Below are 72,089 nucleotides of genomic sequence, written 5' to 3'. Positions count from 1 at the left end.
GCACTTCCGCTCGCGCCGCCATCTTAGAAAAATGGAGCACAAAACCGGTTTTTTTGGAATATCTCCTTACCAGTAGGTATTTAGGCAAAAATAGTTATTATCAATTTTATAGAATATATAATTCCCTACAACTTTTGTCTAAAACATTTTTTCGTATATGTAATAGATAGCGAGCTACAGCACTGTAAAGTGGAAGAAATTATTAAAAATTTCACAAAAGGTTCCTTTTTAAGCATATTTTATTATAATTATTGTTTATTAATTTCTATTAATATAAATTAATTATTATTATTAACAATAGTAATAGGACTCTATTTACATATTTTTAAATCGATAATCAATTTAATTTTTGATGCTGATACGCATCGTATTTAACATCTCCTCCCCCAAATATTACTGTAAAGAATTTATTGCAAAAAGTATTACCTCAGCCAGGATTCGAACCTGGACCTCCCTCATACCGTGCGGGCGTCTCACGTAGCTGAAAACAATTGAATAAACAATTGAAAACGATAAAACTGCGGACAAGCGTATATTTTTCTTTGGCGTCAGTCTACCCTGTGTCTACAATTGTGTATAACATAAGGCGTTTTACTATGGCTGCTTCCGAAGTGAAAATGTGTTTTATATGTAAAGAAAGTTTGGATAAAGGTGAAGTCGTTGTGGTAAAAAAGAGAGGTATAAATACTCTTCGAGAGTCAAGTGTAAAACGGCGGAATCGCGATGATGAACGTTTTTTGAAAGATTTAAAAGAAGTGACCGTACACAGTGCATGTCAAAAGCGTTACACTAATGAGAAATTGATTTTGGCGTATATTCGTCGAGGAAGTGATGTGGCTCCGCAGTCCACGCCGTCATTATCACTTAGATCGAAGACGCCAAGTTTCAATTTTAAAGACTACTGCTTCTTATGCAGTGATAAAATTACTAATGAATTTTTGGCTAAACAGAAAAAAATGTCTGTATCAGAACGGAATATTGTATATCAAGTACAGAAGCTATCCTTAAACTGAGCTCAGTGTTATACAATTGACTCGAAATAAATTGTGCACAATCCTGTAATAAGAGAGGATGTTTTCCTCTCAATTCGCGAAACCTATTATATCTCCTCAGATGAACAAGGATAACCCTCAGATGAGTTTAGGATCTTTTGATCAGGATCCTCATTGTAACGTTAGACGAAATTCTAACGTCTCTACTCAAGATTGTTAAACAATTGGTTACCTTGTCAGTAAAGCTCTCCTCAGATTACCTTTTGATTGACGATAACATCACATAGGATGTTCACACAACGAAGAAATGTCGAAAGGACCAAGCCAAAACCTCGTTTATCCAAGACTTCGAAAGGGCGTTTCATCTCATGCTGAAAAGGCTCTCTCGAACGTTCCAGAAAATGGCTGCTTTCCTTGAGCTTTCCACGTGCCGGCATGGCTCGCCGGGACGTATCTCACCGGCTTCCTTTCTGCGACGATAGTTGTTGTCCTTTTTCGATTCGTATATGATCAACAATTATATTGTTTACTGCACACGGAGAGGCAGATCTCGGCTATCTCACAACTTAACTGCAAAAAGATGATGCAATTACGTATTCGACTCGAACTTATGTATCACGCACGATGTCTGGGAGACGAATGCTCGCTCGCCCGGGCTGCGCGCCCCTCCCAACATGCTCACGCAAGCGCGCGGGAAGCCCGCGCTCGGCCGTTCTCAAACGCCTGAGTTACTACGCGGTCGGGACCTATTTCGCGCATAAACATTCGCGCGGTTCGACCTACCGCAATATGAACGCCATAGATGGCTGCACTGACACGATCTCTCTCTCTTTATACGTTGACTTCAAACACATCTCAATTCTGAGCTCCATACCAGTGATGCCCCGAATACTCGTTACCCGAATTTTCTTTCCTTTCCATCGCATCACTCTGTCAAGTTTCGCGTTTCCTTCTCTTACTGTGCAGTCAAACATTTCAATGCCCTTTCCTCTACCATAAAATCCTTATCCTCTATGTCTTCTTTTCGTACTGCTGTGTCCGCCTTTCTCTTGTCGACTGCACTTCCTGCCAGAAATGCATCTCAACCTGCGCGTCACTGATTGCCTGCACGTGTCGTGTCCACTAACGCGACATGCTCACGTGCGACTGTTTGTTACCTATGCGTTTAGTATGTAAGTATTGTTAAATCTGCGTATGCGTTGTGCGATAAAAATTTTACTCCCGTGAGCGAATTCATCGTTCTGTATGTCTGTTTTATATTATAATGTCACTTGTTTCCACTAATAGGCTTAGAAGCAACGCGTATTGATGCCTTACCATTTGCGTGCTCTTTTATTTATTTATACTCTCTATGACTGTATCCCCACTAAGCATCGCAATAAATTAAATTAAATTAAATATGAAAATTTTGACAAATAAAGGCTTTTTCAAAGTATAAAGTAGATAAAAATTGCAAAAACAAAAGAAATCCATATAGTTGTTCAATCAGAGAAAGTAATACGCATTACTCCGTGGCCTGTCACGAATTACCCCGGCCACGAGGCAATTCGTGACACATGACACAGCGATACATTTCTTGATATATTTCGAGACTCGTAAGAGAAAGACCTATATATATTTTTTTAAACTAGAGAGATGGACGATTACATCGCACTAAAAAAATTTTTTTAAACATTTATACGAAGCAAGAAAAAAATTTGAAACAAAAATGTGTTACGAATAGCCCCGGTCTCCCCTACGACGCACGAAACGGTATTAACAGGAAAAATGTCTTAAGTCAAAATTATAAACGTGTAGGTCAAGAATTAAGGTAAGAAATAAAACTAATAAATATTCCGTTTATAAACATTATAAAAAATTATAAATGTGTAGGTCAAGCAAGTAAGAAATAAAACTAAATATTCTATGTATAAACAATGACAAGTGATACGACGCAAAATGTTTATGGACATGGTTTACAATTTATTTAGAATAGACACGTATGCATGGTGCATAAATTCTGTATCCGTTTGCAAGTTTAAACTATTCTTTTGTAGCTTAATATGTGACATCTCTGAAACAAGTCGTTTTCCTAAAATTGTTCCCTATCTAGGATTTCAACATTCTCCCAATCAAATTCGTGGTCGAAATTAATTCTATGTTCGGTAATGACGGACTGGGTTGTTCTCCGAATATGGTTACGATGTTCCGAAATTCTCGTTTTTAATTATCTCATCGTCTGACCAACATATGACGCGTCGCAATTTTTAAATGAAATTTTATACACCAAATTTTTATTTGATTGGATAAGGAGAATATCCTTCTGTACTTTAATAAACTTCTTAAGTTTATTCAGACTATAGAACGACAGGTTGACATTAACATCTGTAACAATTCTTTTAAATTTTTTGGATATATTAGAGACATATGGTACTGTAAACCATGTACGTTGCCTCTCTTCATTCGTGGATGGAGGTTCGTTTTGTTTACGAGTGCATTTGTTTAACAGAGATTTAATTCTATTGTTAATAGTGTTAAAAATAAATGTCAATGGGTAGTCGTTCTCTAAGAGAGTGTCAATTACGAATTTAAGATTTTTTAAATGATATTTCGGATGTGAAAGTAAAAATGCCCTATCGACCATGCCCACAACTGTGCCTCTTTTTGGGAAATAGGGTGCTGCGGTAAGAAATTAAGATAGCGGCCCGAGAACGTCGGTTTGTGAAACCAATCAAATTCAAGCTCATTATTGTTTTTGATTATCGTTACATCTAAAAAGTTCAATCTGTCACCTCCTATTTTACAAGTAAACTGTAACCTAGGGTGGTACGAATTGAATACCTGTAGTATTGTATCAATCAAATTAGGCGGTACAGCCATATGTCATCTACGTATCTGAAGTAAAACGGTAGAGAAAATGTAAGTAATCGCATACTTTTATTTCTTACCTTCTTGACCTACCCGTTTATAATTTTGATTTAAGACATTTTTCCTGTTAATACCGTTTTGTGCGTCGTACTGTCGGGCTCTCAGAATCCCTGAGTACAGATTATTTTTCTTTGTGATGTTCATTCCGCATTTATATACTCGCCTTGCTCGGCTTGTTCTGATGCATTCGTTCTCCAGACTACTTGGTGAGTTACCATAGATTTTTTAATAAATACTTGGTGTAACAAGGTAACTATTTTAAACTTACCACGTTGGAATAGAGAACTTTGCAACATTTTAATTTTTGTCATTTGATATCGCTGAAGATGGCTCGAAGTGTAGAGCCGAAACGTTCGAATGTAATTTATTTGGAATAAATCAGTGATTTTGATCATCTACGCACCGATAACTGTGTCTGACTCTCATAGCCATCTTATTATTGATTATTAACTGAGACTTACACTGTTGGTTCCAGGCTCATTAAATTAAGTGCTGCAGCGTTTTTTTAATCGCTGATCTCTTGATCACATTGTTAAATTTTAATATAGCGGCCAAGGGTTGCAAAAAATGATCTTATAATTGCCAAAGTCTGAATTAAGTATAACGATTAGTTTTTATTTTTCTGAAATTCAATGTTTTAAGGTTTTTTAGAGGCTATTTACGAATTGCGAAAAACTCTATAATGCAAAACGATTAGAAACATGACGAAACCTTGGAATCTCATTCTTATTAGTTCGTATTTTCTAAGGAAAATGTGACTTCATGTTTACTATTCGAAAATCGTTTCAGAAATAACTTTTTAGATGCTGGCACTGTAAAAGAATAATGCTTCAAAATTTCGGATACATCAGGTAACGCTAACCGGAATCTTTTATTTAAGTCAACAAGACACTTAAATAAAAGATTCCGGTCAGCGTTACCTGTATCTAAAATTTTGAAGCATCATTCTATTACAGCGCCAGCATCTAAAAAGTTATTTCTGAAACGATTTTTGAATAGTAAACATGAAGTCACATTTTCTTTAGAAAATACGAACTAATAAGAAGAAATTCCAAGGTTTTGTCATGTTTTCTAAACGTTTTGCGTTATGGAGTTTTTCGCAATTCGTGAGTAGCCACTAAAAAGTCCTAAAACATTGAATTTCAAAAAAAATAGAAACTAATCGTTATACTTAATTCAGACTTTAGCAATTATAAGATCATTTTTTGCAACCCTTGACTATATTAAAATTTAACAATGTGATCAAGAGATCAGCGATTAAAAAAACGTTGCAGCACTTAATTTAATGAGCCTGGAACCAACAGTATAAGTCTCAGTTAATAATATCATCATTTTCTACCATTTTCTTGGCATTTGGCCGCCATCTAAATTCCGCCATTTTGAAATTAGATATTTTTAGTACAAATTCGTTACTAGGAACGAAGAAAACACTGTACCACTAGATTTCATAAAAAAGCAACCGCTTTAGTACGCTTTAATGAGCGATATTGCTTTTTAAAGTTCAGTTTCCCCAGGTTTTAGCCGCCATATTGGGTCCGCCATATTGGTTTTTTAAAAAGGCCGAAGTTAAAACAAAAATACATGCATGTAGCAATAAAATGAGCCTTAAAAGGAATTTTTCTTGCCTCCATTTTTGGACAGGGGGGTGTCTGATTTGACAAAGAATGCCCTATATATATGTAAAAGTGTATGTAAAATTTGTATTTATATGTTCCTTAATAAATTATTAAATTTAATAAATAATGATTAAGATAAAGAAGTAATGTACACAAACTTTTACGTTAATTCTTGAAACTTTTAACACTCGGTAGACCTTATATTTCATCCATGTAGCATCATATGGTTCATTATCCAATACCAGTCAAAAACTTCCTGAGATCTAGTTTTTGTCCAATAACATCTACTTCGGTTATCTATTAGCCAAATCAATGGCACGACGGCATATGTTTTATTTTTATTGTTTACGTTTCGAGACATGATTCAATGTTTGCTCAAGGGGCGTTTAAGCGTTCCCCGGATTTGCAAATTGGTGCGAACTACGTGACTCGAAGGACCAGGGGAGGTGTGTATCGTCTCCCCAAAGCGAATTGACGAAATTAAGCAAATGCGACTCACCGTTCGGGAGGCCGTCGTCTCCTGGAGAATTCGTCTCTCTAGCAAGCTCGTGGGCAGCATGTGCAGCAAGCGTAGGCAAAGGCAGCAAGGCAGGCAAAGGCAGCAAGCAAGGCGGCAAAGCAAGCAAAGGCAGCAAGGCAAGCAAAGGCAGCAAGGCAAAGTTAGCAGGCGATCGCACTATCAGGGAGCGGGCTCCGTGATCTCTCGTACTCCGAATGTTAGCGATATGCGTCTCTACTCCGAGACGTCGAGACGGTGAGTGTCCGATGAGAGGTGTGTCCTCTCAGAACGCTTGACGATGAGTGAGTTGTGCTCGCGGCGCTGGAAAAGTGTCGCGAGCGAGTACTTGATCTTCTTCAGGTGGGTGCCCTGTCGGCGTGAGCGAGGGCAGCACCGATTGGTGAGTCGCGCAAATATCGATTTCGCGTCGATCGCGATCCGCCGACGTTTCGCGCGAGTCACCGAAATACATCAAACGATATATAGACTAGAGATATTCGAAAGACGATTAAATACAGCGCATGAATATGAACAAGCTAAACTAATGACTATAATACATATATACATTATATGGCGAGCGCCAAACATACCGCCCACCAAAATACACCGAGTTGTATTTTATGACTTTAAAGATTCGTATCAGTCGCCGGTGGAGCCGGGCCCATCGACAAAGGGCACAGCTTCGCCAGGGGACGCGATTGTCGAGCCATCCGCCACTCGGACCGTGACGCCGCGCGGGACTCTGTCGCCACCAGGGTCGTACACCTTTGAGGAAGAGACTCCCCGGGCTCGACGGGTGACCATCGTGAATAGTCCCACAAAATCAACGCCGTTTATCCAGAAGGGCTTGATCAGGCCAACTATCTCGACCGGTAGATTCGCTATGAAGGGCTGGGAAGCACGCGGATTCGCGCGGAAACAGTTGCAGCACCTCGAGAGCACGCGTTGCACGCGGTGGACTCCGAGGATCCGAAATTGTTGAGCTAGCAGATATTGCAGCGTGCTTCGACCCGGGTGCAGATGTGTACGGTGCAGCTGTTCGATAACGAGCTCAGTCAGTCGATGACTGTTAGGTAATCGTGCAGGGTGTTTGTTCTCGAACGGCAGTACCGACTGCACGAGTCTACCGCCCACCCTGAGAACGCCCGAGAACTCCCATCGAGAAGGAGAGCGAGTTTGAGTAGAGGCTTGGGGACGCTTTTCCCGCTTCGGAGCCGATCTATCTCATCGCTGAAGACTTCGGTCTGCACGATTTTCATTAAGACTAATAACGCAGAGTGTAACTCGAATTGATCTACGGCCAAGGTCGCGGGTACCGGCTTGGCATTGGAACAATTCGTAAATCTTAAAATATACGCTAGGATTCTACAAACTTTGTCCAATGACGAAAACTTATCGAGTAATGAATAAACGGAGTTAGATGGATCGAGCGCGACGAGCGACACGATTCGTTCCTCCTTGACCGGAGGAGTTTCCGAGCTATGGGAAGGTTCAACTTGAGGCTCAAAGCGAGCGAGCTTGTGCAGGACCTCCGAATGAGGTCCGGCTGTTTGGCGACCCCCGACGAGCCCTCCGTGGTTGCGGGAGGGACATGGCGATACGCCAAGACGGCGGGATCCAATGACGCCGTGAGTGTGTGTGACTCGATGGTTATGACCTCCGAGTGAGGTTCGGCCGTTTGGCGACATCCGACGAGCCCTCCGTGATAGCGGGAGGGACATGGTGATACGCCAAGACGGCGGTAATGCGGTCCTACCGTTCGGCGACACCCGAATGGTGATACGCCGAGACGGCGGTGTCCAAAGGCACCGTGAGTGTAGGTGACTCGACGGTGCGCGATGACGAGGTGAGTGTATAGAGACTCGACCTCGTCCAAACGAAGCTACGGTTACGCGGATATCTTCGCCGCGAACGTGCTCATGCGACGAACGGGCGAGAGGTATCATGCGTGCGAATTTGTGACCTCCAAATGAGGTCCAGCCGTTTGGCGACACCCGAGTGGTGATACGCCAAGACGGCGTTAACGAGAGAAACCGTGAGTATGCAGTGACTCGCCGGTGCACGATGACGGGGTGAGTGTGTAGGGACTCGACCTCGTCTAAACGAAAACTACAACTACGAACATCTTCGTCGCGAATGCGCCCGTGCGACGAACGGACGAGAGACATCACGAGTGGCGAAGGGCGCGCGCCAATGATGCCTCGAGGCAATGTGGTCGTCTAGTTTTCGCCTGTATCCCCCGGCGCCGCGGGGTCGTCGACCGGAGTGACCGCCGGAGCGTTCGCGGGGGACGGGACGCTGGCCTGCTCGAAATGCAGCAGCGTATGGTGTTTCATACCGCACGATCGGCATGTCCACGCGGAGGGACAATCTTTCAAGCCATGCCCTGAGCGCAGGCAGTTGAGGCACAATTTTAAGTCGCGAGCTTTCGACTGTCTCTCCTTCGGCGAGAGTTTCAGAAACTGCGGGCATTTCGATACGTAGTGCTGCTCTTTGCAAACGGGGCAATCGGCCGTGTGAGTTACAAACGACGAAACCGACGCGGACTTGGATTTGGTTGACGGACCCGCAATGGCCTCAAGAACCTTACAATGCTCCGAGAGAAATTTCGCGAATTGAGTATATCGCGGTATCTTCTCAGCCCTATGAGCAGACTCGAACTTTTCCCGAAGAGACCGGGGAAGCTTGTCTAACAAAAATTTCAGCAAGACAAAGTCCCACAAATCGGTCGGAAATTTCATCAGTGAGAGCGCGCGCGTATTTTCGGTGAACGCGTCCAACAAGTTGTGGAGAGCCTCGGCCGACTCTGACTTCAACGGATTTGCCTCGATCATTGAATTTAAATGATGGTCTGCTAATTTTCTTTTATTCCGATACCGGGCTGTCGTAAGCTATCAGGTAATGCTCCGCGGAAAACGGCAAGTTTTTAACTATGTTGAGGGCTTCCCCCTTAAGCAAGGCCAGTAGATACTTCTCTATTGCGGAAATCTGCCGGTTATCGTGAATCGACGTGTTGAATAACGCAATGAAGAAAGGCCATAACGCGAGGTCGCCGGAGAACTGCGGAAGCGTGATCTTTGGCAATTTGACAGCCGAGGTCTGGCCCGATGGCTGCGTCTGAGCGTTTCCGTGCGACGTGCCTGTGATAAGGTGGTACCGACTCTTTACGGCGTAATGTAATTTATCGAAACCGGCCCGAATCACGTCCTCGGCGTCGAAATCCGACGCTTCTTGGATGACTTTCAGATGAGCGCTCTCAAATTCTTCCGCGATTCTCGCCACGCTCGAGTAGCGGGCGAGAAAGTTCGATCGGATCGCCGCGTCATCGTCGGTCGCGGCCTGCAAGGAGAGGTCGTGTATCTCCTGCATCCGCCTAAAGCTCAATTCACGACGAGTTTGTACGTTCTTAGACATGGTGCTCGGAACACAACCACAAAATTAATAAAGGCGGAACACGCGCGTAGGGTTGCGAGTCCACGTGATCTCAAAGCGATGGCAACTGGCCCAGCACGACGATCGACAAATATCGGATAACGATAGTTCGGTATGCTAACAAACAACGACAATGTTCCGTTCGCCAAGGTTACGAGTAGCGGACGACGGCTCGGTTCGAGTGCCTACGCGAAGGCACTGTGGAATATTCACGAAAGAATATTCTTCAATGCAATAATTCTTCAATGTAATAATCGTATTATTTGCGATAGCGAAAATGACCATTCGATTCACGCACGAATCGGAAACGCGAACGCAAGGCGGGAATCAAATACAATATATCGCTAGAAATGAACAATTAATAAGAATATAATTGTATTGTTAGATTGGCACGGGTGCCCGGTTATAACGAAAACGCATTTACGCGTTTATTTAGATCGAGTTACAGCTGCACATGACACGAACAACGACGAATTCTTGACTTGATTATAATAGATTATTATGCCGGGGATCCGGGCTCACCAACGGTACTCTCTATCGACGACGATATTTCTACGATCGGAAATAATGTATATTTTGATTCTGTAAACAGACACAGCAACTACTAGGGATCGAGCGGCGCGTTATTGTAGAGCGCGAGTCCTTTTAGAAAAAATTGGGTACGTGCGGTCGGCCCGTGACCGAGCGCCAAGGCCACCGAATGTTGTGCGAGTAATTATGCTAGCTCGAGAATATTCGCTGGTGAATATTCTTCAACTATAATCTATAAGTCGTGTTATTCGCCCGATAGCGAAAATGACGATTTGTTTAACACAAGAGTATTTAATGGCAAGAGCGATTAACAACAATGGCGCGCAAGATCCCGCGCGCGTATTCTCGTCGCGAGCCGCAACTGCAATCGAGAGATATCGCGGCGAATGATTAACCACCGATTAGTTGTCAATGCAATTGCGCGAAGAAAGCGAATTAACGACAAGAGCGATCAACGACAATGGCGCGCAAGATCCCGCGCGCGTATTCTCGTCGCAAGACGAAACTGCAATCGAGAGATATCGCGGCGTACGAATGATTCGCGGCACCGATCGATCGTTAATGCAATTGCGCACGAACTATGAACTAATCACTAATTAAGAAACGAGCGAAAGGTCGGCGCTATTCACTAACGCAAAACTGCATCCGGCTCGAAGGACCATATGCTCGGGGGGCGTTTAAGCGTTCCCCGGATTTGCGAATTGGTGCGAACTACGTGACTCGAAGGACCAGGGGAGGCGTGTATCGTCTCCCCAAAGCGAATTGACGAAATTAAGCAAATGCGACTCACCGTTCGGGAGGCCGTCGTCTCCTGGAGAATTTGTCTCTCTAGCAAGCTCGTGGGCAGCATGTGCAGCAAGCGCAGGCAAAGGCAGCAAGGCAGGCTAGGGCAGCAAGGCAAGCAAAGGCAGCAAGCAAGGCGGCAAAGCAAGCAAAGGCAGCAAGGCAAGCAAAGGCAGCAAGGCAAGCAAAGGCGAGGCGGCCAGGCAGGCAGGACAAGGCAGCAAGCAAGCAGGCAGATATAGCAGGCGAGGCAGTTTAAGTCAAGCAAACCCAAAGGAGCAAGCAAGCAGGCAAAGTTAGCAGGCGATCGCACTATCAAGGAGCGGGCTCCGTAATCTCTCGTACTCCGAATGTTAGCGATATGCGTCTCTACTCCGAGACGTCGAGACGGTGAGTGTCCGATGAGAGGTGTGTCCTCTCAGAACGCTTGACGATGAGTGAGTTGTGCTCGCGCGCTGGAAAAGTGTCGCGAGCGAGTACTTGAGCTTCTTCAGGCGGGTGCCCTGCCGGCGTGAGCGAGGGCAGCACCGATTGGTGAGTCGCGCAAATATCGATTCCGCGTCGATCACGATCCGCCGACGTTTCGCGCGAGTCACCGAAATACATCAAACGATATATAGACTAGAGATATTCGAAAGATGATTAAATATAGCGCATGAATATGAACAAGCTAAACTAATGACTATAATACATATATATACATTATATGGCGAGCGCCAAACAATGTTCCTATAAATTTTTTATATTTTCTATTATTACATTTTACTACTTTTATATACAGTTTATTGTTGCTCACAAAAAAACACGATATTAAACATTATTTGCTTAAATACAATGAATGGTTATAAAACATTTGTTTCATTTAAATACGTTTTAATTCATCGCGATTTCAATGTTAAAATAATTTCTTATTATAGATTTTGCACAATAACTTAAACTTAATACAATTTTATTAATTTTCCAGAATATTCTTCGTTCTTTATATACATATATGTATATATACAAAATTATAATATGAAATTGTATTTAATGTTCAAAAGTACTCACTCCTGTTTCGTTCAATACTTTTGTGAACTTTTATTAACAATATTAAACTAAATAGTATTTATATCAATTTATTACAAATATAATACATAGTAGTTTCAATAAATTATTACGCTATTTAGTGAATAATGGGAAAAATTCCGAAATTTTCTTTAAAAAGCAATCGGAGGCAATTGCTGCAAGATTTTGTCGGGAGAGTTTACAGTGATGTCCTCCTTCTATCCAATACTTTACAAGCAAACGGTTCATAATGCCTAGGTAAATTATATGCGTGGGATTCAATACAAATTGCTTTACGAGATCTATATTTAAAGCAAGTAATGGCAATTTTCCTTTAACATGATCATCATTAGTCTTCTCACTATGTAGTCGTATTTTGTTCTCAAAATTACCGAATTACTTATTTTAGTTAGGAAAAAAATTTGCTTTTTGACTCTTTTAGTACACCTTTCGCATCCGTACACACTTGTATGTCCTTTTATCATCTTTAGCATGTCTTTTGCGGGGACATCAGCCGCAAAACACTCAATTTCAACACAGCATGTTTTCCCGTTGTATTGAAACCCGTTTTCTCGTAAGTAAATTATTTCTTCAATAAAAAGCTCTAAATATTTTTCAAGATTTATTGGCTTTCTTTCGCCACAAAAACATGAAATCATAAATGGACGTGAATCTACAATATCATCACTATGACCTAAAATTGGTCACAAGTCAATTCTACTGCTCTTGAATACGGGTAAGCAGTCAATAATTAATAATCTTAAAAGGCTCTAATAATTAAAAATCAAACGTATAAAAAAGGAGGCATAAAGCCGTAACAAGGTGTTCGTGTTAAGTTATTTAATAAATAAAATTTACAGACGTTTCGGCCAATATCTGGCCATCCTCAGTGTAGAAAATAAATTTAACAAATTACAGAAAATGAATTTAACACATTACAAGTGTAACGAACGCATGCCGCAATCTATCTAACATTTGTGTTGCAATCTAAGTCATAAGTACACTGGAAATAAAAAGTGAATCGTCAGTTAACTTAAAAAGGAAAAAGTTAAGTATAATTACGTACATATTCATGGTGATAAGCGGTGTTCTATGTAGGAAGTTCTGACAATGATGTTGACGGTACCGTGGTTCGGTGCTGAGTGAGTTCAATTTTAATGTTTAAGTACGAATTTATAATTAAATTGATAGTTAAAATTTCGCCATTCAATCCGCTATTCTGTAACTTACGCATCAAACATTTGTGAATGCCATAATTGTACATCTCGCCATTATCAAAAGAAATGATTTCCAATGTTCTAGGAGTACGCAATAGACATCTGGCAGTACGCGATAAAAATGAATAGGCTGGATTAATTAATTCCAAAATCTTACTTAATGCTGCGTGTGTTAAATTATTGTCGATTGCTAACCTACGCAAGTTATTCGTAAAATTGGCTGGATTTACTACAAATGTATGCGTTATAAGACCATTGTTATTATAATTTTCGTCATTCTTACAGTAATAGAATTATCACTGTCATCAGTGTTTAATGTATATACATCATCTATGTTATTAAAGTTTAATTCTGTAAGCATTAATGTGGGAGGAGATTTATTGGTATTTATTGTACCTACGTCGATAATACTTTCATTAGTCTCAACTGTATCGTACATTATAGGTGAACATAACCTTTCGCCCGCATAGGTGGGTCGTTTTCGTCCGAACGAAAATCAAATGTAGTTGTAACTTCTTGAAAACTGGTAGAGAGGGCGCCACTGCGCATCCGTAAAAAAAGTTATGCTCCCCGAGAACCCGCCTACCGAGTTTCAAAGCGCCAGTCTCCCTCCGGCCGTCACAGGAGACACGTAATTCTTGAAAAAACGAGGTTGGCGGCGAACACTTAAGCACTTCATTTCAAAATAATTGCATGCAATATTTTTTTTATGAAAGGTACGTTTTTCCCCTTCAATTTCCTTTTTTATTCATTTTGATATCTTTATTTGTCTTAAAGTTATGATTTTTTTAGTAAAAGATGATTTTACAAGTTGTAGTTGTAGTTGCTCCATTTTTTAAATACAAATTATGTGAAAAAATTAAATTGTTTATAATTTTATGATTGATACTTCAAATTAAAGGTTTGAATTACCTCCATGAATTTTTTCAGATTTTTTGTAACACTTTAACGGTTAAAAAAAAGTCAGGACGAAAACGACCCACCTATGCGGCGTAAAGGTGCCAAAAATACCTATGCGGGCGAAGGGATAAATTTTGCGTATTTGTAAAAGTAGAATTAGAGTCATTTGCTTGTGTACCTCAGGGCAATAATACTTCAGCAAGAAGAAAAGTTTGTATAAACATAATTATAGCTTATTCGATACTCCTCTGTCTGCGTGCGACACTATACGTGATCTGGGTGTATGGTTCTCTGCGGACTTATCATTTGACAAACATATCCATCTTATTACAAATAATGCGTATAAAAAACTAGACTTTGTCCTACGATCCTGTAAATATTTCACAAATATTCATACACTAAAAATGCTGTACTGCGCTTTAGTCAAGCCGAGCTTGGAGTATGCTGCCATTGTATGGGCTCCATATCAACTTAATCACTCTAGGGAAATCGAAAAAATCCAACATCGTTTTCTTCGAAGAATTAGCTCCCTTACAGATAACCCTATACATCTACGCGATCATAACTATGATCTCGTATTGGTCAGAACTAATCTATTAACACTGAGTGAAAGAACATATTTTGACCTGTTATTTCTATTCAAATTGATTGGTGGTCATATTAATTGCTCGGACCTGCTACAGCGTGTACATTTACATGTTCCAACCAGACCTCTCAGATGTAACCTGATGTTTTATGAGGAGTTACACCGCACATCCTACGGAAAATTCAAGCCCTTAAATAGAATCCACCTATTAGCGAATTTTTCCGACCGTCTAGACTTTTTTCAAAAAACCATCGACTCATTTAAACGATCATTAATTCATTGTCTTCATTAACAATTTTCTTGCTTATGCATTTATTATTTGTTAAAATATTCGTTAAACAGTTGTCCTTTTGTTAATTGCACTAAAGGAATTATATTCCGTTAAACAAACAAACAAAACAAAAAACAAACAAAACAAACAAACAAACAAACAAAAACAAAAAACAAAACAAACAAACAAACAACAAAACAAACAACCAAAAAAACAAACAAACAAACAACAAACAAACAAACAAACAAAAAAAACAAACAAAACAAACAAACAAAACAAACAAACAAACAAACAAAAAAAAAAAAACAACAAACAAACAAAACAAACAACAAAAACAAACAAAAAAACAACAAAAAACAAAAAACAAACAAACAAAACAAACAAACAAACAAACAAAAACAACAAACAACAAACAAACAAACACAAAAACAACAAACAACAAACAAAAAAAAAAAAAACCAAAAAAAAACAACAAAACAAAAACAAAAACCAACAAACAAACAAACAAACAAACAAACAAACAAACAACAACAAACAAACAAACACAACAAACAAAACAACAAACAACACAACCAAACAAACCAACAAACAAACAAACAAAAAACAAAAAAACAAACAAACAAACAAACAACAAACAAACAAACAACAAAACAACAAACAAACAAACAAACAACAAACCAAACCAACAAACCAAACAAACACACACAAACAAACAAAAAACAACAAACAAACCAAACCACCAACAACCAAACAAACAAACCAACAAACCAACAAACAACAAACAAAACCAACAACCAACAAACCAACAAACAAAAACAAACAAACCAACAAACCAACAAACAAACAAACCAACAAACCAACAAACCAACAAACCACAAACCAACAAACCAAACAAACAACAAACCAACAAACCAAACAAAACAACAAACAACAAACAAACAAACAACAAACAAAAACCAACAAACAACAAACCAACAAACCAACAAACCAACAAACCAACAAACCAACAAACCAACAAACCAACAAACCAACAAACCAACAAACCAACAAACCAACAAACCAACAAACCAACAAACAAACAAACAAACAAACAAACAAACAAACAAACAAACAAACAAACAAACAAACAAACAAACAAATATATTTTGTACTGCATTACTTATTTTTCAACTGTCGATTACTCAAAAGCTTCGTACTTTTACACATTTGTTAATTATAATTTATGTAACGGTTGAAAAGATTGAATAATTATAAAATATTGAAAGTAAACGATCTGACTTTTTTTATATAACAAATAAGGAAACCTTTTCTTCGCCAGTGAATAGAATAAAAAGGAGTGGTAATAATCGACGCTGACTGGCTATATAAAATTCTTTAATTATCTCACGACGTTTCGACCGTCACTTTCGGTCCTTATCAAGTGTTCAAATTATATTACTTGCAAACAATTCAGTCCTGGCATTGTGCCAACAATCCAAAAGTCAAGAATTAAATGAAAAAATAAAAAGAAAAAAATATATAATATAAAAAGTCCAGAACTAAAATGATGAGAAAATATAAAAAGAAAAATATAAAATATAAATTGACAAGTTTAAAAAGTGATGAAAATTACAAAATGATAAAACTTACTAAATGATAAAAAATAATATAGAAAGAAAAGTATAAAATATAAACTTACAAGTTTGCGCGTCATATGTAAAAATGATGGTAAATGTGGGAAAAGCATGTCAGCAGTCCACGGGTGACAAAGGCAAACTGATCACGATCGACGTTAAATATTCTTTATTATTATATTATATGCTCCGGTCAAATCATCCGTGTCTTTCTGTAGGTTGATTGTGTTGTTATTTTGTTTTATGAAAAACATTTCAGCGATCTCGCGTTGTCTAATTTGTTTTTCGCTATGTAATATCTCTGTTTTATGCCATTCGAATTCGTGATCAAAGGAAGTACGATGCTTACTGACAACCGAATGGTTGCCGACATGCTTCTTGATATCCGCTCTATGCTCTTTAATGCGTGTTTCGAGATGTCTTTTGGTTTGGCCAATGTACGTGGCATCGCAGTTTCCGCAGTCAATTTTATAAATTAAGTTAGTCTGCTTGAAACAATCGAGTCTATCTTTCCCTCTCTTTATGACGCAATCGAGGGACTTAGGAACTGTATAAAGGACATGAAGACCGCTATCATTAAAGATACGCAAAAGTCTCTCGCTGAGACCTTTAATGTAGGGAACCTTTATACAATTTTTCGGTATTTGCCGTATAATGTCGTTTGTGTTAGATGTGTTAACACGGTGACTGAGAAGTTTCAATCTCACTCTAATAAACTTGTCAATCAAATGTGGAGGATAGCAGTTGTTTAGAAGTATTTCTTTGATTTTAGCAATATTGTTCTCGTGGAACCCTTTGTCGGATAATAAGATCGCGTGGTCAAACAAGCTTGTTATAGTGTTTAGCTTGTATTTTTTCGGGTGACTCGAAAAATAATTAACGTATCGCCCAAAGAAGGTAGGTTTAGTATACCAGTTAGTAATTAAAGTATCATAATCCCTGATGACAGTCGTATTCAAGAAATTGATTAAATTATTTTCCTCAGTTTCGTAGGTAAATTTCAATCAAGGATAATAATTATTGAAAACCGTTAAAATTTCATCAATATTAGATTTCGGAACAATCGCAAAGACATCGTCAACATAACGACAAAAAAACCGGATCGCAAAACTTAATTGTTTCAAGCAGAAAGTCTCAAGATCATCCATAACAATGTCCGCAAGGATAGGAGATAGAGGGGAACCCATGGGGCTACCGAAAACCTGTTCATAAAATTGCTCGTCAAACTGAAAACTTGTTGAAGATAGGATGAGGTCAATCGCGTATAAAAATTGTTCTAAATTGAAATCAGTATTACGGGAAATATATTTCCATCTATTCTTTATACCATCCATAACTAAATCTTTAGGTATTTTAGTGAATAATGCAGTGACGTCGAGAGAGACCATCAATTCGTCCGGATTAATTTTAAAATTGTTGATCTCAGACACAAAGGTCCAACTGTCTTTAATATATGACTTAGGTTTCGATATGGATTTATGTAATATGTTATGGATGAAACGCGCTACATTATAAAGTGGACTACCCACAGCGGAAACGATGATTCGCAAGGGAAAACCGTTTATGTACCTTTATGTATTTTAGGTAATCCGTAACATCTCGGAAGATTACCATTTGTGCAGTTAAGGAATTTATAAGTACGGTCATCGACGATACCATTAGTGTGCCATGATTTGATAAGCTCATTAAGTTTAGTTGTAATGCGTTTAATTGGATCTTTTTTTAATTTTCTGTAAGTCATTTGATTGTCAAGTAACAAATTCATTTGGTCGATGTACGTTTTCTTATCCATAACCGTTGTTTGGACCTTGTCAGCTTTCGTAACAAAAATATCGTCATTGTCGCGCAAATATTTTTTACATTTTATGAACTCACGTAAGATGTGACTGTCTAAATAATTTACATGTCTATCCTTGCTTAAAAATTTATGTAAAGCGCTAGCAGTCAAACCACGTGTTTCATCAATGGCATCGTCGTCAATTTTGCAACACTCAAACTCGAAATTCTTAATAATATCTAAGGTTAAACGCAAGCGATCTTTTTTATTGTTACGGTCTATCGGGACACCGAACTTATCTCCGAGGCTAAGAATTTTAAGTACCGACTCTGGAATTTGTTTACTGCTGACGTTTACAATCCATTTCGAACGATCTATATTCTCAAAAGACATGAAGCCTTTATTTTGTTTATTGATGCTACGATGGAATTTGTTCATTAGCCTTATTTTTTCCTGTCCATTAAATCTATCGATTTTTCTCGTGTTCGATTCGAAAAAGTTAGTAACTAACCTGGGCGGAAAATGTGTGTGAATTTGATTCTCAATATTAATGACACGAGATCGTAAGTATTTTAAGTGGCAGTTAATGTCGCGAATTTTGAAGTTTAGCAAGGCTTTGGAATACCGTTTCTTGGATTTATTAAAGCTGCTGTTCACGTTGATACTGTGGAAGCCGATGTTAAAACGCATGTTGTAGATATGTTGAGGCAGGATATCATACCGTCTACATCGTAAAAGGAAAGTGAGTTGTTGGCTTGCTGCAACCGTCTTCATTTTCATGTCAATCCAGGACTTCAATAAGCAAGTGCGCTCGTATCCGAATTGCTCAATAATTGTTCCAAAAAAACCTCCGTTGGGAAATGACCCCATTCTTCAGGTCAACGGTGTGTAATTAACAAATAAGGAAACCTTTTCTTCGCCAGTGAATAGAATAAAAAGAAGTGGTAATAATCGAAATAATTCAATCAATTTCTTGAATACGACTGTCATCAGGGATTATGATACCTTAATTACTAACTGGTATATTAAACCTACCTTCTTTGGGCGATACGTTAATTATTTTTCGAGTCACCCAAAAAAATACAAGCTAAACACTATAACAAGCTTGGTTGACCACGCGATCTTATTATCCGACAAACGGTTCCACGAGAACAAGATTGCTAAAATCAAAGAAATACTTCTAAACAACTGCTATCCTCCACATTTGATTGACAAGTTTATTAGAGTGAGATTGAAACTTCTCAGTCACCGTGTTAACACATCTAACACAAACGACATTATACGGCAAATACCAAAAAATTGTATAAAGGTTCCCTACATTAAAGGTCTCAGCGAGAGACTTTTGCGTATCTTTAATGATAGCGGTCTTCATGTCCTTTATACAGTTCCTAAGTCCCTCGATTGCGTCATAAAGAGAGGGAAAGATAGACTCGATTGTTTCAAGCAGACTAACTTAATTTATAAAATTGACTGCGGAAACTGCGATGCCACGTACATTGGCCAAACCAAAAGACATCTCGAAACACGCATTAAAGAGCATAGAGCGGATATCAAGAAGCATGTCGGCAACCATTCGGTTGTCAGTAAGCATCGTACTTCCTTTGATCACGAATTCGAATGGCATAAAACAGAGATATTACATAGCGAAAAACAAATTAGACAACGCGAGATCGCTGAAATGTTTTTCATAAAACAAAATAACAACACAATCAACCTACAGAAAGACACGGATGATTTGACCGGGGCATATAATATAATAATAAAGAATATTTAACGTCGATCGTGATCAGTTTGCCTTTGTCACCCGTGGACTGCTGACATGCTTTTCCCACATTTACCATCATTTTTACATATGACGCGCAAACTTGTAAGTTTATATGTTATACTTTTCTTTCTATATTATTTTTTATCATTTAGTAAGTTTTATCATTTTGTAATTTTCAACACTTTTTAAACTTGTCAATTTATATTTTATATTTTTCTTTTTATATTTTCTCATCTTTTTAGTTCTGGACTTTTTATATTAAATATTTTTTTCTTTTTATTTTTTCATTTAGTTTTTGACTTTTGGATTGTTGGCACAATGCCAGGACTGAATTGTTTGCAAGTAATATAATTTGAACACTTGATAAGGACCGAAAGTGACGGTCGAAACGTCATGAGATAATTAAAGAATTTTATATAGCCAGTCAGCGTCGATTATTACCACTCCTTTTTTTTTATATAACATTCACGTGTCTCATGTAACGTAAACAATTTAAAATGTATCTGTAACGACATACATAAAATTTAACTGACTGAATTGTTGATATTAAATTAATTAAATATAATAAATTGACAATTAGCCACAATAAAACACGCTATGTTATTAAATTCGTTCGCACTTTTTCAGAGGTAATGTACGAAATATAAAGATACAAATAAAATTTTTACCTTTGGAAAAACTGTCGAAACTCAATCCGTCTAAGCCTTGGAATCGTCAACAAATGGAATGACCGCAAATTAAACACGAAATGAATTAAAATCTAAAAGTCTAATTAAAATCTAAAATCTAAATCCGACAAGATTTTATACTTTAGGGACGTATGTTATTCGATCTGTGGGGCTGTCGAACTGGGACTTCAGTCGAAGTGGGACTGAAGTAATGTCCCGGGAAAAAAAAATTATATATAATTATATATAATTATTGTGGCAACCTTGGAAGGAGCGTTGGGAGGGGGAATAAACGGACGGTCCAGAGAATAAGTGGAGAGTTTGTGAGACGGTGAGAGGAGATAGGGGTGTGAAAACAGGAGAGAAGTAGCGGAAGCGGTGGAGGAGATGTGGAGAAGGTGGAAGAGATGGAGGAGAGTGTGAGAACGACGTGAGCGGGGAATGGTGAGGGAAGAAAGGGAATGGATCACTTTGAGGTTAGGAGACAGAGAGGAAGGTGAAGAGGCAGGGACGTGAGGGGGAGGATGGCAAGAAGCAAGTCATGAAACGAGATGGCGCTGAGGAAAAGGCAGAAGCGGCGCTGGGCACCGAGATGACGGGCGACTGATAGCAAAGGTTGGTAGGACTGAGTGGAGAGGGCGACAATAGAGAGAAGGGTGGATTTGCAACGGGATCGACGGACAGACACGGATATTGAGAGATCGAAGGAGGGGGTCGATGGATCGAAGTGAAGAGGATGGGAGCGCACATGGTGGTAGTAGAGAAGGTAGGTCGTAAGGAGAGTTGAACAGCAGAGGGAAGCAAGCGGAGAGCATAGAAAGATTTGTTAGTGAAAGGGTAGAGGGTTAAGGGGGAGGCGAAAGAGGTAAGCACGATAGAGCGGAGTGAGAGAGGAGGGTGTGAGAGGGAGGCAGAGAAAGGGAGAGGAAAGGAAGTATTTGCACGTGTTACAGTTAACCTATTCGTGTTTTAGATAGCTCAGGATGGAAGGAAGATGTATAGTAGAGAAGGAGGTGGTGGAGAAGACAGTGGAGAAGAAAGTGAGGAAGTTGCTAAGGGAGGTGATAGAGGACGGAAAGAGGAAGGAGAAGGAGATGGAGAAGTTGAAGGAGGAGATAAAGAGTCTGAAAAAAAGAATAGAAAAAATGGAGCAAGGAGGGGGAAAAGGGAGGAGGGAGGAGGGAGGAGGGCAAGGAGAGTAAAGGTAAGACGGGGAGGAGGAAATGGTGGGCAGGAGAGGACGAGAGAAGCGAAGATGAAATGAGAAGGAAAAACGTTATAATAAGGATTGAGAAGGAGAGGTGGGTAGGAAAAGAATCGAATTTAGGGAAGGTGAGGGAGCTCTTTGTGGAAGGCTTGAAGGTGAAAGCGGAGGTAAGAGAGGTGAGGGTGGTAGGGCTGAGGGGGGATTGGATAACGTTGCTGGTTAAGCTGGGGAATGAGGAGGAGAAATGGAGGGTTCTAGAGGCAAGAAGGAAAGCGGGAAATAGGTTAAGGGTAAAGATAGACGAGGACAGGTCAATGGAAACGAGGATAAGAAAGAGAGTGGAGTGGGAAGGGAGATTAGGAGGGAGAGTGGAGGAGAGCAGAAATGAGAGGATGTCGGAGGAGGAGGAGATCACGAGAGAGTTGGAAGAGAAACTCCGTATGGGCGCGGACGATAATCCAGGGCAGGAAGTAGACAGGAAGGAAGAACCGAGACAGGATGATGTGGAAGGAGACGAACGAAGACGCGAAAGAAGAAGGGAGGGTTAAGGGAAGGCAAAAAGATTAAATGTGAGGTCGCACATGGCCAGGGAATGAATGAAGAGGGATTACAAATTTTTTTAAGAGATTTGGGTACGTTCCTTATAAAAAAACGTCTGGTAAACCCTACGGGGACATACAATAAATCGATACATACATATTGTGGCAACCTCCGTCAGCCACCAGCCTTCAGGGTAACTTTCGTACCTCCGCTCTGACGACACGTGGTTTCCGCGACAGCAAGCAGGTTATTATTTACGATGTGCGCGGGGAAAATTCAAGTTGTCAAACGCGGAGAGATTCAAGTCATCGGAAAGCGAGAATTTCAGGTCGCTTCCTGGATGACAGATTGTAAGTCTCACGAAACGTAAGTATCCTAGCAACCCCGTTGTTGATACTCGCCGCCGATTTTTCTCGGGTATAAAAGAGAAGCCCGTTGCAGAGAAGATTCGGTGTATTGCGAGCAGTCGGCCAAAGCAGTCGAGCCAGCCTCACCACGCTACGCTCCAATATCATCCAGCACCCTTCCCGGCCTGCCAAGGAAGTGGTGGTTGCGCAGTCGACGGAACGATGCAGGACACAACCGCTCCCTTTGCAGCATTATACTGCGAAGAGGAGGAAGGTTGTTCTGAGCGACAGCCCTGCGAACGGCGCTCAGTCGACTCCCGGTGCAAGACACACGGCTTCTGACCTTTTCCCGAATCCTCCGAAAAAGGCGATCACGACAAGCGGTACTCAACCGCCACCCAGCGCAAGGCGCGCGGTGTCAGACCCTCCGAGGAAGGTGATCGTTATAGATCCGCCTTCCAGTGCTAGTCGTCAGGAGACCGACGCACTACGCTCGACGGCGAGATCACTACCTTCCCTCGAAAGTTCTCATACCTCCGGTGCCCGGACACCGTCACCAAGAGGTAACATAACCTTAAGGGAGTATGACACCTTCGAGCATGAAATTTAATCTTTTTTAACGATTTTTTTTAACATATAAGAAATAGAGCAATCGAAAATCGGCTTTAAGGGGTCTTTTTATTATACATTGAAGATGTAAAACAAAATTTTTTTGTATATAAAATTATTCGTATATAAAATATACACCCTGTCCAAAGAGGCCGTGTGCGTCACGGGGGTCCAGCTGGTGTACACGATTTCGGCTGACTGGTATGACCTAGAACAGAAATTTAAAGAAATTCTTAATCTGTGATAGATTGGCTATGGAAGTACGTAGGATTTTTGAAAAATATTGATTTTTGCGAAATTGACACTAATTTGAACAAAAATGTCCAAATTTACACTGAAAAATCGTGTATAAAATTGGTTCCCAAAAAAAACTAACAATCCAATTTAAAAACGGCTACGTACTTCCATAAAAAAGTTCATTTAGAGTAGAAAAAAATTTGGTTTATGTCAATCCGATTAAAATTGTGGGAGTTATGATGTACACCAGTTTAAAAAATAGTATTTTTCAGAAATCGCGTTTAAAGTTTTGCAACGAGAAAACTTGTAATTATTAGCTTCTCACCTTTAATCGGCAATGCCTGCACCATACAGTTATCCTTCCAGATTAACATCTTCGTCATTTGTGGCCTTTCTAGTTGAAATTTGTTATCGGCGAGCTTCTTTTGCTTCCTCAGTCATGGCGCGCTCAGCTGCACGGATCCGGCATTCGTCGGTTTCAATGCAGAACGTGTAGCAAGTACTTCCAATAGTCATGTTTAAAACTTGCATAATTTCCATAATGCTCCGCAAACCGTCGTTGAACGTGCAAACTGCAATATTGGCGGCAATATCGACGCGTGTTTTGCTACTGTGGACCGCTTTCGGCGCCATTGACCACAGCACAGCATTAAAGCTTTCATTGCTGTTTTGTGTAAACCCGTGTACTACCATACTGTTCTGAACTATCAGGAAGCCTCAAATACTCAAAAAATAAAGTAGAAAGGAAAAACACTCGGACAGCGCTCCGAGGCTCTCTCTGCGCGCTATGGAGTTACGCACAAACATGGTTATTTTCAACATGAAAAGAGTTCCAGACTGACTTAATATGAATGGAATTATATTCTATACATATCAAAGTATCATTTAAGCAAAAAAAATGAATTTTTTCGACCCACAAAGCTGTCATACCCCCTTAAGCGAGAAGTCGCTTAAAACAACCTAGCTTCCGAAGCGCGGATTTAGCTCGTGGCTGGTCAGGGTTCGGAGTAGGCGCGGAAGAAGACACAAGACTCGGTTAAAATATAACAAAAACGTAATAGGGTTTATTCAATTAACGTGAATACATAGAAATGCTCGCGGGAGCGGTGGATATGTACAAAAGATCGCGGTCGCTGCTACGATAGCGGCGGTATACAGTGATCGCGGAGTAGACGGATACGTACACTAGATCGCGGACGCGGTTACAATGGCGGTGATATACAGATATCGCGGAGTAGACGGATACGTGTAATAGATCGCGGATGCGGTTACACTGGCGGTGACATACATATATCGCGAAGTTCGCGGGCGTCGGTATAGCGACGATATACGGAGATCGCGGAGTTTCGCGAGTCGGCGGGTGCGCGGGCTCGCTAAAGTACGGTGTACGATTTCGGCGCGGGTGACGCAGTATCGCAGGCTTGGATAGCGGCGGCAGTAAGCGCGCGAGGCGCTGGATCGTGATTAGACACGATATCGAGCGGCTAAGACCCTTAGCGGAGATAGAGAAGTACTCTCTATCTTCTGGCGCATCGATTCGTGTAGGCGGGAAGCGGCACCGGGTGGCCAAGACTCTTGGCGAGTAAGAGAAGAACTCTCTTACCCTGGTTCACTCCGGTGTCACAGGTGTTCGGATGGAAGTTTGAGTCAACCGCCTAGATACTTCACTCGGCAGAGGCAGAGAACACTCTCTATCTCCTGGTTGTTCGACTGTGGGATTTCGGGATCCGTGAGCAGCGGAGAATCGGTCGGATCGGTTGCTGGCTTACGGCGGAATCTACTAGTTAGCAACGTTGCTCGGTTTATATACGCCCGCGATGGCGTGTCGGCGTGGCGGGGGTATACGCGACGGCGATCGCGCGCGCCGGGATGGAGCGGCGGAGCGTTCGGGAAGTACGGCGTCCCGATGCCGCAATCGCGTTCGGTGGCTCTCGGCCGTTTTCGGCACCGCTCGGCGCTCCGAGTCCGTTCGCGGACTGCTACGCGAGATGACTAGATTTGAATTATTTTTATTATTATTTTGTATTTATATTGAATTATAAATACTTAACAAAATATTATGTCACAATACTGTAACTTAGCCTTATAACTCAAAAAGTACTTAATGAAAAAATACTTAATTATAGTGTTTTGGAAAGCTCTCGACATAAGCTATAAAAATATGCAATAAAAAATAGGAAGTTCTATTTAAGAAACTAAAGGTGTCCTTGACCTGTCCTTAACGATGCCACCCAAGTTCAAATCAATGACACCATCTTATGTTCCCCTCAAAACCATACAATTTTTGTCTGGAACGTTTTTCTCTAAAATGCTTAGTTTTTAAAAGAAAAGGGGTGGGCGGGTGGTCTCAGGTATATAGGCATATATAATTTCAAATATAACTAGATATTAACAATGGATCATATATGCACTCATGTCTGGATACATATAAGGATCATATGGAAGTATATATAAGATTTTATTTTCCACAAATTTTACAATTGGAATATACATGAGATCCATGAGACATACGCTCGCACTCACTGTACTTTATTCACGCTCTCACAAAATTCTCCAATCAACCAGTTCCTACCTTTCCTCCTGACTCACTGATTCACGTCTCTCGTGTGTGTCGCTTACCGCCGCTCAACGCCACACACTCCCACTCTCGGACTACGCTCTTACTCTCTACTGTTCTCGGCTCTTACTCTTCCGCGGCCAATTCAAATTAAAAGAAAATAATTAATAACTAAAATAAACTAAATAATCTTGTATCTTATCCTAATCCTACATTCGGCCATATCTGACTAACTATTCGCTTCGAATGGTTACTTTACGTTTAACCATAGCTTCATAAATTCGGCACACGTACTCGTGATACCTGGTCCTTCTCCTGGAATAGCTCGCTTTACATCGTAAGTATCATTATTTTTAATCCTAACGATGCTATAAGGACCTAAATATTTTGCGCGTAGCTTTCGCTCTGGGGACATCTGTGTTCGCTTAATCGCAACTAGCTCGCCGACTTTGTATTTCCGTGATGGTTTACGACTTTTGTTGAAAATTTTGCAGTTCTCCTGTTGTGTCTTCAATATTTGGTTTATAGCCTTGGTCCGTAGAACAATGCGTTCATCTTCAAAATGCTCTTGCCAAACTTGCTCCAACACCTCTTTTAAATGTAGATCTTTTTTGTACCTCATTTTTACACCGGTTAACAGCTCGAATGGTGTTAAGCCAATACCCCTTTGAAAGGTAGAATTCAAGACGTACTGAAGTTGACCAACATATCGATACCATTTGGTTGGATCTTCCAATGACAACTTGGTAAGTATCGGAATTATCGTTCGATTAATCCTCTCTGCTTGTCCGTTGGTCGAAATTAATAATGTCTTGACGATTGATCCGAAAAAGTGCTGTGTGAATCCGACAAAGCGAGTTGGCTCATAGTTTTTTCAATGGTCACATCGAAGAGATGTTATATATTGCCAGTCTGTCGATTAAGTTGCTTATTTGTTATTCTATACACTGGCGAAGAAAATTCATTATTCTGTTTCTTCTTTAAGTCCGGTATAAAATATTCTCTCTGTATTATATCTTCGGTTCTCTTAGCTGAAAGATGACCCTTGTTGTGAATTGCTTGTATTATCTCGTTTTGCATGAGATCTGGAACAAGCAGTAAGTCCCTACCGTCTATGAATTTGTGAAGTGTTCCTCCGATTAGAGTATAACCGTTACTCAGTTCTGATTCTGGTTCCTTCATCAACGAGTTTAATCTGGGATCTTCCATCTGAGCAGCTTTTATCTTTGCTAGTACACTGTCTTCGGTTATCGTCATAACGGCGTTTCTGCTTAACGCGTCCACATGCTTCATTCGGGTACCTGGTCGGTGCTCTAGTACATAATCAAAATCTTCTAGTTTTTCAACCCATCGCCAGATTTTCGGCGACACTTCCTTTTTTTGCATCGTTTGTGTGAAAACCGCACAATCTGTTATTATCTTGAATTTCAATCCGAGCAAGTATATACGGAACTTCTCTAAAGCTTCAATTACGGCTAATACCTCTAATTCGTAACTTCTGTATTTCCTCTCAGCTGGTGATGATTTACGACTCATGTATTGTACGGGGTGCAATCTATCATCTGTTTTTGATTGTTGCAACAAGATTGCGCCTATTCCATCCTGGCAAACGTCTGTATGTACTTCTGTCTCTAACGTCGGATCAAATATTTGTAAGACAGGTTCTTTACTTAATATCTGCTTTAACTCGTTAAAGGCGTTTTTTTCCGCTTCTTCAAATTGAAAATCTCTCTCCTTACGCAGTAGGTCGCTCAGCGGCTTTGTAATCATTGAATATCTTTTGATGAACTTTCGGAAATATTCCGTGAGGCCAAGGAAACTCTGAACTTGCTTGATCGTCGTCGGCTCCGGGAATCCTATTACCGCTTTTATTTTTTCTGGGGATGGAGACACTGTTCCATTTTCTATGATCTGCCCTAAAAACTCTATACGCGTCTTCATAAATTCACATTTCTTAACATTTAACTCTAATCCATAATCACTGGCTACCTCTAATACAGTCTTTAGTCTTTTCACAGCCTAATTATAATCTACGGCTAAAACAATAACATCGTTTAAATATAACGTCATTATTCCGGCATTAACCAACGGTCTAAAAATATGGTTGATAAACCTCTGGAATACAGGGGGAGAATTAGACAAACCAAAAGGAGCTCTTAAAAATTGATATTGACTTTCATGTGTAACAAATGCTGTGTATTTGCGACTTTCTTCATCTACTTTCACATGGAAAAATCCGTTTCTAAGGTCGAGTGTGCTAAATATTTGCGCGTCTTTTAATTTGCCTATCTGATCTTCTATTAATGGCAACGGATGTCTATCGCGTTCTATAATTCGATTGAGTGGTCGATAGTCGATACAAACTCGTGGCGAACCGTCCTTTTTTTTAACTACGACTACCGGGCTTGCATATTCCGAGGAACATGGTTCGACAATACTTTCTACAATCCATTCTTGTACTTGTTTTTCTACTATTTTCTTCTCCGGAATCGCTAATCTACGTGGTCTCTGATAAATCGGATTTTCATTCTTTAGCGTTATCTTGAGATTAATTCCTGTAGTCTTACAATCATGTTTTTTCGGTTTATATTTGTCTATTAAATCTTTAACTCAATCTTTTACTTCTACGTCAGGAATATGTTCAACATCTACTCGCGATTCTTCTGAAATGTTAATCTGCGCCAGATTTATTACTGATTTTTTAAAAATTAATACATTCTCGTCCAAAATTTACATCGGCTTGTTTTAATATATCTCTACCTATAACTGCTTCCATGTTTACAGACTTATGTGGTACAACATATAACCTTAATGGATAATCCTCTCCATCGATATATACAATAGTTTGAAAATATCCTAGCGTCTTTTACTCTCCGCCTCCGAAACCGAAAAATGTGCGTGACGACTGAACAAGTGTGTACTTTCCTAATTTTCTAAACGCGTCTTCTCTAAGTAAACTGTGCTACCCGTATCCATTAACGCTTGAAAACTTACGTCATTTATAACAATACTCTTGCATACATTCATTGGAGATACATCTACCAAATTAACCGCTTGTTCCGCGTCCGATGCAGCTTTATTCTTCTTTTTATCCTCGCAGTCTTTTGCTTCGTGTCCAAATTTGTTGCAGCTAAAGCATTTCTTTCCTAAGGGCTTCTTGTCGCAATTTTTGGCGTGGTGTTCATTCATACCACAGTTATAACAACGTATTTGTGATCCGCTTTCTTGATCGTCTGGCGTCTTCTTCTTAACGTCTTCTCCTGAGGACTTCTTACCAACATGTTTGTTTATTTCGTTTCGAGACCTTGCATGTTTTGTTGTTTTGTCTAAACCGCTCTTCTTTATCTTCTCGTAGGTGTCGAGCTTGTCTTTAAATTTGCGGACAGTCTTCGTTCCGTACAAAATTTGCTTATTACTTATTTCGTTATTGATGCCGTTTATCACGTAGTCGAACAATGCATCTGATTCTATAGAGCTTCTTGATGCTAACTCTCTCATAACAAAAAAATACTCTTGGATTGTCTCTTTTTTTTCATCCTACGTCTTTCCAACAGTTTGTGTAATTGTGCACTGTTAATCTTTGTTGAAAATTCTTCCGTCAAGGCATCCTTTAACTTCTTCCACGTTTTAATAACACTTTCACTTTGTATAAATAGTTTGGCGACTCCTTTCAAGGATTTCTTCGCAAACACAACCTTCTGCAAATAATTCCATCCGAACATAATAGCTGCTTCCTCAAAATCACTTATCCATCGGTCGATCGGATATGAGTCGGTTCCGTTAAACGAGCGAACTGAGTCTTCGACATCTCTATAACTTAGCACAAAATGTTTATTTCCTAGTCTGCAACTTCTTTCCGGTCTTGCATCCGATCCTTGAGCCTGACTTCTAACATCTTCGTCTTCCTCGTCGTCGCCGTCTGTTTCAACCACGTCGTCCAGTTCGTTCACGCTAACCTCGTATTTCTCGTCGTCGTCTGCCATGTCGTCCTCGTCTTCGGTGGGGCTGAGGGCGTCTTCATTCATTAAGGCTCTCAATATTCTTTCTCTTATCTGCTCGGCGTTTCCTGCATATTCGAGGCCCAGAACGTTGCAGATTGATATTAAATCTTCTATTGTAAAGCGTACTGCATACTGCATCTTAACTGCGAATTCGGGTGAATCATCCTTGAACGTAAAACCTTTGAACTCGCGTAAACGTCGTCGGTTATTTCTGTCTCCGTCTTCTTCAAAAACGAATCTATGCATGGCGATTATTACTGGCTTGGACGACGTGCCAATCTTTTGGTTAATTGCTGATACTTGACCTAATTATTCCATCGTGGATTGTACGTTTTGCCTCTTTCTCTTAACGTCCTCGTCTCACGTATTTTTATCGTCGTTTCAGCGTCTTCTCTCAGCGTCTTCTATCAGCGTCTTCTATCAGTGTATCTTGCGAGAGGTTCCGGTTAATTTTCCGTATATCCCGGACGAGCCCGCAACTTTATAGGATTTTATTTTCCACAAGTTTTACAATTGGGATATACATGAGATCCATGAGACATACGCTCGCACTCACTTTACTTTATTCACGCTCTCACGAAATTCTCCAATCAACCAGTTCCGACCTCTCCTCCTGACTCACTGACTCACGTCTCTCGTGTGTGTCACTCACCGCCGCTCAACGCCACACACTCCCTCTCTCGGACTACGCTCTTACTCTCTACTGTTCTCGGCTCTTACTCTTCCGCGGCCAATTCAAATTAAAAGAAAATAAAGAATAACTAAAATAAAGTAAATAATCTTGTATCTTATCCTAATCCTACATATATATAACCCTATGTGATTATATATAATTTTATGTAGCGTTATATATAAAAAGCAAAATTTCCGTACTTATGTATGATATTGTTGCGTGCATGCCGCCCGGTATGCTTTTCAGGCTCCGAGCTGAAGCGTGCAACGAAAAGTCTTTCCGTTAAGATGCAAAACGCCTGTCCTTAGTAACAAGCTATATTGATTTATTGATTTAATGAAACAGCTGATGGATTTTGTCTTGAGCTGCTGGACCATTCGGACATGTGTCCGCGCTCTTCTGTATCGCGACGTTTGCAATAAACATTGAGATTGTTCTTTTTCATAACCATGAGAATTAAGCGTGTGAACGAGTGACGCGGCGAGCGCAACAATATCATATATGATTATATTATGATTATATATAATTATACAGGCGATTAAAATATATTTAAATATATATAAATGTTTCATATACAATTTGACATGATTATTATATGAGTTCATATAATTTATACATATATAAATTATATATAAGAAGCATTTATCCATGTAGATAATGGCCTAGTTTACACCGATCTCTTGATACGCGTATCAAATAGTATATTTGAACTGATCAGCCAATAATCAGACTTATTTACTAGTTATTTACTATTTAATACGCGTATCAAGTGATCGGTGTAAACTAGGCCAATATATGATTATATATAATCATATATATATATATAATCATATATAAACTTTAAATTCGGATTATCCAATAGATGGCATTCAATAGAATTCGTTTCTCGTATTTAAAATTTGACGAACAGTGGTATAAAAACGGTATCAAGAGACACGGTACTGTCTCACGTCAAGCAGTGCTAAGTTATAATATATGGAATAAATCATTTCACTTTTGATTCTACAGCTTTTGAAAAAATATACATCTTTATTTATCAATGCTTTATTATTGAAGTTAACAGTTCTTTTTTAATATATATTGACTAATTATGGTCATATGATTATATATAATTATATATGATTATATAGAGACAAAATTCATATATAATTGCATAATCTTTTTTTATATCACACGTGCGTGGAAAGTGGCCCATTACGCGCGCGCCATCTGTGCGACAAATGGCCAATTCCTTACGCGAGAAATTCCCCACTCAAACCCGTGCGGGAATAAGATATGCGGGAATAAGACTGCGTGCGGGAATATCTTATTCCCGCACGGCCTCGAGTGAGAAATCTCTCGCGAGTGCGGAATCGGCCATCCGTCGCACAGATGACGCGCGCGCAATAGGCCACTTTCCACGCACTTTGTAATATAAAATAGGGTGTGTAACACGTGCGGGTTGAGAATTGGACACTCGTGCGGGTGATCGCACTCGCCTTCGGCTAGTGCGTCCACTCCGCACTCGTGTCCAATTCTCAACTTCCCGCACTTGTTACACAAATAACTATTCCCGGGGTGGCAGCGGCGCGGCGGCAGCCGGGCAGCCGCGAAATCAAGATGCTTTTGTTCAACAAAAAGCGAATATCAACGGTTCTTTGTTGCCATGTTGGCAATGCTGAAACCGTTTTAGAAAATTTTCTATTTTTCATTTTAGAAAGAAATAAAAGATCACATTTTTCAACTAATTAATTAGTTATAAAGTCACAGACAATACAATATATATTATATATAGTGTGTAGTAATAAATCATTATTTAAATATATTATCGCACAACGCACAAATTATGTAAGTCACTTACAAGGGAACGGTCGGAAGTGTCCCTCTCCGATTTGGATGCGCTTTGGATATGTTGTTGAGCATCAAAAAATATTAGACTCGTATTTTTTTTTGTGCTTATCACGACGTTTAGGGGTTGAAAAAACCCCTAAAAAATAACGACCGATTTGGATGCGCTTTGGATATATTGTCGAGCATCAAAAAACATTAGTCACGGGTTTTTTTTTTGCGGCGTTTAGGGGTTAAAACAACCCCTAAAAAATAACGACCGATTTGGATGCGCTTTGGATATGTTGTCGAGCATCAAAAAACATTAGACACGGGTTTTTTTTAGCTGCGTATCTCGACGTTTAGGGGTTGCAACAACCCCTAAAAAATAACGACCGATTTAGATGCGCTTTGGATATGTTGTCGAGCATCAAAAAACATTAGACACGGGTTTTTTTAGCTGCGTATCTCGACGTTTAGGGGTTGAAACAACCCCTTGAAAATAACAAATTTTATAGTTTTTAGCGAATATCTTCGAAAATATAAGGCGTATGAAAAAAAGTTTGGTACAAAAGGTTTATGGCTTTTTGTGCCCTTTACAATGGCGTAATCAGATTTTTCAAATTTGTCACATTTTTTAATTTAACTCCATCTCCACATATTATTTTTGCCAAAATATAACAATTTTTTTAACGCAAATTTAAGGGCGTCAAATGCCAAATACATCCATCTGTATTTTTATTATGATACCATTATTAGATTTTTGGCAAGACGAGAAGATATGTGGTATAGGCGTCGCGCTGTAGGTAGGTGTTGCGTTATTTCTGTTCAGTGTTGCGCCGTACGCTTAAAAATTTCCATTTCAACTCCGGGATGACCGAAAGCACTGATGCAAAGGCCAGCGCAAGGCGCTGACAGCGAGAGGTTAACGCTATTTCGAGAGTCCTGGACTAGCAACGGAATGTCGACTCCGACATTATAAATATCGCCGCGGCGATAGATGTGACGCCTATACCACATATCATCTCGTCTTGCCAAAAATCTAATAATGGTATCATAATAAAAATACAGATGGATGTATTTGGCATTTGACGCCCTTAAATTTGCGTTGAAAAAATTGTTATATTTGACAAAAATAATAGGTAGAGATGGGGTTAAATTAAAAAATGTGACAAATTTGAAAAATCTGATTACGCCATTGTAAAGGGCACAAAAAGCCATAAACCTTTTGTACCAAACTTTTTTTCATACGCCTTATATTTTCGAAGATATTCGCTAAAAACTATAAAATTCGTTATTTTCAAGGGATTGTTTCAACCCCTAAACGTCGAGATACGCAGCTAAAAAAACCCGTGTCTAATGTTTTTTTATGCTCGACAACATATCCAAAGCGCATCCAAATCGGTCGTTATCTTTAGGGGTTGTTTCAACCCCTAAACGTCGAGATACGCCGCAAAAAAAAACCCGTGTCTAATGTTTTTTGATGTTCGACAACATATCCAAAGCGCATCCAAATCGGTCGTTATTTTTTAGGGGTTTTTTCAACCCCTAAACGTCGAGATAAACACCAAAAAAAAAAAAAAATACGAGTCTAATATTTTTTGATGCTCAACAACATATCCAAAGCGCATCCAAATCGGGTAGGGACACTTCCGACCGTTCTCTTGTTAGATTTTTTACCTTTATAGTTCCTTTGTTATTTATAATATTTAAGCGATTGCAATGCAAAAACGAAATTCTTTTTCTGCCTAGTCTTCAGTTTCTGACTTGCGGGTACAGTGTCACGAATTGCCTGTCGAATGCTTGTGTAAGAGTTCACCTGAAGAGGGTCCGAATTTGGACCAAAACGTTGTGATTTTTTGTGAATAAATATGCCAGTTATAGTCAGTTGAAGTTTGGTGATATTATTAAATATATTATATTTCGATATTACAGTTTTACTTACCGTTAAACACATATGTATATGTATATACACTCTTGAATCAAATCCACTTTTCTTCACAGAAAATAAAACATATGCACTTCAGAATACACTTACACACATTAAAATACATTAATTATTTTTCCAATATAATCGTTAAATACTATAATCAAAATTCAAAATATGTGTCGACATATGTATTAGGGATATAGTTGTGTAACGCGATATCTTTATACGTTTATAAAAGAAAGTTCGTGTAATAATTATAAACAATGAAAATGTACTTAGCTCAATATGATTAAAAATAAATAATAAAATATGTTTATTAGTCGTATAATATTTTACTTGTAAAATCATGTGTGTTTATATTATTGACGTTTTAAAGATATAAATTATACCATTTATGCAATGATATTTTCTAAATATTTATAAATGAGACTTTTTTCATAAATTATATACGTTTTTAATAAACATTCCTTTGATTACGTAAATATACGATTTTAGGAAATAAAATAAACGTAAGTACATTCTAGAAATTAAACCTTTCTTTTTATATATTTATATACTATTTTTCAACGCATACAATCCGTTTTGTATTATACAAACATAATAAAAACGTATATCAGTATCGTATATTACACGATTGTATATAAACAAATATTTCGTATACACATATACTATTTTTCAACGCATAAAAAATTTTTCTCAGAAATTATATACGCTTTTAATAAACGTTTCTTTGATTACATAAATATACGATTTTAAGAAATAAAATAGACGTAAGTACACTCTATATAGAAATTAAACCTTTCTTTTCGTATATTCATATACTATTTTTTAACGCATAAAATCCGTTGTGTATTATATAAACATAATAAAAACGGATATCATTATCGTATATTGTACGACTGTATATAAAACATTAAAATTAAACGTATATCTTTTATAGTTATATCACTTTTATACTAATTTTACGTTTAATAAATGTTTAACATACCATCATGTGTTTATTGGGTATTAATTTAAACATTGTTGAATTAATTAAAAGATGCTACCGCACATTGATATGTGCGTATTCTCTACATCTGAATGGTGCACCAGAGGGTCCAGCAGGAACCGGTAAAACCGAAACAACCAAAGACTTAAGTCGAACCATCGCCGTGCAATGTGTGGTTTTTAACTGTTCTGAAGGTCTGGATTACAAGAATATGGGCAAATTCTTTAAAGGTCTAGCGAGCTGCGGTGCATGGTCTTGCTTCGACGAGTTCAATCGTATTGAGTTGGAGGTTCTATCAGTCGTGGCACAACAAATTTTATGTATAATACAGGTAATAAATATATATATATATATATCATACATTATACCTTTTTTAAAAAAAGATAAACAATAGCACAAAGTGTTTGCACCCACCAAAATATAGCTATAGCGTAAAATAATGTTGTTTTAATCCATTTTTGATACAAAAGTAGTGATATCAGACGTCGCACCAAGTGAGCATGAATTTATACACGCTTGTGTATAATAGTATATTGTACAACTAGTGGAAAAAGTGGTCGATTCTGAATGAGTGTGAAGTTGGTCGCACAAGCGAAGCGAGTGCGACCATCATACTCATGCATTTGGGCTCGACCACTTTTCTCACGAGTTGTTCATACTATTTTTCCTAACAAGAGTGTGAAACAGGCCGCTTTTCGCGCTTGTTTTACAATTTCATTTCTTTACTAGTTGAAAAATGGTTCCATTTTTCAACTAGTGGAGAAATGGATCGTTTTGCTCACTCAAAACAAGCGCGAAAAGCGGCCCATTTCACGCTCGCGTTAGGAAAACATTGTTAATACCAATTTGATATACAATCAAAATCTATATCTATAAATACTTATCTTTTTGAAAAAAAGATTCAAATAATGGGCGCCAAATACATACGCCTGTCTACTTACAAAAAATATAAGATATATTTAACGCAAAAGAATTTGAGATTAATAATTTATAATAACACAGGCCCACAAAAAAAAAATAGGTTGTGCTGGGGATCTGACTATGCTATTCCTACGTATTTTGAGCCGCTGAAAACGAATATGAAGTCAAAATTGCTCCATTACCCTCCAGTTTTTTAAACTTTAATTAATATTTTTTAAGTCACGAATTATTTTTCTTTACCAATTTTAATGAAACTTTGCATCCGGGGGTTTTTTGGGGCGCTGATTACGAATCCGTTCTCGAATTTTTAAAATTCAAAATGGCGGATTCAATATGGCGGACGTAAAATCAAAAATTTAAATAATTTCCGTGAAACTTTGCATCCAGGGGTTTCTTGGGTCGCTGATTACGAATCCGTATTCGGATTTTTAAAATAATAATTGATAATTGATAATTGATAATTGATAATACATATAATTGATAATTGATAATTGATAATTAATGATTAATTGTTATATGTCTTATATATTATATATCCTAAATTTTAAATTATATATCATATACACTGTAGCGGCTGTAAGCGCCCTGATAGACGACGGCTCAACCGCCACACCCAGCACACACGAGCGCTCCCCTGTCAAGCGGCAACCCGTTGTCCGCATCCTGCCGGGAGCGAGCGCGCCAGCGGCACGGCCGCCGGCCGCGCGCGATGAACACGTGCTTCCAGCGTGATAAGGATCACAATAAGCTTTCACCGCTAGGCGGCTGAGCTTTCTTGTAAGGAAGATTCGACACGGACTTGTTTATAAAGGCCGGCAGCGAAGACACTTTCAGCTATTCTCACTCAGCAGTTCTCCTGTAAGGACGCGGCTGCAGGAAGAGTTCTTTTGATAACCGTAACGCTGCGTCAGTAGAACCCAACGAAGCCGCTGACCCCACGCACCTCGCTGCCGCCGAAACAGCCGGAGCAGCCGCAAGACGTACGCCCTGTTGCGTGGAGGCTAATTTGTTTGGATTCGCCGCCGTGGCCGCTCACTAGGCCTCCTCGAGACCTGTTAACAACGTGGGACATCCGCCTCCGACGCTACACTTCTCCACGTTGGACGATGCCTCCGCTGCTGTCGCCGTTGCCGCCATCGCCCGGGGACCAACGTACGCAGGGGACGCAGACCATACCCCCGGTACGAGTTCACCTTTATGTCCGACTGCGACTCCGAGGCGCAGACCGACAGTGAGTGTGAGACACCCACCGTCGAGAGAGGCGTCCAGACGGGCAACACGTGTACCACCGGCACGCAGGCTACACAGACGGACGGCCCGGCCTGTGACCACCCAGCTTTCTGTACGCCACCCGGTACACCTCCGGCCTGGAGAAAACCCGGACCGTGGGAACAACGTCAGCCGCTCCACCGGACTTGGACGTCACCCTGTCTTGTTTGGAGTGAGCTCCTCCCGCCGTAAAGCGTAGACAAACGCCCCTTTTCAGGGCCACGTATATTGTGATCGAACGGCCCTTTTCAGGGTCACATAAAACTGTATATAGAACCAAACTGTACATAAAGCCAAGCTGTACATAGAGTTAGAAATAAACGTAGATGTATATACTGCACATCGACTGCTCTCATCATTTACGGATCCACCACACGGCGTCTCCTACCCACAGCGAGCGAGCGAATATGTATACCGACACGAATATCTATACCGACACGCTATATATACTAATATAATATACAACATAAAAAAAAAACAACTGGACGTTGCGTAGACGATACAATGTTGAATGTTGAAGTCTAAATATTTTTCTAACGTTGAATCTATGTTGATTCTTCTACATTAATTATTTATGTTGCTACAGCATTGAAACAACATTGAACAAATCTTTAATCTTTAAAAGAACGTTTAATTGTTTCTTTTTATGCAGTATACAATATCAAATTTAATATCATATACAACATAACAAGAAACAATTGACGCTTAGACGCTACAATGTCGAATGTTGAAGTATAAATATTTTTTTTAACGTTGAATCAAATCTACTTTTATAATAAAGTAGCACACACATTATTAATAATATAATTACTATCATCAACAACAATTCTTTCCACTAAAATATTATTTATGGTAATAGAATAAAATAATATAATATAATTTGTTTATTTCAATTGCCTTTCGGCCTTGAAAGGGGGTGCTACATGTCTTTGAGATGCGATTTTTTTTTACAATACATTTTATATTACATTTCTTTGCTATCAGTTTTATTTTATATTTGTACGTTTCTTAGGTCCTTCCTGTGCTTGGTAACTTTCCTCATCCAATCTGCTCCTTCTCCTGTATCTTTCAAGATGTCTAAGATATTTCTGTAATCCCTTAGAGGCTCTACGCAGTCAGACATCAAATGCTCTAGCGTTTCCATTTTCTCGCCACATATTCTACATACTCTTTTTTCTTCTTTTCTCCAGTACTTGCTTCTTTCCTCCTCGTTTCCGCATCTATACCTTGCAATCATTCTCTGGTCTCTTCCTTTGTATTCTTTTTGTAGATACCTTGGGATGTGATCTGTTCTCAGCTCTTTGTACCTAGCGCAGTACCTTCCATCCTCTATCCTTTTCTCTTGCTCTGCTCTTTGTTCTTTCCGGTCCGTCATTATTAGTTCTTCCATGTTCGTTCTTTCAGAGCTTTCATTTCCTGTTTCCCTTGTGTTAGAACTAACTTTCCTATAATATTGGTCCCTGTTTTTTTCCCATTTTGTTTTCTTCCCTTCCTGTTTGTTTTTGTATCTCTTTCCAGCACTCCGCGATTATTTTGTTCGTCTGCCTTTCTTTTGTCTTCTCTTCGTACTTCATCGCTCTTTTTCCGGCTTCTATCCTGATTTTGTCAATTTTCGTTTCTTCTCGTATCAGATATGCCGGTGTGTTAAAATCCAGTCCTAGAGTCCATCTTATATATTTTTCTTGCAACTTTTCTACCTTTTCTTCTTCTCTCCATCCCCATATTTCCGCTGCATATAAAAGGATGCTTTCCACTAGACTCTTGAACATTTTCATTCCCCTGTCTACACTCTCTCTGAATTTCCTCTGTCCAATACTTCATACTTGTGCCATTGCAATCGCCGCCTTCTTGACTGTTTCTTTTATATGCGTTTCCAGTCCTCCGTTTTTTTGGAAGTAAAACCCTAGATATTTAAATTCCTTAACTTCTTCCAGTCTTTCTTCGTTCCATCTCCATTCTTTTTTCTTCTTCCTACCCCTTTTTTTTTTGAAGATCATAACTTTGGATTTTTCAGCGTTAAGTGTCAATTTTTTCTTTTCTAAATACTTTCGGAATCTACTTATCATCTCCTTAAGCTCCTCTGCACTCCTGGCTAACAACACCATGTCGTCTGCATAGGCAAGTGTCCATATTTTTTCTCTTCCTATCACTATCCCTCCTGCTTGACCTTTCCTCATCCTTTCTTCCAGATCCGCCGTATAAAGCGTGAAGAGCGTTGGACTCAGAGGGCATCCTTGCCTTACTCCTTTGGTTGTCCAAAATCTGCTCGTTGTATGACCGTTTACTCTGACGACGTTTCTCGTTTCCTGATAAATCTCACCTATTCTTTTCCTGATCTTCTGGCTGATTCCTGTTCTCTCCATTATCTTATTCAGTTCTTCTCTGTCCACCTTGTCAAATGCGGCGCTTAAATCCGCAAAGAAGGCGTAGATTTTTCCTCCCTTGTTGACTAATTCTCTGTTTGTGATGTAATTCAGAATAAATATGTTATCTATCGTGCTTCTACCTCGTCTAAATCCTGCCTGCGTTTCTGAAATGATGTGTTTGTCTTCTATTTCGGCCTTCAGTCTTTCTTCGAGTACCATTGCGTATATCTTGTACGCCGAGTTGAGCAGCGTTATTCCTCTATAATTTTTTAAATTTTCCTTATCTCCTTTTTTGAAGATAGGCGATCACTCTTTCTTTCCATCTTTCCGGCAGCCCCTCTCCTTTCCATACTCTGTTTATAATTTTTTTTAACCTTTGTATTACCTTCCTGCTTCCATTTATCCATACTTTATTTTCCAGTCCATCTTCTCCTGGGGCTTTCTTGTTCTTTAGTTTAGCTATCTGTCTTCGTATTTCCGCTCCAGTTATCTCGTCTTCATTCTCTTCTGGTTCTGTGGTCTCATTTACCCCACCGTTGCTATATTCTGGTGATTCTGTTCCTTCTAAAAGCTGCATAAAGTAGGCCTTCCATTTGTCCGACTCGATCTTCTTTGTGATTTCTGTTCTTTTCTTTCTGTCTCTATTAATGTATTTCCATGCTTGATTTTCATTGGTGATTTTCTGTATTTCTTGATCTTCTCTTTCTTGCCATCTTGTTTTCTTCTTTTTGCATTTGACCTTGTACTCTTTCTTCTTTTTCTCGTAGTTATCTTTGCTGTCTTCTCCCTTCCTCCATTGCTTTAATGCCCTTCTTGCTACTCTTTTGAGCTCCGTGCACTCCTTATCCCACCATTTGTTAGTTCCTATCCTCCATTTCCTCACCTTGATTGTTTTCTTACTTACTGCTTTGATTAATTCTCTTATCAGCTCTTCTACCATCTCGTCTATTCCCTGTGCCGTGAAGAATATTTCTTCTGTTTTTTCTGTGAAGTTTCTCTTGCCCTCTTCTGTCCATATTCTTCTTTCTACGCTTGTCTCTTCTTGTTCAACGTCTGAATTCGCACCATTTTCTGTGGAATAAATGTCTATTCTGATCGGCAGGTGGTCTGATTCAATTCTCTCCTCCACCACAAAATCCACTATGTCTTCTCTAGCTTCTGCATTAACTGTAATAACTCCCATAATCTATTACCGAGTTGCCACACGCACCTATATACGTCCATTCTCCTGCTTCGTCTCCTTCCATATATTTCCGTTTAGTATACTCCATCCTTCTTTTTCTATCAATTCCAACATTGTTCTTTCTTCTGCATTTTTTTATTCTGTCCCTTGATTTCCTTCTGATTTTCCTGTTACTGTTTTCCCAATTTATTGTGCCCTCGTCTCCTATTCTTGCGTTGAAATCTCCGTCAATCAATACTCTTCTGTTCTCTGGACTGTGAATTATCTGCCGTAAGTCTTTTACTGTTTCTTTTATGTCTCTGCTGTATACTGTTAGAATTCTCCACTCTGTGTTGTTTAAAATAACTCTTCTTTCTTGAATGTCTTCCCGCTCGTTCGTTGTTTCTTCTTCCTTGACACCTCTTCTTATCCCTGTTATTATTCCTTCCCTTGCTCTTTCCTTGGTTCTTTCTCGTTTGGCTGCAGTACTTTTCCATATGAATTTGTCCGGTAATTTGTCTTTCAATTTCTCCCATTGTCTTTCGTCGACCCATGTTTCCGTTAGCCCTATGGCATCGTAATTCTCTATGTGTTTCCAAAATTGCCTGTCCTTGTTAAACAGTCCCGCGACGTTCCAAAAGCCTGCCACAAAGGTTTTTCCTCTCTTCTCTCCCTCGTTTGTGTCCTTCTCGTCTGTCCTACTCCCGAAATTTGTCTCCGTCGCCCCCGTTCTCGTTTGTTGATCCATTGCCTGGTCTTTTCGGAAAGTCATTGCCTTAATCTCTATTTGTTTTTCCTTGCCGTTTTTACCTTCATTTATATTACTTTCGGCTGTTATTGTTTTATGGGTTTGCAGGGTTTTGTCTGTTCTGAAAACACTCTCTCAGTCCTTCCTCTTTCTTCCATATAAAAGTCCTTTCGTTTACCGTTAGTTTCTTGTAGCCTACCCAGATAGCACAGCTGATCTTTATGAATTTAAAAAGATCTGAATCTGATCTTTATGAATTCATAAAGATCAACTGTGCTATCTGGGTATCTTTACTTGCTCTCCTTGCTCTCTCTTCTTTTTCGCGATTTCTACTATCTCTCTTTGCACGACTCTTTCCTTCTTTGTTAGGTCGTTGTCAATGTACAGATTCTTACCTTTCAGCTTACTTTTTTTTGCTAGTACATCTTTTTTCTGTTGCCAGTTTTTTAATTTCGCTATTAGCTTTCTTCCTCGCTGCTCCTTTCTTATCCAGTACGCATCCTCCACTTCCACCTCTACCTGCAGTTCGCGTCTCATTATTTGTTGTATCTCTTCCTTGGATGAGCCTTCTCTCGGTAAGTCCTCTCCTTTCATAATAATATTGTTCCTTTTTTCTCTTCTCTCTCTTGCCTCCTCCCTCTCTTCCAGTTGTATCATTCTTGTCATTTTCTTTTCTATTTGTTCTTCTTTGATCTCCATTTCCTTCAATCTGTTTTTTATTGTCCTTTTTTCCTTCTTCCACTCCTCTTGTTTCTTTTTCCATTCTTCTCTCAAGTCTTGTAATTCTGATCTTATTGCCTTATTTTCTTTTTTAATCTCTTCTGTATCATTCTTAATTGTTAGTATAATTTCCGTTAATTTATCGAGTTTATCCATCTAACCCTTTTACGCTTTCTATATTCTTTTCCTCTTGCGTCCTTTCTGCTTCTGATGTATTTCCTGTTCTCTTAGTTGGAGGTGATCTGCTCTCTGCTCTTGTTTTTTCAAATTTTTTAAGTAGTTCCTTCTCTGCCCTTATCCTGTCTTCTTCTTCTTCCCTCTTCCTCTTAAACGAATCAACAATCGATTCAAAACTATTAGTCTTTTGCCTTCCAAGATGTTCTGCGTTGGTCGGCCTTCCTTTCCTTTTTGGCTCCTTTTGCCTTTCCGTGCCTTTTCCTGTATTGCTCATTAATGGATTCTATGTCTCTTGCTTCTCTATATCAGCGGTACCACTGGGTTGTTAGTGTTCGCTTTTCGATGGTTTTGCGAACCCGGCAATTGGCTTCTTTGTGAATTCTGGTCTACTTCCCTTTTTATTTCCTAACCTCCAACGTTATCTCAGCAATAGAAACTCCAGAAAAACGTTTCCCTTACGGTTCCTCTACTGCTTCCTTATATCTCCAAATAAAATTGCAATTTTGCACATGCAGAAAACCTGTAACAAAATCGCCCTAGGACGATGAGACGGCAGATAAATTCGGAAATAAGCAGACGCGCTTGACAAACGTGCCTCTGTTTACTTACTCTCGGTTATTCCCCTAGAATAAAATAATAAGAGATCCGAAACGGTAAGTTGTATTCAGTCACTCGACTTCACTAAGCATAATGCATGAGTAGATTTTATGGTATTCTTTCTTATCTGATGTAAATCACGGATCATGAATGAGGAAAATCCACGCCGGGGCATTTTGTGACACGAGCAATCGAGGCAACCAAAAAAACCACGAATAGCGTTTAAAGGAAGAACTAGTTCGCAGGGGCCGTGGACGCCTTCGAGAAGTGGTTCCCCGTAATCGAATGTGAGCGATGAGAGCGATTAATAGAATAAACGTTACTTTTTTCCTCATAATTTTTTATACATATAATATGTAGGGGAAGTCCGGGAGACTTGACCATAGAGGAGAGTTGAACCACTTCAAATATCTTGTTCAAATTTTGCGCCAAGCGCGCAATTGTTAAGTTGCTGTATTATATTATATTGTTGTATTATATAAATACAACAAATATAATATAATATAACAAACATAATATAATCCCAGCAAACACAATGCAACATGTAACGTACAGGTTAGTTGTAATTTTCTAACACGTACGTGTGTTATATTGCATTTATATTGTTGAGTAGGAAATTACAACTAACCTGTACGTTACATGTTGCATTGTGTTTGCTGGGATATAACAAACTATATGAATTCTTTTTGTTTTTGGAATTTTTATCTACTTTATACTTTGAAAAAGCCTTTATTTGTCAGAATTTAGGGGGAGTCTGGGAGACTTGACCATAGAAGAGAGTTGAATTACTTCAAATTTTGCGCCAAGCGCGCAATTGTTAAGTTGCTGTATTATATTATATTGTTGTATTATATAAATACAACAAATATAAATACAACAATATAATATAATACAGCAACTTAACAATTGCGCGCTTGGCGCAAAATTTGAACGAGATATTTGAAATGGTTCAATTCTTCTCTATGGTCAAGTCTCCCGGTCTCCCCCTAAATTCTGACAAATAAAGGCTTTTTCAAAGTATAAAATAGATAAAAATTCCAAAAACAAAAAGAATTCATATAGTTTGTTCAATCAGAGAAAGTGTTACGCAATACCCCATGACCTGTCACGAATTACCCCGGCCCCGAGGCAATTCGTGACACATGACACAGCGATACATTTCTTGATATATTTCGAGACTTGTGAGAGAAAAACCTATATTTTTTTTCTTTTAAACTAGAGAGATGGACGATTACATCGCACTAATAATATCGATTGTTTCGAGATACAAATCCAAAAACCAACGAAATCTGTAAATCAAGCTCTTACTTGGTCAGAATATAAAAAATGCAACACCCTTAAATATCTGATATCTTCGACTCCAGATGGATTTATTAATTTTGTCTCGAATGGTTATGGAGGTAGAATAGTGACACTCTAATTACCGAAAAATCTGGACTTTTAAATGTGTTACCGGAAGGATGCGGTTTATGGCTGACCGAGGCTTTAAACAAATTCAGACTCTTCTCAATCAGAAAAAATATTTACTTATTCGTCCGTCCACTGTTTCTTCTAGTGTGAAGCCCTTTAAAGCTGAAGTTCTAGAAACTAAACGTATTGCAAGTTTACGTATACACATTGAGCGTGTAATTAGATGATTGAGAGAATACAAAATGTTAAAACCGCATGCGTGTGTTTATCATAATTTGCTGCCCCATATGGATTCATTAGTGACAATTGCATCAACGTTAATTAATTTACAAACATCAATAATAAAAATTTAAAAATAATGACGCTAAACTAAAGAATATCCTCTTGAGGGGGCTACTGGGTAAACCAGGCTCGCCCGGGATCCCAGTAGTCGAAGATTTCTCCCCGATAAAAAAAAAACTAAAGAATATTCTGTATATTCTGGACGCTGTTACTCTACCGTACCGGAGTTCATGCCAAGTTACAGTATCACTTTGAGATCTAGTTAATTTTTCTGCCATACGACATGAATCCTCCGACATTTCTTTGCTGGCATATTCCAAAAAATCGTCTGCTAAGAACTCCTTTTTTTACAAAAATTTAGTAATAATTGGTGTATTGATAGAGACATCAATTTTCGATCTTCTAATATAAAATTGTGTCTGGAAAGTTGACTGTCTAACTACTTCTTTTTTGCTTTATTGAGTAGAGTTTTTAAAAACGATGAATTGTCTGGTAGTTGTGCATCCACAACATCAGTTTTTCCTAATTCCTTCAGCTCGATATATTTTTTTTATGTACCAACGGAAGCCATCAAAGAAGAGCGGCGCCAATAACATTCTACTTCTGTGACGGAAGGATTCTCCGACTTTCTATGCATCCACATTAAAAAGGCGATTGCATGCTTGCAGCCCCTTATTAAATGAATTTTTTTTTTTTTTTTTTTTCAGTAAAATTAAAATAACTATTATATACTTAAAAATTATTATTATTAAAAAAGTACTTTCGGACAGCCACAATAGTACACTTATTTTCGATTTGTACTCTTACCACTTAATGCTGCACAGTCGTGACATTCGACGTCAATCACTGTTTGAGAAGTCGAACACAAGCCTCGCGCGCCTGACAATGCGCGCCCGGCCACCCCGCGAGGGCTCCGCGTGTATCAGGTGCCGCGATCGGCCGCGGAGCGTCGCCAGCCCATATACATTTACTCGTACTTAAAGTACAATCATGCGGCGACTTAAGGCGGGCCGCGCAAAGTCCGGCATTCGCATCCCTCCGCGGTACTCCACGATTCCGTGTCAAGGAACGCGTTGAGTGGATCGAAATAATCGAAGCGTCGAGCGAGATATCCTCCGCTTTATAGCAAGCAAACGTCGAGCGATTTCTCCTCCGCTGAATTAGATTTTGATCACAGTGGAGACTGCTGCTCCATCGAGGCCGGTGATCCCCTCCGGGCCCGGTACTTTGGAGGTGGAGGCGTCGGGCGGCTCCACTTCTATGACGCCTAAGTCAACCAGGCGACGGTGCAGGACAAGATCAAGGAGCAGACGAGAAAGGAAGCCCCTTCCCCACCAGCCAGTGCCGCAGGAGCGGCACGAGAAGAGGCCAGAACCCCTCGAGAAACCTCCGAGTGGCCAACCAGTGACGCAGAAGCGTCACGAGAAGAGGCCAGAGCTCTCCACGGGCCAGACGTTGCTTCCGTGGAAGCTTATTCCTATCGAGCTTCCGGAAGTACGCCTCACCAGGCCCGCCGGATTGCGGCTCGCCAAGCGAGATTGCCGCATCTCGAGACCACCGGCCCTCCACTTGGTTCAATTGACGCAGACTCGGACCACGGTTACTCAGACGGTGTGCAAGCGAGCTCTCCTGGCCTCTTGGTTCCTTCCAGAACTTCCGGACCAACCAACAGACAAGTCCCCCTATTACCCCGGAGTCAAAGCTAGTAATAGATAGCAATAACAACAAGGTGTCCATCAAGCCCTCTTTAAAGAAAGCAGTCACTAAGCTTGAATTTTTAGAGTACACTTTACTTATGATTTACTTTTGATTAGGCGCCTTCCAGGCGCCGCCTGAGAGAAATACAAACAGAACCATGTTCATGTAGTGAATATACAGAATATATTGTTTTGTTACTGAAACCTGTCTCGATGCTTTAACACCACTTTCCTGATTCCTATTGCGACTCCACTATATCGAACAATCACTTTTTCATCTTTTTCATGAATAATCAATGTAACCGAGTATCCTTTATTACGAACACGATGCTCAGGACATACTTTACATTTTATGATACATGTTCCCAAAGATCCGTCTCTTTTGAGGCATACATAACCAATTGCCTGATCGCCGTACGATTCTCGTGATGACCTATAAAAATTGTTTATTATTTTATTAATTTTCCATTTTTAATTAATTTGGAGAATAACCAGGAACCATACACTCCATACAGTCATTATTCACAAATAAATAGACTTACATTGCAGCTTTTGTATTTCTAACCTCAGCAGCGTTGAACTTGTCACTTTGTTTTATAAATTCAAACACCATAAATATGTTAATCTTAGGCAGATTTGTTGAGTCAGCTTTAACAAAACATGGCTCTAGAATATTTGCCATATTTAGCACAATTTTTTTTCGAAAATTTGATGAAAAACACTTTGCGAAACTGTTAAGGTCGGTCCAGAATGAGTTGCAAACGCCTCGTTGCCAGTTGCAAAGGATGGCAACTACTAGTTGCAAAGTGCTATTTCCGGTTGCAAGAGACAGTTGCGGTTGCCGAACGAGAGTTGCCCAACTTTTAACTTCTTGGCGACTGCAACTGGCAATCTCAACATCTCAGCCAATCAAGTATCGAGTTCAGGAAGGGCGCGAAAAGTGAAAACACGAGTACCACAGATGAAGGTTATGTGTGATACAAATGGTGTAATGTAATTTTTGGTAGATATCTTAGCATTTCGTTATTTGTACAAAGCAAAATGGATATTGAAGAGCAAAACGAGTTGGATATGTTTGAAGAAGTTGGAGAAAATTGGGATGAATCCGATATACGATCACTAATTGCACACGTAAAAGCAAATCAATTCCTAGTTAATAAAAGTGAAAGAGATTTCACGAATAAAGAAAAAAAAGATGATGCTTGGAAAATAATTGCAATGTTACTCAATAAATCAGGTATGTTTTTTATGTACCGTCTTTGTGTAAAATTAGAGGTTACTTTTAATCTATAACCTCAATATAGCCTCAAAGCTGTCAGACACCAAATAATTTTATTTATTTCTTGTTGTGTTTACACTATTATTTCATTAAACTTCGATTAATTGGCAAAAATAGCCAATATTATCTGACTATTCCGCTAGCTAATCATGGATTAATTAATTGAAATTGGTTAAAATCAATTATTATACATATCTTTATTCTGCTTTTAATTTCAGAGACAGAAGTACAAAAGAAATGGAAATCATTGAGAACTGTATTCAGTCGCAAATTGGGGCAGTTAAAGCAGAAAATGCCAAGTGGGAGCGGAGCTGATGCAAAAGGAAAAATATCACAAATTGAGTGGGAGTACTGGGGTGATATGCAATTTCTTATACCACATATACGTCACAAGTAAATTACTAATGATATCATTTATAGAAGATATATTCATTTTCTTATTCATAATTGTATGCACTTATATGATGTTTGAAGTATGATTAATATTTTCATTCCTGTTTTATTGTCTCAGATTAAACAGAACATCAAATTTTCATAACAAACAACTTCAAATCTCTCCTGCGTCTTTGGGTTCTCCTTCAAACTCGGCTTCTCCTTCAAACTTGGCTTCTCCTTCAAACAGTGGAAATTCGGTTCTTAAATCAACCAGAGAAACAGATAAAAACACAATCAAATGTACTGCAATTGAATCATTGCCTTTGCAGAATGCAGACTTTATATTACCTGAAAATCCAAGTATATAATATATATTCAAAAATATTTCAGTTATAATTGTTTTCAATTAATTTAATCTACATGTTACATTTAAATTTGCAGGTTCTGCATCGCTCCTCACACAAACACCAAGTAGTGAAATAACAGTGGTTTCTACAAATGATTCTTCACATCTTGAAACATTGTCATCAAGCAGCTGTGAACAAATAAAATCTATGTCTACTAACGAAAGTGAAAGTAAGAAATATTCATCTAGCATGAAGTCTAAACGCAAAGTTCCTACAACAGATAAATTTTACACGAAAAGGAAGAAGGAACTTGAATCTTGCTCAGCTCGTATGTCAGAAGCATCTGATTGTATGAAGGAAACACTTACCGCAGTAACACAATCCTTGAAAGAGCCAAGTGGAAGTGATGATCTTCAATATTTTGCTTGTCTTCTGCCTATATTTAAGAATCTAAACGATGACCAAAAGACTGAATGTCTACAGACATTGCTGAATGCTATGATAGAATTTGGAAAAAAAAACAAGCATTAATTAAAAGAATGAAGGAATAATTAATATTTGACTGATATATACCTCTATTGGAGTTTGCACTATATGATTTTTTTTATTTTATTTCTAATATTATGTGCAATATAATTTTTGCCAATTTAGCAGTATATCAGCAATACAGTTTAATTTCTTTTTTTAAGTTCTTATGACGTTCAACTTTTGGTTTTTATGTTTATTATAAGATACACATTATTGACATTTGTGTATCGTATGTAATACAGCACAAGAATTTATATTATTTTATTACTTACGCCAAGTGTTCCTATATCTGTGATTGTTCGACCTGCTACATGTATAATTAGTTAGTTTGGAAGATAATTGTTACTTTCAGTATTTCTTTAAGATTGGTAAAGGAAATCCTTGTGTTCATTATCGTATTTCCTATTTTTATTTAATGTTGCATGTTCCTTATAGAGATGCTAATATGTATGTTAAATAATAGAGAATAATGGATGTTACATTATATATATATGGACAAATGGTATAGGATGATATATATAATAAATAATGGACTATAATGATGTTATTTTAAATAAATAAGTACTTTTATTATGTGATATGTTTATTATTACCTTATTATACTATGCAATAAATTTCTTATGAGACACACAAAGTTTTTGTTATACACGAAACACTTCATATGCAGATTCATACACAATATCAAAAATATTACTAATAGTTAATAAACAATTAACATAGTCAATTGAGATTCATGTTTATATTATGAAAAGCTTGGTCCCATTGCCATTCAACTGCGCCCTCGTCACTATTTACATAATCCCGAAGTACATTTCTTAAATTAATTATTGCTCTTCCAGCATTGTTAGAACCAGTTCTATGTAATTCTTGTATATGGGGTGAGTTATTCTCATTTCTCCAAGCACCAGGTTCAACAATACCATTAACCTCATGATCTAATAGACCACGAGGGCAATAACGTCCACCAACACCTCCTTCCTTAGTAAGCAGAAAATTATGGAGGCATATTAATGCTTTTACTATCATTTCAGCATTATCAGGAGAACAGCACAGGGAACGTCGCAGTACTCTCCACTTAGTAGTAAGTATGCCAAAAGAATTTTCAACTACTCTACGTGCCCTAGAGAGTCTATAATTGAAAATTCGCTCAGGACCACCTAAATCTCTCTTTGGGTATGGCCGCATCATATAAGTTTTTAGCGGAAAAGCCTCGTCCCCCACAAAAAAATGTGGAAACATTATATTTGTGTTGGGGAGGAAACATGACAATGGCAGATCAAGAGAGCCGTCCTCCAGAGCAGAACCTAGTGCGGATTCAGCCCACACGCCTCCGTCACTCATACTACCTACAACAAGTATAAGATTAACTATTAATAACAAAGAACATAATACAATCACTTTCCAAACAACCCACCATAATCTCCTATATCGACCCAAGTAAATTTATATTCTGCATCAGCAGCAGCCATCAGCACTATGCTGAAAAATTGTTTGTAATTGTAGTATAGACTTCCTGTTTTAGGAGGGCACTGGATCTGAATATGTCACATAAAAATTATTTGCATGCTGAATCTTTTACCGACTTTATTCCAACACATTAAAAATTAGATTACTTACGATAATGTCAATGCTAAGCGCAAACTTGATGGATGTGGAATCCTTTTGGAAAACTTTTGCAACTGTGGCTGTACCATAGTGAGGAGATGATCATATTGTTCTGCTGACATTCTATAGTCTTTATAAAATAATTCATGATCTTCATTCAGAAGATAATGGAATAAATTGTCATAGTGGCCGCATTTCTCTTTATCAAAATGAACTGGTCTCACCCACCATCTTCTATTTACTTTTGACAATTTTTGTAATACATCACTACTTGTTGCCATATAATAATTCCATGATATTGAAAGTATTACCAATAATTTTTGCAGACGCTTTAGATGTTTCTTTCTGTTTCGCAACATTTTTAATATTTTGTATATAATCTATCTGACACAGACAACTTCTTCAGATACAAGTTAAAGGTGACTCCTCATGCACGACGAAAAAGCGAAGCGAAACCTGATTGGCTATTTCTTCACAACTTGCAACTCTTGACATCTATATGTGGATTAGGCGTTGCAATGATTTACAACTTGCAACTGGCAACTTGCCACTCCGCAACTCGCAACTGCGCGTTGCAACTCATTCTGGACCGACCTTTACGCCCATCGAAGGGGCTTGAAGCGCGCGAAAAAGAAACAACATCGTAACGTCACACACTAGCGGCACCAATAGTGTTGCGTTTTTATTCATTTGAATTTACATGAATATTTAAACTTTATTATTAAATAAATATAAATAAATAAACTGATTGTATTTTAATGAATCGGTTTTATAATACTTATATTTCGATAAATCAACCGAGCTTAATTATTTAAAAATTTATTTAAAAACCCAATTGTTGTCGATAATTAATTAAACGTCTATATTTACAAAGTCTATTTTACAATTATTTACAAGGTTGGTTTACGCGATTCCGCGAGCCACGGATTACAAGCGCGAGTTCGCGAACGACGGCAATTACGCGAGCCGCGTGATCTACCGCTAAAGCTCGATATAACGCGAGCTACGAAGTCTCGAGATTATTGCTGAACGACAGAATAAAAAACGCTGTAATTTACTCTGTCGCAATTAGCTATCGAGTGTTACGGCCGCGAGCAAATGTTCGGGGTTTTATTCTCGCAAACCCCGGACCCCCGGCAACGAGCCGAAAAATTTACGGAGCCAATCAGCTGTCGACCTTCCGAAAATTCTTATTAGTTTAAAGTTTAGCGGATCTCGGGGTCGACAACCGATCAGCTGTTTTCGCCGACGTCTCTCGCTTTGTCTCAAGGCCTCAGTGCGCGAGGTAAACAGCTGGGACAAAGCGAGAGTCGACACACGCAGGAAAAGTGCGACAGTTTTTCTATCGTTCGATCCTTCTTAGAATTATGCCGGTTATTTCGGAAAGAAAGCTTAGTTTAGAATAATGCTACGAATTTAGGAATAATTTTAGAGTTAGTTTAGAGTTATAATATTACGCGAGATTTCCGTTTTATCCCGAACAATGTAAGGGTTAGATTCCGATAACCCTGGCGCCTTAATTTGACGATGGTTTCTGGTAGTACTTTTAATGTTGAACAAAAAATTATAGGTCTTATAGGGCTAACTGCTCTGGTTTCTAAGATATACAGTGTTAAAGTTGGTAAAACTTTAGATTAAAGGCGACCTCACCGATTTCAATGACCTTGATATACGAGTATGTTGTCGATATACGAGGTGCCACATGGGTTTACAATTTTTCACGCGTGGAAAACCGACGCATGTACTTTGAAGGCATACTATGTGTCTAGTTTAATAATAGTGGAGCCCCCCGCCTTTATGAAAAAGTACACTCAACTTTGATGGTTAACACCCAAAGAGTGGTTAACACTAAACTTACGCCCAAATTTGAGAGTTAACACTCAAATTTGGGCGTAAGTTTAGTGTTTGTCATCAAAGTTAAGTGTCAACACTTAAATTTAGGTGTAGATTATTGAGTGTTGACCATTAAGGTTTAGGTAAGTTGTGGGTTTAATCCTCAATGATGAGTGTATATTGGGAGTTTATTCTCAATAATAAGTGAAAATTGGGGATTAAGCCTCAATGTTTAGTGTAGGTTGGATATTGATCCTTGTCGTTGGATGTTGGTTTGGTGTTAACAGGGTGTTAACCTTTAATGTTCTATGTCAATTTAATCAATGTCGCCATGATCCCTTTATTGTTGGGTGTCATTTAAATGTGTTAATCTTCGTTAAGTGTCAATTGACGGCTTGGTTTATTGGAAAAGTGTTTTAGATAAAAGTTGAAAGATTTGAAGGGGGCCAATAGACAATCTTATTGGATTTTGGATCCAGGGCCTGTATTGAGCCCAATAGAGCCTAAGTAAAATTTTTTAAATAAAAACCCTTATTTTTTATTGTACCATTTTTCTCTATTAATTAATTTGAACAGCTTTTGTTTAACAAATTCTTTTATTTGCTTAATATTTTTTGAGATATTCAAGAAAAACTTTGTAACTTTTTCAATATTTAGCTTGTGATATCTTGATGATTGTTTGTCAGAGAAAAAAGTGGTACAGAGAACTTTTTAACCTTCAATTGGCGGTCCGAAATCACACCCAACTTTAAGGGTTTTTCTATGGTGTTTTTTTAACGGTTAACACCAAAAGTTGAGTGTATTTTTCCATAAGAGCGCAGGGGGGGCGCAACCTACTGCCTCCACGCATACACTTTCCACGCGAAACGAGGTGTCACGAGGTGCCACTTTTCAATATCCTAACTATTCTCTGCTATAACAAATTATTTCTGTTACAGATATTAGATATTTTTACACAATGCAACTTTTCATACGAAGCAACGAAAGAAGAAAAAACGGGTTTTTAACTTTTCACGCGAACCGAGGTAGGCGGTAGCCCCTTCCCCGCCTACATGTGTACTGTTTATACACACACAATTGAAGTATTATTTAAAAAATAAGGAAACCTTTTTTTCGCCAGTGAATAGAATAAAAAGGAGTGGTAATAATCGACGCTGACTGGCTATATAAAATTCTTTAATTATCTCACGACGTTTCGACCGTCACTTTCGGTCCTTATCAAGTGTTCAAATTATATTACTTGCAAACAATTCAGTCCTGGCATTGTGCCAACAATCCAAAAGTCAAGAATTAAATGAAAAAATAAAAAGAAAAAAATATATAATATAAAAAATCCAGAACTAAAATGATGAGAAAATATAAAAAGAAAAATATAAAATATAAATTGACAAGTTTAAAAAGTGATGAAAATTACAAAATGATAAAACTTACTAAATGATAAAAAATAATATAGAAAGAAAAGTATAAAATATAAACTTACAAGTTTGCGCGTCATATGTAAAAATGATGGTAAATGTGGGAAAAGCATGTCAGCAGTCCACGGGTGACAAAGGCACACTAATCACGATCGACGTTAAATATTCTTTATTATTATATCATATGCCCCGGTCAAATTATCCGTGTCTTTCTGTAGGTTGATTGTGTTGTTATTTTGTTTTATGAAAAACATTTCAGCGATCTCGCGTTTTCTAATTTGTTTTTCGCTATGTAATATCTCTGTTTATGCCATTCGAATTCGTGATCAAAGGAAGTACGATGCTTACTGACAACCGAATGGTTGCCGACATGCTTCTTGATATCCGCTCTATGCTCTTTAATGCGTGTTTCGAGATGTCTTTTGGTTTGGCCAATGTACGTGGCATCGCAGTTTCCGCAGTCAACTTTATAAATTAAGTTAGTCTGCTTGAAACAATCGAGTCTATCTTTCCCTCTCCTTATGACGCAATCGAGGGACTTAGGAACTGTATAAAGGACATGAAGACCGCTATCATTAAAGATACGCAAAAGTCTCTCGCTGAGACCTTTAATGTAGGGAACCTTTATACAATTTTCCGGTATTGGCCGTATAATGTCGTTTGTGTTAGATGTGTTAACACGGTGACTGAGAAGTTTCAATCTCACTCTAATAAACTTGTCAATCAAACGTGGAGGATAGCAGTTGTTCAGAAGTATTTCTTTGATTTTAGCAATATTGTTCTCGTGGAACCGTTTGTCGGATAATAAGATCGCGTGGTCAACCAAGCTTATAGTATTTAGCTTGTATTTCTTCGGGTGACTCGAAAAATAATTAACGTATCGCCCAGAGAAGGTAGGTTTAGTATACCAGTTAGTAATTAAGGTATCATAATCCCTGATGACAGTCGTATTCAAGAAATTGATTGAATTATTTTCCTCAGTTTCGTAGGTAAATTTCAATCAAGGATGATAATTATTGAAAACCGTTAAAATTTCATCAATATTAGACTTCGGAACAATCGCAAAGACGTCGTCAACATAACGACAAAAAAACCGGATCGCAAAACTTAATTGTTTCAAGCAGAAAGTCTCAAGATCATCCATAACAATGTCCGCAAGGATAGGAGATAGAGGGAAACCCATGGGGCTACCGAAAACCTGTTCATAAAATTGCTCGTCAAACTGAAAACTTGTTGAAGATAGGATGAGGTCAATCGCGTATAAAAATTGTTCTAAATTAAAATCAGTATTACGGGAAATATATTTCCATTTATTCTTTATACCATCCATAACTAAATCTTTAGGTATATTAGTGAATAATGCAGTGACGTCGAGAGAAACCATCAATTCGTCCGGATTAATTTTAAAATTGTTGATCTCAGACACAAAGGTCCAACTGTCTTTAATATATGACTTAGGTTTCGGTATGGATTTATGTAATATGTTATGGATGAAACGCGCTACATTATAAAGTGGACTACCCACAGCGGAAACGATGATTCGCAAGGGAAAACCGTGTTTATGTATTTTAGGTAATCCGTAACATCTCGGAAGATTACCATTTGTGCAGTTAAAGAATTTATAAGTACGGTCATCGACGATACCATTAGTGTGCCATGATTTGGTAAGCTCATTAAGTTTAGTTGTAATGCGTTTAATTGGGTCCTTTTTTAATTTTCTGTAAGTCATTTGATCGTCAAGTAACAAATTCATTTGGTCGATGTACGTTTTCTTATCCATAACAACCGTTGTTTGGCCCTTGTCAGCTTTCGTAACAAAAATATCGTCATTGTCGCGCAAATATTTTTTACATTTTATGAGCTCACGTAAGATGTGACTGTCTAAATAATTTACATGTCTATCCTTGCTTAAAAATTTATGTAAAGCGCTAGCAGTCAAACTACGTGTTTCATCAATGGCATCGTCGTCAATTTTGCAGTACTCAAACTCGAAATTCTTAATAATATCTAAGGTTAAACGCCTACAGAAAGACACGGATAATTTGACCGGGGCATATGATATAATAATAAAGAATATTTAACGTCGATCGTGATCAGTGTGCCTTTGTCACCCGTGGACTGCTGACATGCTTTTCTCACATTTACCATCATTTTTACATATGACGCGCAAACTTGTAAGTTTATATTTTATACTTTTCTTTCTATATTATTTTTTATCATTTAGTAAGTTTTATCATTTTGTAATTTTCATCACTTTTTAAACTTGTCAATTTATATTTTATATTTTTCTTTTTATATTTTCTCATCATTTTAGTTCTGAACTTTTTATATTATATATTTTTTTCTTTTTATATTTTCATTTAATTCTAAACTTTTGGATTGTTGGCACAATGCCAGGACTGAATTGTTTGCAAGTAATATAATTTGAACACTTGATAAGGACCGAAAGTGACGGTCGAAACGTCGTGAGATAATTAAAGAATTTTATATAGCCAGTCAGCGTCGATTATTACCACTCCTTTTTATTATTTAAAAATTCATATTATTTATTTTTAACTTTAACACTGTATATCTTGAAAACCAGAGCGGTTAGCTCTATAAGACCTATATAATTTTTTGTTCAGTGTTAAAAGTACTACCAAAAACCATCGTCAAATTAAGGCGCCGGGGTTGCCAATGTAAAACAGATATTTTGAATATCCTCAGTATGGATACTCTCAATATCCTTAAATAATATTCATAGAATGTTTTGCTTCCTCATAGAGTTTTCTGATAGTAGGGGTGGAGCTACAAAATCGGGTTCAACAAAAATGTGAAGCAACAAATTCAAAATAATATAATTCATTGAGATATTTCTTGAAATTTGAATTTTTAAGGTGTTATATTAGATAGAATAACTAGGGGTAGTTTTCTGATGATAAGGGCTGACCAACAAAATCAGGTTCGACAAAAATGTAAAGCAATAAATTTAAGATGATACAAAATCAAAATAGTGTAATCCCTCGAGATATTTTTTTAAACTGGAATTTTTAAGATGTGTTAAGTAGGATTAATTAAGGGTAATTTTTTTCATGGTAAAGGTGGTGCAACAAATTTGAGAATAGAGCAACAAAATAGCACTAAATAAGTATCTCATTGTTTTTTTAAATCTCGTTTTTTCTGTGGATGAGCTAACTTAAACTTAAGATGCCACTATCACTGTTTTGCCCGAAATGGCTGCAGCAACAAAATTCGGAATAGAGCAACAAGTTAGCAACAAAAGAGTACTAAATTTCTATGTATGTTTTATTCAATTGTGTCAAAGTGGCTGTGTCAGCTTAATAGACATGTACGGACGTACGTGTATACAGAATGTTTTGCAATTAATTCTCGGAAATGGTTTTTTGACGTAACTTTATTATATATGATTAAATTTGTAAAAAAGATAACCTTTAATTTGGTAATAAAATTTTTTTGAAATTTTGAAAAAAAAAATTAAATGGTGGAAATATTTTGAAAAATTAAAAAATAAACAATTTTTTGTTACTGTTTTAAAGTAGAACCTACTTTTCAAACCATTTAATTTCTATTTTGAAAAATTTTTCTATTCTGTATAGTTTCGGAAATATTCAGCCCGAAAGAAGAAAACTGATTCTGGAACACAACATATTAGCTTATTAAAACTGAAGGGGGACACTTCCGTGGGTTTTCTTGTGAGAAATATTCAGCACAATCCAATATACAGCATAATTTATTTATAGAAGAACAATATATAATGTTTTTCGCTTAAATGTTATTTTTAAAAACTTTTTAATCCGGTGACTTTTTTATGAACTTAAAAAATGTCACCCAAGGACAATTCAAGATTATGATATTATATGTCCCCTACAATAACTTTTGTCTGAAACATTTTTTTCTAAAACCCTGTGATTTCTTGATATTTAACGGTCAAAAATAAAATAAGACCTTATATAATACACAAGTGTGTATATTTATGCATTATCATATGTGCTTTGATTCTTATCTGTTTTTTAATGTTATTCTTTGATTACAAATATAAATGCTTTAAAGCGATTTAATAAATGAATATGATTACATAGGCAGTACGTGCCGGATTGGAGATATTCGTCTTTGAAAACACTGAACTTAAACTGAATCCAGCTGTTTTCGTATGCATCACAATGAATCCTGGTTATGCCGGCCGTACAGAGCTTCCGGATAATTTGAAGGTTCTATTCCGTACAGTCACTATGATGGTACCAAACTACGCGATGATCGCCGAGATTTTTCTATACTCATCAGGCTTTGATACTGCCCGTGAGCTCTCTACGAAGGTTGTCTCTACATACAAGCTTTGTTCCGAACAGTTATCTTCGCAGTCTCATTACGATTATGGCATGCGCGCCGTCAAAACCGTTCTTTCTGCGGCGCAGAATCTCAAACTGAAGCATCCCAGCGAAGACGAAGCTATTCTCCTCCTACGCTCGTTGATTGATGTAAATTTACCCAAATTTTTAGCACGTGACGTACTGCTCTTTCAGGTATGAAAAAAGAAGTAATGTTAAGAATTAAAAAAATTCAATGCCTGCAATATTTGGTCGTTTTGATTGAAAATATCCATGTTTGCCATTTAAAAACGTCCATGTTTTGTTTAATAATCGTAAGTGCAGCAATAATTTCAGCGAGGTTTCTATTTAAGTTTATATACGATCTTATGTTTACAATATTTACTTAGAGGAAGTGCGGGATACCCTAATGCCCGTTTCCTTCAGCGTGGTTCAAAGAACCGAGTTTAAACTTCGATCAACGACATTTTGTATTCCACCAATTTTTTAATGAAAGTTCAAATCAGTTGAACGGCGTTAATCGTAAACGCCAATTTTTGGCCGGTTAATGAGTTTGGACGGTGTTTAAGCAGATGATAATGCGAAACGTCAGTATTTATGATTGCAGATGTGCACTATATTTGGTATCGTATACACAAAATTTGCGTGTCATGATCATTACATCCCACATAGCAAAATATATCACCAAGATATCTGGAAGATATCTAAATAATAGAATATCTGATTGTGCAACACTTGTCGAGATATCATGAGAATGTCACGATCAGAGACATCTGCAAGATTATAAAAAGCCATGATAATTTTATCTCAGATATGATATCTGATTCTGCATATATATCAGATATCTATGCCTCATTTAAAAGCAGTTATGTTATAATTCCTGTAAAATTCGTAATTTATTGCATATTCCCTTAGGGTTCGCAATCTACTACCAATACTATCCTTCTCCTCTCACTTTAACCCTTTGGACCAACGGCTTAACGTCTCTTTCCGAAAGACGGAGCCCAGTTTTTTCCGCACAAGAGCCTATCTTGCACGGAGCGGCGCAGCTATCGGAAAAACATTCCATGCTTACATGGCTCTAGTGGACTCGAACCTGATTCCTCAGATAACGAGTCTGGCGCTCTACCACTAGACCACACTGCCGCCCTAGCAGTTATGTTATATACAACCTAAATAGCAAGAAGAAAAAAAGAATCCTTTTTAAGGAGGTTCGACTATATTAGGTCAAATCTAACTTACAGATTTGAAATTTTTGTGTAGTCTTGGAATGTATATAATCTTACCGTGTGTAAAATTGCAAAACGATTTACCGTCGCGTTTCTGAGATATTTGCTTGAAAAATATCAATGAGATTTATCGAAAAATAGGTTATATTATCGTTTAGGGAAGCAGGGAGCTAAGTAAAGAGACGTTTTTGTTGTTGTGGATGTAGTAAAAAAAGCAGGCTGGATAGAATATACCGAACCGCACAATATTTATTTTAATGAAGACCGTTTCTTGCGATACAAATCATCACACGTATTGTCTTTTCTTTAAATGTAAAACTGAGGACTTTATAACGTGCGACCAAAACAAAGTGTAACTGAATACTGAATACTGGAAGTTACTAGAACAACTATGACTCGACTGATAGTAGACTCGAACTCTAAAGATGACGCATAGAAGCATGCGCTCATTGGTCGCGCCATCTTGAGGCGAAAGGTTTCAGTTCACAACACTTCTTCCAAACTTCTGCATTCAATGCCCTGACGCAGTCTGTCGAAACGCACGTGCTTTAAAGGCTTCGTCAGAATATCGGCCAGTTGTAGCTTCCCCTTGATATGCTGGAGATCAATGGTACCTTCCAGGTACTTTTCTCGAACGTAGAAGTGGCGTACTTCTATGTGCTTGCTTCGCTTGTGACATTCGGGATTCTTAGCGAGTTTGACAGCACTGACGCTATCAACAAACAAAATTGGCTTGCAACTCTCATTGAGCAATTCAGATATCAGGCGTTTCAGCCATATAGCTTCCTTAGCTGCTTCATCAGCTGCCATAATCTCTGCTTTGGTTGTAGAGAGAGCAACCAATCTTTGCAGTCTACTTGACCATGAGACTGCATTTCCTGAATACAATGCTACTACTCCACTGGTTGAACGTCGCGTTTTGACATCACCAACAAAGTCGGCGTCACTGTATATCTTCAGACCATCTTGACCTTTGTAGGTGATACCGTGGCTTGCAGTTTTTTTCAAATATTTGAAGATCTTCTTTACATCGTTCCAATCGCTTCTGGTTGGTTGATGAAGAGCACGAGCTGCTTTATTTACAGCGAATGCAATGTCGGGACGTGTCGCTGTCATCAGGTACATCAAACTTCCCACAGTTTCCTGGTAGGGAATATGATCGTCGACCTTTTCAGTTGGCGCAGTTTCTTCACGACCAACAGGAGTGTACACAGGCTTGCATTCATCCATTCGAAATTTTCTCAAAATCTTTTCTATGTAGCTTTGCTGGGAGATGGTGATTGAGCCATCCTTCTGACGAGCAATATTTAGTCCAAGAAAGGTCTCTAGATTGCTCATTGTAATCTTGAATTCTTGCTGAAGAAGATTAAGAAACGACTGAACTTCGAAGTCGCTGCTTCCGACAACCATTCCATCATCTACGTATATTGCAACGTAAAGAAAATGTCCATTGCGCTTGCGATAGAACAGACATGGATCCGCACTGCTATTTTTCATGCCAGCCTTCTTCATAAATTTAACGAAGCGCTTATTCCATTGACGTGGAGCTTGCTTCAATCCGTATTGGCTTCTTTTTAGTAGACACACACGTCCTGTTCCATCTTCTGGCTGTTCTAGATAAACTTCCTCCTCAAGAGAACCGTAGAGGAAAGCTGTTTTCACGTCAAATTGCCTGAGACTCATATTCTTCGCAGCAGCGATTGCGAGAAGAGTTCTTACCGTGTCGTACCTGGCGACGGGACTAAAAGTTTCGTCGTAGTCGATTCCTGATTTCTGGACATATTCTTTTGCGACCAGACGAGCTTTGTAGCAAACACCTCCATTATTATCTTCCTTGATGCGTAAGACCCAGCGATTTTTTGAGTACTTTTGCATTAGCAGGCCTATCCACGAGAACCCAGGTTTTATTTTCAGCCAAGGAGTCCAACTCTTCTTTCATAGCCGCTAACCAAGAGTCTCGATCTTCTGACTTAATTGCTTCATGGTACGATCTTGGATTGCCTGTATCTTGAGCAAGACATACATATTCTCCGCTTGTCATCCATCCTAGCTTTTTCTTTATACGCTTATTACTGGGAGAAGAGACTTTATCTTCTGATTCTTCGCTGCTCACATAGCCATCTTTGTAGGTATCTTCATAGGCATCTTCATCAGATGTTTCTTCCGTGTTTCCGGTGTCTTCTATTTCGCTCTGCATTTCAGTTTGACTCGAAGAGTGCTTATACTCGACAGGCACTTCAACCACATCATTGCTCTTGTTGCAAACGACTTCTGATTTAAAACGAACGTCATGAGTGCATACAATTTTATTCTGCGAAGGAATCCACACTCGGTATCCATCTCGTTCATTAACGTAGCCGACTACGTGTCTTTTTAGTGCTTTATCGTCGAACTTGGATCGAAACTGCTTTTGAACATACACGTAGCATTCTATACTGAAGATTTTTAGATGATTCAAGCTTTCAAGCCCTTTTCCAAACCACAATTCGAACGGCGTTTTGTTGTCGACTCTAGTTTTTCTAGTGTGATTTAATATATAGGCAGCCGTATTACATGCCTCTGCCCACAGAAATCTTGATAGCTTGCTAGGATTTAGCGTAGAGCGCGCTGCCTCGACGATGGTGCGGTTTTCGCGTTCTGCAGACCCATTTTGCTGTGGCGTATACGCTGGGGTTACTAACTGTTCAATTCCATATTTGCTGAGCAGCATGGAGACATCCTTATTATCAAACTCCTTCCCGCCGTCAGATCGGAGCCGTTTCACAGTATGACCATTAGTTTCAGCTTCATTCAGGAACTGTTTCAATACTCCGCATACTTCACTCTTCTTTGTTAAGAAGAAGATCCGCCAAAACTTGCTGAAATCATCCTTTTCTGACTGATTTGGACGATTTCCAAACGGCAGGCGATGCATCTTTCCTAATGCGCAACCATCACAAAAACTTTCGTCCGCACTAGTCACATTAATGTTCATGCGCTTTAAAACTTTTTTGACATGGCGTTTGTTTTGATGAGCTAACCGTTCGTGGAACACTTGCAACATGTCGATGGTACTAGCTAAGTTGGCTTGTTCTTGTTCTTTGGGCTTTACAACCTTTAAGTTCAGTACGTACAATCTGTTTGAAAGATGACCTGTGGCGCGAATGCCTTGATCCTTTACAGAGCGTATACAGACTTGCTTCTGATCAAGTGTCACACTGAAACCCTTTTGAACAGCCGCTTTTACGGAGAACAGATTTGCGCTAGCGTCCGGAACATACCATACATTGTTGAGTTCAGCATCATGCCATGAATCATTGAAGTACAGTTTAACGTTGACTGTGGGCCTTCATTACAACGTGGCGTCTTCCGAGTGAGATTATTTCTGGTACAGGAAATTCTTTGTACGATGAAAAATTCTGTTTGTTCGGGATGATATGGACTGAAGCTCCACTGTCACAGTACCAATCTTCTAAATTTTTCACATCCGTTGATGCTACTAAAGCGTACGCCATAAATGCAACCTTGTTTTTGTCAGCTGATGGTTTGTCAAGTTTGTCTTTCGATTCTGGACATTCAGCAGCCCAATGACCAAGCTGGTTGCATTTATTACAGGGAAACTTCTGTTTTGCACGATTTACGCCTTTGGTAGATTTTCCAGTGCGCTTATCACGGTGAGAGTCCTGCTTCCCACTATGCTTTGAAACGAACGCAGACTTGCTTTCACTTTTCTGAGAGTCCCTCAATTCAATATTGCACAATTTTTCAATCAATAAATTTAGAGTCTGTTGATCAGACGGAATCGTGTCCCAAACGTCTTTGAAATTTGCGTATTCCTTTCCGAGAGTTGATAGAATTTTTTCGTTTAGCATACGTTCAGACAGCCTATTTTCTCGATTCTTCTCAAGCTCCGTGTTTAGATCAACAAATAATTTCTGCAGCTTTGCGATGTGAGTGCTCATATCATCACTTTCTTCGCGCTCAGCCTTGAAAAACATTTCAATGAGCATGTTCAACCGTTGTGTAGAACTGCGTTCAAAACGTGCACAGAGCTTTATCCATATTTCATTCGCTGTTTTACATGTCAAAACGAGTTCTGCGACAGATTTATTCAACGCACTTGCAATGTAGCTTGCCGCTTTCGCATTATCTTCTTGCCACTTTTCGACCGCGATCTTCTGTTTGTTGGTTGGTGCAGCACCCAGTTGCGGACATGGACGAGTCCCGTAGACAATGCTTTCGAGCGCATTTGCACGAAATATATGTCCCATATGCCACTTCCACTTTGCCCAATCTTCTGGATCACTGAGTTTTTCAACAAGAGCCCTTTGATCCGTGAGGGATGCCATTTCTTGCGAGTAGATTCTTCCTTTTACTACAGAACAGTAACTATGACGCTACGCGGACTGCGTGCTGGGCCCATAACCTGTTGTGGATGTAGTAAAAGAAGCAGGCTGGATAGAATATACCGAACCGAACAATATTTATTTTAATAAAGACCGTTTCTTGCGATACAAATCATCATGGCACACGTATTGTCTTTTCTTTAAATGTAAAACTGAGGATTTTATAACGTGCGACCAAAACAAAGTGTAACTGAACACTGAATACTGGAAGTTACTAGAACTATGACTCGACTGATAGGTAGACTCAAACTCTAAAGATGACGCATAGAAGCATGCGCTCATTGGTCGCGCCATCTTGAGGCGAAAGGTTTCAATTCACAACAGTTGTAACTAAACGGATCTTTCGTTAAGGATGTATATCGCTTATCGCTTATGTCAAAATAGAGGGATGAAGCTGAAATTTACAGAGATTGTGCATTTATATATCCCAAAAACCTGTGTTAAATTTGCGATCGATTGTTTGACCCGTTTCTGAGATATTTGCTTTAAAAGTTACAGAAATTGTATACATATAGATATACTCTCCATGTAAATATCATATTACATATCTTTGCTTCTGTACGGTAAAAGTAAATGAAATTTTTATGGTACACTTCTGTGACATCGAGAATTGCAATCACGGTTTTTTAATTTTTTAAGTTGAATTTTTTTTAATGATTTATTTAAGCAATATCAGGTATAAAAAAATAGGACAAAATTGCTATTTCTCTGCTTATTCTGTCCCAATAATAACATGTTGTTTATGAATCATTTCTGAGACTAGCTTTACACTGTTTAATCATGAAAACAACATTATACTATATATAGGAAACAGTCGAACCTCCTTAAATTCTCGATTTATGAAATTAATTCTTTTTCCGTATTTATTCTGTTCTAAAATGATTCTTAAAAGTTCAAAAAAATGTATCATTTTTATGTCACCAATTCTGAGTTCTTTTTTAGATATAAAAGAAGTTTTTTTCATAAAAATTCTCAACAAATTTAAAATTAAATATAAGAGCTAACTGTGAATCGGCCATATATTCAAATGCAAATGTTGCAGAGATGTTTTTTTCAACAAGAGATCTCAATAATGACCAAACGGATCGAGTTTAGAGTTTTTATTTTTCCTCTACGTGCTCTACGAGCGGAGATATTACGACACAAAGTCTGAAATGTAAATTTTTACAATTAAGATACGTCGTTATCGTCGCCGTACGGTTAAACAACTGCCTCGATAGATGACATTTGAGAACATCTCGAGAATATGCCCCCGGGTCCCCTCCATGACAATGTTGCTACACTGAAAAGAGACAGCATATACGCATACGTGTGCGCTCAGTGCGTTCACGCGGACAGCGCGTCAGTTATAATCTAGAAATACATATCGCGTAACACCGTGGTCTCTCATCGTTAAATACTACGATCGTTTAATTCCGAATTTCGGTCGCGTCACGCAAGGATCAAAGTGTCACGAAATTAGGATGGGCGTTAGATCTTACAAGAGACGAAATATTAGCGGGTCGGATTTATCAGTATAGTGACCGTCGTGACAGATAGTGACATAGTGATCTTGACCGCAGGGAGCTGATACCGAGATCTTTAAGAAGGAAGGTGTATCCAAAATTGCATACGTACGTATATGCTGTCTTGTAAAAGTTAAAGAGAATGAGAAAGTTATCTGTATCTTATATGCACGTGTTTATATGCACAAGCGACAGGCATTATCGCGTAATAAAGATTTTTCCAAAGTATGTTAATTACTTTTTAGTATTACATTTTGTGTAGTAAAAAAAATTCTGAGAAGAAAAATGAAAAATGTCTCCTTACTCATTGATTTTTTGATCTTTAGTTATGACAATTTTTTTCAATGTTGTTCAAGGTCTAGAGAAGAGTATAAAATGCTAATATTGTTCAAATTTCAATTTCGATATAGTATAAAAAATTAAGTAAACTGAGTAAACTGTATATAGTGTAACTGGGGTCTACATTGGCAAACGGCGAATCTATACGAATGGCGAACCGCGAATTACGAATCACGAATCGCGCATAGTCTAGCACTAACTTTAGCTTATTTGAGAAATTATTCAAACTTCAACTTACGATATCTCGCTTCATATTAAAAATATCCAAAAACTGTGAAATACTTTTTGACTCAATTTTTTATATAGAATATGCAATTTTTTTATTACGTTAATCAAACATCCTGTATATCTTGACTGGAATACTACTTCTTATAATACTGATTTATTCATCTGTATCTTTTTCTATGAAATTTTTTATGAAATTAGATGTATGGTTACGTTTCTTGTAAAAAAATAAAATTGTTATATGTATATTTTTAAAATAAAAATTAACATTACTAAATATTTACATTACTAACATTAGAGCCTATATGATATACATCAAACGACAGTCATCTCCTTTAAACAAACAAAATGCTACGGAATTTTTTTCAGAAGATTATCTTTCTTTCCTAAAGTTCCCTCCTCTTTAGTTCTATTCTGTCTCCATCTTTCTCCATTTCCTCCTTTCACTTCCTTTCTGTCTATATATGCGGTAACGTTCTCTCGTCGAACAGTTTGTCACATATTTTAACTAGAAATGTTTCCTTACAATATGGCTCAGGGCATAAGAAGAATACATACATGTATGTACGTACTCAGGTTGATTTCTTACTTTGTTTTGACTCAAAATAGACTTAAAATCTTTATATTTTTTACAATGCCGTCCACTCACAACCAGAGTTCGAAATAATGTATTACTTTTTGTAATGCATTACGGTTTCATTAAAGATTATTTTTTCAATAACCAATACGAAGGTTTTCAATTACGCATTACTTTTTAAATAATTAATGCGATTTTTTTATTACGTATTTGTTTAAGATGGTTAAACGTTCCGATCCATATCGGAGTCGAAATAAGAACAGTATTTCGGCAGCGCCGGGAGACAAAAGTGTTTTCATCGCCACGACTTTCAACGTGACGACCGAATGTACAAACAGTGAAGACAAGGCAGTTGCCGAGTTAATTGTTCGCACGCGTTCGCTTTGTCTCCACTGTTTATAATTGTCGACGACGAATATCTCGGGGACTTCTCTCTGGAACACAAGCTATCGAAAAGTATCAAACATGCGAGAAGCCCCCGAGAGTTTAAAAGGACGAGCGCCCTTGGCCACGGGGCCAGTCGCTCTTTGCTTTTCGAGTTGCTACTGTAAATATAGTTAGAGTCGCTCGCTCTTTTCGTTCGTTGCTGCTACCGCGCGAATCGAATTCTCATCTTTTTGTAAATAATTGTAAATAGTGAATAAACGTTTATCCGTTAACTTTCTGCTTGTCTCATTGTCATTCGCGGCTCGAGCCTTCTCTCGCGTTCCCGGTCCGCTTACGAACAGCATTACTTTTCAAATAATAATCAATGTGTTCGCGCGCGTGTGCGAGTGAGGAAGGGATAGTGGGTGAGAGACCACTGACACCGAAGCTTGAACTAACACAATGTTTATTTTAACAACCAAAAATATTGACGAAATTAAAGAGCAACATAATTCAGAAAAGTATTTGAATTTAACTGAACTTGAAAACGCGGGCGTTTTAACTGAAATCTCTATCGACACTTTCCCGCTTGTCGTGTCGGATAATCCGCATCGGAAATCGACCGATGACAGATCTTGACCTACTGACACACTGTTGAATGGCGACGCGCCGTAAGTTCTATGGGTACCCTCACGAGACAAAGAACGCGCCAGGGATGACGAATGCTTAGTAAAGATCAAAATAGAATAGAAGCTTCTCGAACTGAAATACCGAAGATCCAGATAGCCAGTTATGTTTATATTAGAAAATCGAACGTCGAAAAGATCGTGCCGGAGAATCAGAGTGACTCGTCATCGGAGAATAATTCTGAAGACGCGAGCGCGAAACAGATAAACGACGATCCGCTGGATAAATACCGTGTTATACTTCTGCCGTGACTCATGACACTGTCGACTAATTAAGAATAAGAATATTCAAGAACATTTGTAATCTCGAGCATTCGCGATCTCGAACACAATGTAATTTTATTCATTACACATTATTTTTTAAATAAAATTAATGCGATTTTTTTCATTACGCATTATTTTTTAAATAATTAATCCAATTTTTTTCATTTTGGATTACTTTTTTAATAATTAATGAGTAAAGAAATAAGTAATGCATTATTTTTTAATTTGAATTTTTATTACTCTGCTCCAGTTACATTTGCGTTACAGCACGCATTGTGATCATTGCGATTATGATGACTCTTTCCAGCCATTTTTGGCTTTCCAAAATTTTTTATAATCACCGATACCACGTTAAAGCTGACATTTTGAACTTTAAAATGCTTTTTTTGTTTGTTCTACGATGATTTTTCATCGAGTTACGTCATTTTTTCAAAAAAATACAGGGTTTGCTTCAAAGTCGTGTAAATTGGTAAAAAAAATTGTAGGAAAATTAAAAAAAAAAGCATTTTGTAGGTAAAATTATGTAGTTTATAAAACGTTAATTGAATTTTTTGAAAAAAATTTTTTATTTGAGTTTCAAGTAGTCAAACATAAGTTAATTTTAAGGAACAAAACAATGTGTTCTTTTTTAAGGCGTACAACAAAGAAAATAAAAAAATTTTAAAAATTTACCGAAAGTGCGTTAAAGTTGAAACTTCAAGCTTCAAAATGCTTTTTTAGATTTTTTTTAACGATAATTTTTCGCCGACTTACAGCAGTTTAAAAATAGCCTAATTTTTAGGGTTCATGAAGTGTTCCCTATTTTTTTGTACGAGTGTAATTAGGTTTATAAGGGCGTAAATCAAGCGTCGGTTTTAAAACTGGAAAACGGTGGGCGTTCTAGCTCCTTTTGTATTCGTCTGAAACAAAAAAAAACAAAAAGATTATTTATTGTTTATAAACATGGTTTAGCGATGAACCTAAAAAAACGCAAAAAAATTAAAAATTGACAAAATGGCGGCACTAAAAAAATGCAATTTTGACTCAAAAAATTGAACTTTATTTATGCAATAAAAATTGTTTAAATTAATTATTTTATTAATTTGAGAGGTTTATCGCCTAGTAAATGTAATAAACTATATATGTACGTACAAGAGCCAACTTGATTGGTCAAATAATTTTTGAGTTATCGTGCCCACCAATTTCAAAAACGTGGTTTCGAGAAAAACGCGTTTAAAGTTTTTGGTACAGAAAAACAAATATTTTTAGAAACTTACCGTTCTCTGACGTTAATCTGCTATATTCCACGTCTGTATAATAAACCTTCTGCCTCCTCGAAGAGCTCGTTTTGCTCGATTTGAAAAAAATTCGATTTTTTGGACCCTCTACACCAGGATACCCCCTTAAACCGAATCAAAAATAAAATGTAATAATTTAAATTATGTGATCACAAACTGATAATATATTCAATGTATACTAATTTTATAGATTTTATTTTATTCTAAAGATAAATATGTATTATTATTTATTTTTATTTTCATCACACATATTATAAATTAAATTACATGCTTTGATTATTTAGACTCATATTTCCATTCATATGATTTAAATGTTAGAAATGGACCATCCTAAGAGATAAATAAGTAATGTAATATCATTCTTTCTTTTTTTTTAATTTTGCTGGACTTATTTGCATGTTAAAAATTATTTTATTTAAATTACGTTTTATCAAACACACCGCGTTGAGAGGATCACATTTATAGATACATTTATAGATGACATTGTTAGTGCTACGTCTCTTCGCAATCAACATGGTGGCGCCCATGGACAATGAGAGGACCACAATATTATGTGCACGTACAATTTACACTATATTCATTCTTTGCCTACTGTATGTGTGTATTAAGCAGAGATGAACAGTAATATTTATTTTCAATAATTCGTACATAAAACGAATAATAAACAAAAATTTCAACGATTTTTTCCATTTTTCCGTCGATTCCGTCAATTTAATTGTCGTTTAATAGGACATTATTGGAAATATAATTCATTTAATTTAAAATAACTATTATGTTGGATTTTACTGAGGCCTGAAATAAAAGAAAAAGAGGGGAAAAAACTCTTCTAGTTTAAGCGAAGAAAATGCTATGAGTTCAAGGTGACAGCGAATCGGTCGAATCCGCGACAGCGACGAAAACGCTGGGAGTCAAAGGCCGACAAGTCAGCCAGACCCGCGACAACGCCAACGACCGCCGCAAATCCAGTGTCTACGCCGATCGACACAGAAACCCGCGATAGCAAAAACGAGGAAATAGCGAAGATAATGCTATGAGTTCAAGGTGACAGCGAACCGGCCGAATCCGCGACAGCGACGAAGACGCTGGGAGCCAAAGGCCGACAAGTCAGCCAGACCCGCGACAACGCCAACGACCGCCGCAAATCCAGTGTCTACGCCGATCGACCAAAAACCCGCGATAGCAAAAACAAGGAAATAATATGAGTCCACCGACGTCAATTAGCTAACTCGGAATAATAAGAAGGAATACCCCGCGTCCGCCGATGAATCAGCTAACCCGAAATAATGAGAAGGAATACCTCGCGTCCGCCGATAAATAATAATGATAATAAGACTTGCTACTTGTTGATGTGTTACGTTCAATTTGGCTGGATCTTTTTGGGCCCTGTGGATAGGTTCTCGTCGATGCTCAATGAGTTTAAGTTCGCGCACAAAATTTAATTTAACTCAAGATCGGGTTTGAATGTGATACCGTTCGTAAAATGGAAGAGAAGGGAAGTAAATTGAACTAAAGAGATGAACCGGAGGGAAGAGATGAACCGGGATGAAGAGGTGAACTGTCTGAAAAGGAGCTGAACTAAGAGAGGGAGTCACGCGATGTCGCGATTTATATAGGAAAGTTTAAAGGATGGAAGGGGTGGATTTTGTGTGGAATGTGTCTGGTTTTTGTTTCGAAGATTTCTTGTTCGCGGGATATTCCCTTATGAAAATGTGCCCTTGAGTGCTCAATGGCGGTCAGTGGGAATGTATGGTTGCCCTACAGTTGCAATGCGAATTATATGGAAAAGTTAATGGAAAATATTGAGTGGCAATAAGATGAATGGAAACGCAATGGCAAGATTCGAATGACAACTTTTTCCATACAGGCGTAATGGAAACTGCCAATGACTCATGAAGGATAAAATTTGTATGGAATTTTTCTACCTTCAGCTAATTTGTTCAGTGTGAATTGTAATGGAAATTCGTCAATGGTAAATGTGGCGGTTCGCGCCACCAGTGGTACATGCATCATCATCACGCCCGCGCGGTAACTGTATTACCGGCAGTTCGCATCGACGGCGCTAGGCGTCGCATCGTTCATGCATTTTCTCAAATTCAAGGTTCGGCACGGACTGGTATATGTATGAGACCCCCTACGGGACACCGAGGCATATTTTCAGGCGCTAATCGCCTAAGGCAATTGAGCTCCTATTCCCTTATGAAAATGTGCCCTTGAGTGCTCAATGGCGGTCAGTGGGAATGTATGGTTGCCCTACAGTTGCAATGCGAATTATATGGAAAAGTTAATGGAAAATATTGAGTGGCAATAAGATGAATGAAAACGCAATGGCAAGAATCGACTGACAACTTTTTTCATACAGGCGTAATGGAAACTGCTAATGACTTATGAAGGATAAAATTCGAATGACAATCTTTTCCATACAGGCGTAATGGAAACTGCCAATGACTCATGAAGGATAAAATTTGTATGAAATTTTTCTACCTTCAGCCAATGTTGTTCAGTGTGAATTGTAATGGAAATTCGTCAATGGTAAATATGGCGGTTCGCGCCACCAGTGGTACATGCATCATCATCACGCCCGCGCGGTAACTGTATTACCGGCAGTTCGCATCGACGCCGCTAGGCGTCGCATCGTTCATGCATTCTCTAAAATTCAAGGTTCGGCACGGACTGGTATATGTATA

At 38.2% G+C, this 72,089-nt stretch overlaps 1 protein-coding gene and 1 pseudogene across 2 annotated transcripts; one reads left to right on the top strand and one right to left on the bottom strand.

The window, feature by feature from the left end:
- Positions 1-41,808: 41,808 nt before the first annotated feature.
- LOC139821854 (uncharacterized) lies at positions 41,809-43,133 on the bottom strand (annotated as a pseudogene).
- A 4,442-nt stretch (positions 43,134-47,575) lies between these two features.
- LOC139821991 (uncharacterized) lies at positions 47,576-49,884 on the top strand. Of its 2 annotated transcripts, XM_071793472.1 has the most exons (5): positions 47,576-48,082; positions 48,343-48,517; positions 48,636-48,859; positions 48,941-49,075; positions 49,146-49,207. In XM_071793472.1, exons 1-5 carry the CDS (start codon positions 47,887-47,889, stop codon positions 49,199-49,201), a joined length of 786 nt encoding a protein of 261 aa, XP_071649573.1. In that variant the 5' UTR covers positions 47,576-47,886; the 3' UTR covers positions 49,202-49,207. The 2 variants fall into 2 exon arrangements, with proteins under 2 accessions (XP_071649573.1, XP_071649572.1); XM_071793471.1 differs by having other exon boundaries at positions 48,941-49,884.
- Positions 49,885-72,089: the final 22,205 nt, after the last annotated feature.

This window comes from Temnothorax longispinosus, chromosome 11 (genome assembly GCF_030848805.1).
Source record: "Temnothorax longispinosus isolate EJ_2023e chromosome 11, Tlon_JGU_v1, whole genome shotgun sequence".
In the NCBI taxonomy this organism is placed as follows: Eukaryota; Metazoa; Arthropoda; class Insecta; order Hymenoptera; family Formicidae; genus Temnothorax; species Temnothorax longispinosus.
The sequence above is the reverse complement of the archived record's forward strand: the minus strand, read 5'-3'. Positions and strand labels throughout refer to the sequence as shown.

What these genes read in the sequence shown, in the direction of transcription:
- LOC139821991 (XM_071793471.1), top strand. Translation starts at nt 47,887, where the DNA reads ATGGATATTGAAGAGCAAAACGAGTTGGATATGTTTGAAGAAGTTGGA. An exon ending in ATACCACATATACGTCACAA is followed by an intron (nt 48,518 to 48,635) that starts GTAAATTACTAA and finishes TTATTGTCTCAG; the next exon opens with ATTAAACAGAACATCAAATT. An exon ending in TATATTACCTGAAAATCCAA is followed by an intron (nt 48,860 to 48,940) that starts GTATATAATATA and finishes TTAAATTTGCAG; the next exon opens with GTTCTGCATCGCTCCTCACA.